This window comes from Lacerta agilis, chromosome 8 (assembly GCF_009819535.1).
Source record: "Lacerta agilis isolate rLacAgi1 chromosome 8, rLacAgi1.pri, whole genome shotgun sequence".
Taxonomy (NCBI): Eukaryota; Metazoa; Chordata; class Lepidosauria; order Squamata; family Lacertidae; genus Lacerta; species Lacerta agilis.
In genome coordinates, this window is record NC_046319.1 from 52,983,646 (window position 1) to 53,054,973 (window position 71,328).

General features: G+C 48.8%; 1 protein-coding gene and 1 pseudogene across 1 annotated transcript; one reads left to right on the plus strand and one right to left on the minus strand.

Annotated features, from left to right (window-relative positions):
• Positions 1-17,753: 17,753 nt before the first annotated feature.
• ZC3H12A (zinc finger CCCH-type containing 12A) lies at positions 17,754-32,838 on the minus strand. Its single transcript, XM_033157503.1, has 6 exons — positions 32,670-32,838; positions 31,436-31,996; positions 21,916-22,055; positions 20,761-20,995; positions 20,137-20,243; positions 17,754-19,979 (listed from the first exon to the last, which is right to left on the minus strand). Exons 2-6 carry the CDS (start codon positions 31,981-31,983, stop codon positions 19,006-19,008), a joined length of 2,004 nt encoding a protein of 667 aa, XP_033013394.1. The 5' UTR covers positions 31,984-31,996; positions 32,670-32,838; the 3' UTR covers positions 17,754-19,005.
• An 8,812-nt stretch (positions 32,839-41,650) lies between these two features.
• On the plus strand, positions 41,651-41,854 carry LOC117052194 (annotated as a pseudogene).
• Positions 41,855-71,328: the final 29,474 nt, after the last annotated feature.

Here is a 71,328-nt window from a genome sequence, read left to right on the forward strand (position 1 = left end):
CGGCTCACCTGATTGCGGCCGTTCATGTATCCAACCTGAAGCACTTGGGAGAGGCCTTCTGAGATGTAGGGACGCCAGATGGTCATGGGATTGGGCACCTTCTTGTTAGCAGGGAGCAAAGGAACCAGAGACACGAATTTCCTAAACAAGCACCTGAAAATTACCCAGTTCTGCTTTCATCATTTGGGCTGTTCTAGTTTTGCACTCTGTTGCCACACCTCCCTGAATTTCAAGGATCCAAAATTACGGGAATGGTGGAGAAATCTCTGTGGCCGAAGATGCAGGAGCATCACCTGGGCAGGTGTGTGAAATGTGTTCAACCATCTTCATGGATAAGTCTGCTGTTCACCCGCCCTCTGGCCCATCCCTTTTTCTCGCCACTCCTCCCCCTGCCAACCAGCATTTAAACAAAGGCACCTCAGACAGAGGAATCCAACTAGGAAGTAACCAGCCAAGAGTGCCTTCAGCCTGGATGTTAAAAGTCAGACCTTACAACCAAACCTCCCACCAACACCAAGATAAATCACAAGTCGCCTCCCCTTGCCACATTGGAACCCCTTTAGCATTTAAATTTATGTTGCAGTGAAGATGGCAAGAAAGCCAGTGAAAGGAGGATAACAAGTTAGGCTTCTAAGGGGGTTCCTGGGGTTCCCAAGGGAAGTATTGGGAATTTCTGGGGCTGGGCCCTGACATTAGGCAGAGTAAGGCAGCCCACATAGGCAAAAGATCTTGGGTGTTAAGAAAGGCAGCATATTTTCAGTTAGTTTATTATTACTGCATTTTTTTAATTGCAGCCAGGATGGGGAAGATCAATCCTTATTTATTTGTAAAAATATTTGTATACCGCTATATCACCCAAAATATATCAAAGCTGTTTACAACAATAAAAACTACCACCCACTTTGGGAACTACTGTATTAAACTTTTAAAATAATTGACTCCGTGTGGGCTGTTGCTTGCCTCTACAAGGAAGTTGAGGCATCTTCATCCTGGGACAAGGGTGGGGAAACTTCACCCCCCCCCCCAAACTGGCAGGCCTCCTTGTGTGGCTCCTTGTAGAGTGACCGTGCTTGGGGTTTGCAATGGGGAGGTATGAACCTGGCTCTTGGCAAGTAATGAGGCTAGCTCTCATTGAGGTCAGGCATCTGCACCAAAGAGAACCAATATCTGTGAGCCTCCCTCGTGAAGGCTTCCTTTGCAGAGATGCCCAAAGGGAGAGGATTGCTGCCCTGCTGAGAGGATTTCTGTGCCCCTTAGGAGCCTGCAAATGGTGCTTCCACCTTGGAGCCCCAGGCAGTGTCTGTGTGGCTCGTGCAAGGTCTCTTAGCCAGCCATTGTGTGCCAGCCCTGCTTAGCTTTCAGCAAGCGAGTGTCTCTGTGGGCCTTCAGGTGTGGCTGGGACCTGAAGTTTGGGAGCCCGGTAACCTGTTCCCAGAGTACCAGCAATGCCTGGAAATGAGAGGCAAGGAGAGGCGAGATTAAGACTTAATGAAAGGGCTAATCCCCCTTCCTCTCTTGCACTGATCCTCTTGGGTCAGGCAGGCACTTATCCCTCCCAAGGCAGCATCCCAGTCTCTGTCTTTGGCACCTGGCTTTGCTTGCAGAAGTGGAGCGAGAGCAGGTGAAGATGGCACTCTTGGCTGGCTGACTGGGTGGGTGGGTGGGTCGAAGCAGGCATCCTGGGGGCAGGAGGCAAATTCTGCACAACATGCCTATGTGTGTGTGTGTGTGTGTGTGTGAGAGAGAGAGAGAGAGAGAGAGAGAGAGAGAGAGAGAGAGAGAGAGAGACAATGCCAACCATGGCAAATAACAGGAAAGAAGATGTGTTGTAGACATTAGCTGATCCTCAGCACTTCCTGCCTTTTTGCCAAGGTGCTGTTTATGGGACCCACAGTTTCCCCTCTTCTTTCTGCAGAGGCGCAATGGTGCCCCACAAGAGGCTGCTCCACCTCAGAGCTGGCTGCAAGTTGCTTTTGGCGCTGGTGCCAAAGGCCCTGGATGGGCTTCTTCTCCTCTGGCGAGCCGTGTGGGTTAGTACATGTGGAGTAGTGTAGGACTTCATTAGCAGGCTGGGAGTAGCCCTGTGACTGAGTGAAACATCACCAGCTCATGTTTTTTCCCCTCTGGGATCAGTCAGCCGAAGTGGAGGAGCCTTTCAGGACATCACTGAGTTTTGCCTTTGCACAAAGGGACCTTGCTGAGCTATTGCAGTGGGGTAGGCAGGGGGAAAAACGGCACCATTTAGGCACCGGCCACACCCCCATCTCTGCCAGTGTTGTGGGCTCGCAACTGACCCCTTGACGCAATATGGACGGGGTTTGTTGTTTTTCAAGAAGAAACAACATTCCAGTTAGTGGTGGCTTTTCCAGAGTAACATTGGCTCCCAAAATTGTTTGGTGGGGAAAGAGTTAGAGTACGGTACATACATTTCACTTTTAAATTTTGAAAAGTTTGCATGTTGGTTAGCAGACCCTCCCTATTTTACAAGGACAGTCCTGGATTTACAGAAGCCATCCTGGTTTCTGATATGATCCCAGAATGTCCCGCTTTTCCTTAGGATATCTCTATTTTCATCGGAGAAATGTTGGAGGGTACAGGTTAGAGTGAATTGGGGGAGGTTCTGTGGGGTTTGTGTGTGGGTTTTAAACTCTCTTGTTAAGACTCTTGTGTCTTGTTTCTTTTAAACTCTCTACTTCCTACACCTTACTTACGGTATTTGTTTCATAATACCTATCTACTGCTTGATTGTAAAAAAACCCAACAACCCTCAAAGTGGTTTACAAAGAGAATAAAGCAATAAATTTATCAGAAAAACAACTTAAAAAACACACACACACACAATTCAAAAGATAAAACCAATAAAACAGATTAAAACCCACATCAACTTTCTAAGCATCTGCATAGGCTTGTCTAAACAAAAATGATTTTAGCAGGTGCCAAAAAAGAGTGCAATGAACGTCCCTGCCTGATATCAATAGGCAAGGAGTTCCAGAGTGGATACCACAGGCTGTGTGCTTCCTTTCTGGCATTCCTCAAATGTGGAAGCAACAGTATCCCAGAGGGTGGCAAGCAGAAGGGTGGAGAAAGGCAGCCATCCTGCGCCTTGTAGTTCAGAGGTTTTCACTTCACCAAACTGCAATGCCCGGGATTCATTTGGGGAAGCCCTGGCAGTTATAATGCTGTAAATCTGAGGCAGATTGGTAGGGCAGGTAATGTACCCTCAGGTGAGAAAGGGGGTGGGTAGGATTTCCTTGCCTTTCTAACTGCTCTCTTGCCACCTCCGCAGGTTATCTTGTTCTGTTACAAGCTCTGCTGGGAAGCTGTCTTTGACCTTGCGCAGGAGGTAACAGCCCTGAATCTTGCAAGTAACCCCCCACCCCAATGCCACCTCTACCAAAGCTAAAAAGACACCTCAGCCATCGGGGTGTCAGAGTGTTATAAAGGCTGGGGTTCTAAAATACTGTTACACGCCACCCCAGTCTCCAAATCCTGGGGTTCCAGGATCTTACCCAGGGTTCGGTTTTCTTGGAATGAAGGTCAGAGAAGACTTTGGTGTCTTTAGAGTACATAGTTTTATTTACACATATATACAACCTGAGGATGAAGATGGAGGGGCTCACAACATCAACACCCCAACAGATCTTGCTTCTCCATTTGTCACAGCTTTGGATCCAGCACAGAGGAAGTATGTCTCTGCGTCTCCAGCTTCCAGCTCGCTCTGGCTGCTGTTCTCCTACCCAGCAGCTAGGAATGGTGGTGGATGTAAGCTCCCCCCATCACTCAGCTGTAGCTTTTGCTACCTGGCTCATTCATTTGGGATGTGGATGAGGACACTTAAGTGGCCAGCTAAGGTCATTGTCTTAGAAAGAAACTTGTCTGTCTAGTTCAGCAAACTCTAACTAATCCTCACTGGGTACTGGACCCCAAGAATTGGAAGGGACTAGACTGACCTCACTCCCAATCCACAACAAGACCTTGAGTTTGATGTTCTCACTCTCTGCTGCTATCTTAGGCTTGTTCGTCAATGACTTCATGGTTGGAGGACATCAGTGAAGCCCACCAAGGAGATGGGCTTCTCTCCTCACCAACAACCCTTGAGCCCCAAGAGGCAGGTTTGTAGACTTACGATGGGCATTTTGGGCTGGGGGGTGGGAGGGAGCGAGATGAAGGGGTTACATCTTCTCATGCCAGGGCTGGCCTTCCATCCTGCTCTCTGTGCAAAGGGGCCCATCTAATCCAGCATCTCGTTCTCACAGTGACCAAATAGATACCTGTGTGAAGGTATGTGTGTGAAGCCCACAAGTAGGACCCTGCCCACCTGTGATTCTGGGGCATGCTGACTCTGACTGTGAAGGTGGAACTTGGCCATTGTGGCTTTGGTAGCATTATCCTCCACAAATTTGTCCATCCAAGTGAGTAGCCATCACTGCCTTCAAGAGTGTGTGCCATAGTTTGCTGGGGAGAGTGCTGCTGTTGCACTCAATGCCTGCTTTCGGTTTTCCCTTTGGGGCATGAGGTTGGTTGGCCACTGTGAAAACAGGGGGCTGGGGTAGATGGGCCTCCTTTGGCCTGATCCAGCTGCTGCAAGCCTCTTCTTCTTTCTTTTTTTTTAATGATTCCTAAATGGAACTTCCATGGACAGAATCATGGAATGGTGGTTAGCAAGAGTGAGAGATAGCCATTGCTCTCATATCTTGCTTGTGGGCTTCCCTTTGGGGACATTGGTTGGCTACTGTGAGGACAGGATGCCGGGCTAGATGGCCCCCCATGTGGCCTGATCCAATGGCATCTCTTTCCATTCCACCCCATTAGTTCATGGAAACTGAGAGAAGGGTCTTTCCCCCTACAATTTGGGATTGTGTTAGCAGAAGATGCTAGGGACTGAGTTTGAGACCTTCTGCAAAGGCTCTGTTGCCACCAACCTCTGGGTTTCTTGTCTAAGGGTTGCCTGAAGTTCACAGGCAGAGGCAGTTGGGGCAAGGTATCTAACATCCTGCGTCACAGAGGGTTGAACTAGAGACAACCCTTTGATACCTTCCTTCTTTACGATTCTATGATCTTGGTGTTTCCAGGTGCTGAGAAGCTGGGGAAGATGGTGCAGGTGCTCCAGGAGTCCAGCAGTGCCATGCTGGGGCAGCTGGCGGGTCTGGAGGCCGAGGTGCAGCACATCAGCCAGGAGCTGCGAGCTGAGAAGCTCCTGTGGAGCAGCCGCTACCTGGAGCTGCTCAGGGAGCAACAAGAACTGCTTGTGCAGGTGGGCCTGGAGTAGAAACCCCACTTCCCAGGAGTCAGTTCCTCAAGGCTCCTCCTCAGCTGGAAAGATGGTAGGGCAGGGGTGGGGGCACATCTGTACCCTCCCCCCAAAGCTGTCAGGACTTCCAGCTCTTGCCATTCTCCCTGGCTGTTCTGGGTCTTATGGGAATTGGAGTCTCAGTGGAATGGGCTACCTGGGAAGGTGATGGACTCTCCTTCATTGGAGGTGGATGGACAGGGATTCTTCCTGCAGTGCAGTGGGTTGGACTAGATGGCCCTTGAGGTTCCTTCCAACTCCGCAGTTCTATGATTCTATATCTGGAGGGCCGCTCCTGATGGAAGGGCCACCACGTACCTGTGCACCAAGGCAAGGGTTTATTTTTGCAATTATTATTTTGCAAATCCCAAGGGCTAAGGCCATCCCGAACTGAGGATAGGCTGGAGAACGGCAGCGGGAAGGTCCTCTGGGGAAGCCCCACCAAAGGGAGAGAATGGGAGCTGCGTTCAAGCTGTGCTAATGGGCTTGGGCAGCAGAACTTCATACTGGTCCCCCCACCCCACAGATAATCTCTTGTTGAAATTCATATCCCACTCTTCTTTCTCTGCAACAACCCTGAGTCCAGTCTCCCACCTCTCAGTCTACCCTGCCCCTGCTGGGTGTCTGTCCATGGCAACAGCAGTGACACTCGCTCAACCGTCAGCAGCTGGCCCAGCCCCTCCCCAGCTGGCTGATTTCTTCTCCACCTCTCTTGTGGTTGCTTCATGGCTTTGCTGTGGGAGACGCAGGCCGCTCCTGAGCAGAACAGGCTGCACAGCAAAGCATCAATGTCAGCTAAGCTGATGTGGTGTAGAGTTAAGAGTGTAGGGGCAAGACCTGGGTTCAAATCATCACTCAGCCATGAAGCTCACTGGGTGACCTTGTGGGTCAGTCACTGCCTCTCAGCCTCCACCTACCCTACAGGGTAGTTGTGAGGATAAAATGGAAGCCACCTTGAGCTCCTTGGTGGAAAAAAAGTGATATATAAATGCAACAAGTAAAATAATAAACGAATAAACCAAGCCCTCTGTTTGGTGCAGTTCCAAAGGCAGGACCAGACTCTGTGGCTGCAGGACATGGAAGGGAAGAGCGATGCCCAAGAGGCCCTGGGATGCTACGCAGGGGCTGGTGGCCAGAGGACACAGGCTGCAGCAGGCAAGTGAGCCCAAAGGACAGGAGATCTCAAGCTGGTGGTGGGAGGGGAAGCTATATGGTGGTTTGGCAGGTCGGGGTGGCAGAGGAGAACTTGCAGGGCAGCGAGATGCCGGAGGGGTGGTGGAAGTGGGCAAGAAGCTGGTTTCTCCCAAATGGGCTTTGCTGCTGTGAGTTTCAGTCTGCAATATGTTTCAACACCTGTATATTGTTCTGCTTCCTTTTAGAGCTTCCCTCTCCCTAGTCTTAAAGACTAGGAACAGAAGCCGGCTGAAAACAAGAGAGGCATGCTCAAAGTTGCACAAAGAGCCCCCTGTGGAAGGAGAACTGGAAGCCACGTCTTTGTTCCTAGCCCCCTGGACTGCACAGGCTCACTGATGAAATAAATAAATAAATAAATAGGATTAAATAATCTAGGGGTTGCCATATTGCAAAAAGTGAAAATCCAGACACAAAAGTTGTTGAGCTTTTTATTAGCAGGAACTGGAGAAGAGTGCAATGAAGGCCCCTGCCTGATGTCCCATGGAGTTCCAGAGTGTGGATGCCGCAGGCTGTGAGCTTCCTTTCTGGCATTCCTCAAATGTGGAAGCAACAGCACCCCAGAGGATGGCAAGCAGAAGGGTGGAGAAAGGCAGCAATCCTGTGCATTGCGGTTCAGACAGTCCAGAGACACTGGGCACTGTTTCTGATGGCCTGATCCTAATTATGTCCAGGAAATTCCTCATGTATGGCAACCCTAAATAATCCCAAAGCCAGAACCTTTGTGACAAGGGGGCCTCTGGGCTATAGGCTACCGGATTGCCTTCAGATGGCTCGGGGGGGTCAGAAAACTCCATACCCTCCAACATTTCTCCAATGAAAATAGGGACATCCTAAGGGAAAGTGGGACATTCTGGGATTAAATCAGAAACCAGAATGGCTTCTCTAAACCAGGGACGTCCCTGGGAAAGAGGAACACGTGGCGGGTCTGTAACTAGGCCCATTTGGAGTCATGTCCTCCATGAGAATTTTCTTGCCTGAGATTCAAAAGAAACTCCAGGCTATGGGGGCTTTGATCAGATAAAGCTCCCAAGTGTCTCCAAGAGGCAAAACAGATGTATGCAAACAGGAATGGGGTGGGGTGGGGGGTGGGGATACACAACATTTGTGTGTGTCCTTGGCTGGTGGGTTGGCACCTCTCTCTGCCTGCATTCTGACCATGGCCTGTGGTGCTTTAGAGGGTGCTGCCACTAGGTGGCACCCATAGCCTTCTTGGTTTGCTTGCTAGTTGGCTAATTCTAAAGGGTCTCCCTGCTTTCAGATTTAAAGAGAGCACGGAGACCAGCTTCTGGAGGAAGGATGGGGTTGAGTCAGAGCTGGTGGTGTGGGGGTTATAGGCTGTGATCTAGTCTAATCTCCATACTTGATGTGGAGATCAAGAGAGTGTTGTGAGAGAGGGAGAAAATACTTGCGTCCCTGATTCCTGATACGTAAGTGCAGGACTTTACGTTTATATCTTCTGAATCTCATCTTGTAGGTTTCAGTACAACATTCCAGCCTGTCAATATCATTCTGAAACTTGATTCTCCTTTCTGTGGTTTAAGCTGTTCCTCCCAGCTTCATTCAACCTGCAGATTAGATAGGCACCCTCTCTACGTGCTCATCCAAGTCATTTAGAAAATTGATGAGCAGCAGAATGCTTTGCACTTTCCAACCATATTGACAACATACACACGTAGATACATTATTTTATTTGTATGCCACCTTTCCATAGTTCAAAACATGCTCAGGGCGGCTTATAAAATGAAAATTACAAACATATCAAATAATTACAAACATAACCCCCCCAATCAAAAAGTTCCAAATTTGAAAATTTTCCACATAGAAATAATTGAACAATTTCCACACAAAAATAATAGCAGTAACAGGAACAGCCTCCTGCAACAACAACACCCCCCAAATAATAATATTGCAGTGCAATAGTCTGTTCAGCAGCCTCAGCTTTTGTAGCTGGAGTCAGTCAGTCTCACAGTCAAGATAGTCTCTGACGTCTTCAGCAAACTGGAATGTGTGCAGAAGAGAGAGACCAAAGTGATAAAGGGTCTGGAAACAAAGCCTTATGAGGAATGGTTGGGGGAGTTGGGGGTGTTTAGCCTGGAGAAGAGAAAACTGAAAGGTGATATGATACCCATCTTCAAATATCTGAAGGGCTGTCACAGGGAAGATGGAGCAAGATTGTTTTCTGCTGCTCCAGAGGGTAGGGTGTGAACCAATGGATTTAAATGACAGCAAGGGAGGTTCTGACTGAACCTTAGGAAGAACTTTCTGATGGTAAGAGGTGTTTGACAGTGGAACGGACTCCTTCGGAAGATGGTGGCCTCTCCTTCATTGGAGGTTTTTAAAGAGAGGTTGGGTGGCCATCTGTCAGGGGGTTGGACTAGCTGAACCTTGGGGTCCCTTCCATCTCTACAGTTCTATGATTCTATGAATCCTGTGGCACTCCTTTTGAAACTTCCCTCCAGCCTGACGCAGAGCCATTCACAGCGAGCTCTCATTGGCTATGGTTGCTCAACCACCCGTGGATCCATCTAGCCCATGTTTTTACCATGTTGTCAACAAGGAGATCGTGGGAGCCCTTGTGGGTGGCTTTGCTGAAACCAAGATGTAGTGCACGCATGCCTTGCCCACCAATGATCTAGTAACTCAATCAGCAAAGGAGATAAAGTTTCCCTGGCACAACTTATTCTTGGTAAATTCATCCTGGCTCCTCTTAATCAATGCATTCTTTTCCTGATACTCACAGACCAACCCCTTAGTAGTGCTGCTGCAGAGTTCAGCCCAGGCCAGTCTGTCATTTCCTGGATCCACCTTTCCTCCTCTTTTGAAGGTAGGGACAACACTCCCCTTCCAAGAATTCTCAAAGATCACAGGCAGCAGCTGTGAAATAACTCCCACCATCTGCTTATAATTGTAGTATTATTTCCCTGTTCGTACACAGGGGCAGGGACACCTCTCTCTTGCAAATTTGGGATGCCACGTAGCCAAGCTAAGGGCAACTTAGCCCTGCACATTTCAGTGAAAAGGAGAGAAGCATGTGTGATTAACTCTTGCATTAAAGCAAGCCAGTAATGTACTGGATCTTGCACCTAAATTCAAAGGACTTGTAAAAAAAAAAAGCAGGAAAGGAAATCAGGTTAAGGCCATGATAAAAAAAAAACTCTCTTAAGTAAATTAAAAACCCCACTTTAAAGGTACTGCTTGCTGTCATAGCTGTCACAGATTGGAAGCTCAAGCTGACATGCATGGTTCCCCACTCCTCTCTTCATCCTCATATCCTTGGTAAGGCTAAGAGACTGGTCACCGCTCAAGGTTACCCAGTGAGCTTCATGACTGAGTAGGGATTTGGTCTCTCAGGTCCCTAGGCCAGCACTCTAACCACGACACTGCGATAGATGCGATGAGAAAGAAATGCACTCTGAACATGCTCAGGCACATGGTCCCCTGGATGACGATTTATTATTCCAGCTTGCCCAGGGCTCAGCCACTGGCTCCCACACCCCATCAGAGGAGAGGTTTCCTCTTTGCTTCTGATCTTCTCACGGGCATTTCCCCGCCCAGGTTGCTTCCAGAGGAAAGGATAGGCAAGGTGCAGCCCGATGGCAGCTGCCTTCCCCAGGCACAGAGTGAGTCATGCAGGAGAGGGCAGGAAGCATCTCGTTCTGTGGAAAGGCTGCTGGGAATGGGGACGAGCTGGATGCCATGTCAGAAGGGAGGTGAGGTGAGCATGCCAGCCTGGGGCAATGGGCAGCACAAGGGAGGGAGGAACATAGGAAGTGCCTTCTGGATCAGGCTAGTGGCCAATCTAGTCCAGCATCCTGTTTTCACAAAGGCCAACCAGACACCTGTGGGCAAACCCACAAGCAGGATTCGAGCGCAAGAGCCCTCTCCCCTCCTGCAGTTTCCAGCAACTGGCGTTCAGAAGCATTGCTGCCTCCAAACTGTGGAGGCAGAGCATGTCCAATCTTCTTTTAGAGCCATCCAAGTTGGTGGCCACCACTGTCCCCGGTAGGAGCGAGTTCCAATAACTATGCGCTACGTGAAGAAAGACTTTGGGCTTGCCCACACTTCCGCTTGCCCTGTGCCTAGAAAGAACGGGACTCTGAGCAGTCTTTGCCCTGCTGCTTTCCTGCCTTCTTCTTCCTTGGGGTCCTTCTATGCAGCAGAAGGAGAAGGGAACTCCCCCCCCCCCGCCCCCACATATCATTGTAGTCCAGAGAATCAAATGATGGGAATGGGATGAGAACATCAGTTCAAAGCTCAAGTCATTGCATAAGAAGAGCCTGGCTGCTGCATCAGACCAGAGGTGCATGTAGCCTAGCATCCTGTTCTCACCACAATCTGTCTCCACCGGTAACTGTTTCCCCATCTGCAAAATGGGAACAACGGCACTTTGAGTTATTTAGAGGTCAACCAAGGTAAGGACTACAAAGCATAGCCTCTTTCACCCTTGGTGTCTCCCAGAACACCAGCCCTGTATCATAGGAACCCAACTAAGCCAGACAACCTTTGCCTATTTAAGATTATGCTTCCTGTTGGGCTTGGAGCTCAGCAGTGCCCAGTCCCTGTCCCCACGGCCAGAGGAAATTTTTTCTTTGTTGATCTATAAGCACGGTGGGGTGGGGTGGGGGAGTGGGGAGGTAGGGAAGGAGGGGATTCCCCTTCCACCTTGGCTCAGACTGGGTGAGACTGCTCTGTCTTCCTGGTCTCTCTACAGGGAGCTGCCTTTGGAAGGGCAGAGAGAGGTGAGCAGAAGTTAAGGCTGCAGATGGAAGGAGCTATTGCCCCATGGACAGGTGCAGAGGAAGCATCTTGGCTGCCCGGGGCAGCAGCAGAGGCACCCCCCTGGGAGCAGGGGCATCGTAACACGTGCGTCATGACGTCACAATGCGTGCGTTGTGGCAGTAGGGACCGCCAAGTGTCACCCCCCTCCCCTGGAACCCGGGGCGCCCCGCCCCTTTCGCCCCACTCTTGCTATGCCACTGCCCATGGACAGGTGTGACAGCAGAATTTTTAAATGCTGCAGTTCCTCCTCTGTTGCCTTCAGTGTGACAACCCTCAAATAGCGAAGGGCCGTAGCTCAGTGGTAGAGCATCTGTCTTGTGTGCAGAAGGTCCCAGGTTCAATCCCCAGGTAGGGCTGGGAATGTCTCCCTCCTGAAGCCCTGTAAAGCAGCTGCCAGTCAGTGTAGACAATACTGAGCTAGATGGACCAATGGTCTGACTTAGTATACGGCAGCTTCTTAGGGAGCCTGGAAGCCATCAGAGTCACTCATGTCTACTTGGCTGCTGCCCTTCTTGAAGCTCCAGGGAGCAGATCAATGGCTGTTCTTACAGCTGGACCTGTGGAGCTGATTGACCGAATGTGGCATGTAATTAACAACAACAACAACAACAACAACAACATTTATATACTACCTTTATCTCCAAAGGATCTCAAGGTGATGTACACGGTTCTCCCCATTTCATCCTCACAACAACCCTGTGAGTAGATTAGGCTAAGAGATGAGGACTGGCCCAAGGTCACCCAGTGAGCTTCATAGCCGAGTGGAGATTCGAACTCTCATCTCTCAGGTCATAGACTGACACCCTATCACACCACACTGGCTCCTAGAGTGGTTAGAGTGTTGGACTAGAACTGGGGAAACCAGGGTTCACAGGGTTCCCAACCTTCAGCCATGAAGCTCTCTGGGTGACCTGGGGCCAGCCGCTGCCTCTCAGTTTAACCTACCTTGCAGGGTTGCTGTGCGCATTATACGAGAAGTGGAAAAAAACCCATCTACACCACCTTGAGCTCCTTGTAGGAAAGGGGTGGTACATAAGTGAAACCAATAAATTAAATAAATGCATTTCAGAGCGGTTACATAAACTCCGGCTGAAATGGGTGTGGGGTTTTCCCCATGATGGGTAGACAGAGAGAGACCCAAATCGCAGGTATTTGCAACTTCAGCCCCTTTCTTCTGCTGCCTTCCCGCTGAGCTGCTGCAAGCCAAGAGGCTGAGTGATGGGCTGAGCTCCCTGCCTCACGTCTCCACAGACACAACCTGAAACCAGTCCCAACAAGCCCTGCCCTGCTGCTCACCCACGCAGCAAGAGCAACAGCGGCAACAGAGGCTCCAGGAAGTTGCTTCGAAGTCAGGTGATTTCTGGGGCTGGGAAAACCCCTCACAGTGCAACCGGCCGGGTTCAAGGGAAAGTTCAAAGGAGAAGGCCTGAGAGGCCTCTGGGAGGGTGGGAACCACCAGACAGGCCTGAGGGTGGGGTGTGTGTGTGTGTTGGGGGGGGGGAAGCCAGGAGGAGAGGCAACCTTCCCCACCCCAACACCCCCCTTGTAGTCTGAGGCAGGATCAGCTGATGGAAAGAGCCTTGCTCATTGCCTCTGCACCCACCTAGCCAGCCTGGGCTCAGAGGAGGGGAGCAGGGAGCTGCTTAACACGAACGCCCCCACCCCAAAAAACAAAAAACCCACACGTTTGCGCATCTTTGTGCTTCTGCGCATGCGTGAAGTGCGCAGAACGCTTCTGCGCACCTGTGCGCACCCGCGCGTAGATGCGCACGCTCTGGGGAGGACTTCCGGGTTGCGGAGGTCCGTAAGTCGAACGTGCGCAACATGGAGCGTATGCAACTCGATGTATGACTGTAACAGGAATCTCTCCCCTACCCCAACCTGTCCCAACATGGCATGTTAGCTAGCCTTGCATTGCAGAACACTTGCTTGGCATGCAAAAGTTTCCATCTCAGGTTTCAGGGCTAGGAAAGTACTCCCTGCAGAGCAGGCTCCCCTAGCCTGGCGTTTTGAACCACAACTCCCATCAGCTGTGGTCATAAGAGGAGCCTGCTAGATCAGGCCCGTGGCCCATCCGGACCAGAATCCTGTTCTCACAGTGGCCAACCAGATGCCTGTGGGAAAGCTGCAAGTAGGATTTGAACACCAGAGCCCTCTCCCCTCCTGTGGTTTCCAGCAACTGGCAACCCTCTTTTAAAGCTGTCTAGGTTGGTGGCCATCACTGCCTCCTGTGGGAGTGAGTTCCATAGTTTAACTGTGAGCTGCAAGATTTTCTTTTGTCTGTCCTTAATCTTCCAGCATTCATCTTCGGTGGATGTCCATGTGTTATAAGAAGGGGGGGGGGAATGCCTTTATATACCTTCTTCATATCATGCATAATTTTATAAACTTATGTCACCTCCTACTGTGAGAGTAGATGGGCCAATGGTTGGGCTTGAGGTGGTGGTGAAGGAATTAAATGCGGAGTCTTTAGCTCAAATGCATCAGACAAAAAGGTGGGAGTCCTGAAAGCCTCTGGTGGAACGACCTCTGACAGGTCTTGGGGGTGGGGCGGGTGGAGAAGGTGTGCTAGCAGTTTTAGTTTAGCTGAAGTTCCTCTGAAGTCACAGGAAAGCCCAGTGCGCCCCCCCTCCCCCCCGCATAGAACAAAACTGGGCACATCCCATGATGAGGAAAGTCCAACGTTCAATGCTCAGCTCAGCGTACAGAGCACGAAGTGGAGACACAAACAAGGAAACTCCCACCTCAGACAGAGAGCAGCTCATTTCCTGCCCCCAAAACCACAGTGTGATTTTTTAATTATGTTTTTACCACCACCACCACCAGCAGCAGCAGCAGCAAAAGTACTCTGGGAGAGCTGCTTCATACCAGGGCCAGACTGTTGCTCCATTTAGCTCCAGCATTACCCATTTTGACTGGCAGAAGTTTCCTGCCCTCTCAGGCAAAGTTGGCACTTCTCTGCCACCCGCTCCTGCAATGGGAAGCGCCAGAGATCGGAACCTTGGACAAGCTGCAGTCGAAGCACAAGCCTGACCACCAGGCTTTCGCCAACCTCTCCTCACAGAGACGTCGACAGGCGAAGAGTTTCGTCGTCTAGGCCGTGGGTCACCAACATGGTACCCATGGGTTCACACAGCCCCTCAAGAGGCCTTGCCTGGTGTAATAAAAATTTTAAGGTGTTATATATATAATAAATGTTCATAAATGTACCAAGCAAACATGTAAAGGTAAAGGTACACCTGACTGTTAGGTCCAGTCACGGACGACTCTGGGGTTGCAGGCTCATCTCGCTCTATAGGCCGAGGGAGCCGGCGCTTGTCCACATACAGCTTCCGGGTCATGTGTCCAGCATGACTATGCCACTTCTGGCAAAGCAGAGTAGCACACAGAAACGCCGTTTACCTTGCCACCTATTTATCTACTTGCACTTTGATGTGCTTACGAACTGCTAGGTGGGCAGGAGCAGGGACTGAGCAACGGTAGCTCACCCTGTCATGGGGATTCGAACCACCGACCTTCCGATCGATTGGCAAGCCCTAGGCTCTGGGGTTCAGACCACAGCGCCCCACATGTCTGAAGCAGCACAGGAAGGCAGTCCTGAAACCATTTTGACTCCCAAACTGACCAAATGTTTCTCTGCAAGGAGGGAGGGGGTGAGGGAACCTTGCCATTGTCTCAGGAATTGGGTAATTACCATCTCAAAGAAATGGCCAGACTACCAGAAAAGGCAATCAGATAGGCAGGCATGTCCAACTCCCAAGATACTGTGATCTACTCCCAGTATTAAAAAGTGGCAGTGATCTACCCATTGTCATTGGAGGGGTGGGTGGATTGCCCAGAGTTGTTGAGCTTTTTGAGGGGAGGATTGCAGTTTCTTAGCTTCCCCCCCCCCCCCGTAACTTTTTGTACACGATAGGGATCCCACGATCTACCAGTATCAGCTGGGGATCTACCAGTAGGTCGTGATCTACTGGTTGGACATCCCTGAGATAAGGCATTATCAGATAACCTGGCAGACAGGAAAAACAACAACATTCAAATTTCTGTTGTAGACCGCCTTTTCTGTGATGTAGGTATGATGAAGACAGGAGTGCCTGGCGTGCTCTGGTCCATGTGGTCACGAAGAATCGGTCACGACTAAACAACAACAACAACAGGTATGATGTTTGTGGGGGTGGTCTTGGGCTACACCTCTTCTGTGATGTAGGTATGATGTATGGAGGGGTGGTCTGGAGCTCCATGGCAGGGAATTTCAAAATGGATATATAAGGCCTTTCGTGCCATTGTTCAGGGTCCTCTTCCTCCTCTCTCCTGCTTGTGAGGGGAGCACCCTGTTGCAACAGATCAGGCTTACTACCTGCTTTGCTTCTCAATATTCTCTGGTTGGCCTTTATTTCTCCTATCAATAGAGAACCTACAAAAGGAATCTATAAAGGCTCTTTTGTACCCCACAAGGGAATAAGGTCAGATTTTGTTTACAACACTGGCAACTAGAGTCCCATCCCCAGCACTGAAATTAGGCTTGGATGCAGTTTCCCATTTCTATTCTTTTTTTCAGACTTGTGAGGGAGCACTTGGGGGTCCAGCTGGGGAGGGGAATTAACTCTCCCCTCCTCAGCTGAAAGCAACCCTCTGCCCTTAGGGCAGTCCTGGTCCACACAGTTTCCCTCTTGGGTTTAAATTATGTTTATTTATGAAGTAAGGAGGGACTGAAAATATTTGTCCGGATAAAACTTGATTAACCAATCCTGCTCTTTGTAGCTGAGCAGTAGGCACACGAGGAGTCCTGGGCACCTCAAAAGTTTGGTGATGAGCCCAACAGAGGCGGGACCCTTCTCACCATGCACGGCAGAAACTCAGAAAAGTGGCTTTTGGGGAGCTTTGAAGCCATTCAGTTGTTATGTCAGAACCTGAGAAGAGCTTGCAAGATCAGACCCATGGCCCATCTTGTCCAGCATCCTGTTCTCACAGTGGCCAACCAGATGCATCCATGGGAAGCTCACAAGCAGAACCCAAGCACAACAGCCCTCTCCCCTTCTGTGGTTTCCAGCAACTGGGATTCAGAAGCATCGCTGCCTCCAAATGTGGAGGGCAGAGTGTAGCCATCATGGCGAGTAGCCACGGACAGTCTTATCCCCCTACATGAATTTGCCCATTCCTCTTTTAAAGCCATCCAAGTTGGCAGCAGGGGCGTAGCAAGGTAAATTGGTACCCGGGGACAATTTTTTTTTTGTCACCCCCCCCCCCAGGCATGTCACTCCCCCCCCCCCAGGTCAGGTGGTACCTGGTGCGGAAATTTCTTGTCAACACCCCCATTGATCCCCCCCCGCAAAAATGGTTTTACGTTATTTCATATTTTCTTTACAAAGGAATAATAACAAGTAATAATAATAAAAAACTTTTATTTATATCCCACCCTCCCTGGCCGAAGTCGGGCTCAGGGTGGCTAACATCAGATACATAATATTGGTATAAATCAACAATAATTAAATTACCTCCTAAAACATCTCAAAATAAAACTTAAGTCTAATTAGATGGCTTTCCCACAGGGTTAGGGTTGGGAACAGTAAGTGTTCTCTGAACTGAAATTTCAGCCTTCATGACACAGGAAAACAGCCAAGTGAACAGCTATTTTGGTGGAGGAGGGTCAAGATATTAACCGATATGAATGAAATTTCATATATAGCTATATAATCCCTAGTATAGTAAGATAAGACCTTCGGAGCAGGCATTTTAAAAAAAATATCAATTTTTTCCAAAGAAAAATTGTTCCTTGATAATTTGTCACCCCCTCCATTATGGAACCCGGGGCGGCCCGCCCCCCTCGCCACACCCCTGGTTGGCAGCCCTCACTACCTCCAGTGGGAGTGAGTTCCATGGTTTAAGTTGAAGCAGGAGAGGCAGGGCTCCATTTCATGACTTGAGAGCTGCTGCTAGAGTTTGGGGTGGAAATGGAGAGAATGTCTTTCTTAGCAGCTTGCAGCAAGCACACACACACACACATACACATACACACACACACACACACACACACACACACACACACACACACACACAGGCCTCACAGGGGCTTCATGGACCACGCCTTTGAATGATGCAGGAGTCCAGGATTTCTCAGCCACACCCTCCCCTCTTCCATGACAGAGGAAACAAGCCCTAGGGGCAGCACTGGCGTGTCAGGAGGAGTGCCACAGAAACTGCCTCACCCTCCTGCTTCCACCTGAAGGCACCTTGCTTCAGCAGCAGTGGGTTCCAACCAACCACTGACAACCAGTGGTGTTGTGGTTAGTGTGTTGGACCAGGACCTGGGAGACCGGGGTTCTTGACAATGAAGCTCACTGGGTAAACGTCTACCAGCCACTGCCTTTCTAGTTCACAGGGTTGCTGTGAGGATAAAATGGGAGGAGGAGAATCATGTATGTTACCTTCAGCCCCTTTGGGAGGAAAAGTGGGATATACAATTGCAACAAATAAATTAAGGGGACAAGAGTGATGTGAACAACTAGGGCCTTTTATTTGTGCATCACAATCAGTTGTTATTGCTTCAGAAAGAGAGAGAGAGAGAGAGAGAAAAGAAGGAGGAGGAGGAGGAGGAAGAAGAAGAAGAAGAAGAGGAAAGATCACAAGACATTCCAAAGTGTTTTTACTGTTCCATGCACTTTAAAACAGCCCACTCCCAATTATGGGAAAGCAACCTCAGAAGGAAGGAAAACCAGCATCATCCAGGATCCCATCCCATTAAAAACCAAACTCTCACGTAATTTACAAAATGTGCAAAGTTATAAGATTACAAACAATAGTTAAAAAGCATTTTGCTTACTAACATGAAACATCACCGTTCCGTGATGTATCATAATATAACCAGGCATACGGGGTTTTCTGGGTCCAGGTGGCTACTGCAGCACACAGTGCTAGCCTGGCCGACCCATCCCTTTGGCAGGTGGGAGAAGGAAGGAGCAGGTCACAGCGCCCACTCATGGGGCAGGGGGTCTTGTGCTGTGCTCTCTCCCTTCTGCCAGCTGCCACCTGGGATGGCTTCAGCGTCAACCACTAGAAGGACCACACGGAAGAATACATAACGTATACAGAGGGATACAATATGCATCAACAGATCAACTGCTCCTGGCCTGCAAGTGAATCACACACTTTATTTTTTAAAAAATATATAAGCCGGAACCAGGAGCAATTGCTATATATTCATTACCGAAAGTATCTATAACCGTTAACATCGGACTTGCCAGTCACCAAGACTGAGCTGCTAGAGGAGTAGCGAGCACTGAACTCTCCACCCCATAACTAGAGATGCCTCCTCCTACAGTGCTGGAGGACGTCTGGAGGTCAGGGGAGTGTGGGTCCCCTTTGAAAGCTGGGAGAAGGCAAGGCAGCCAGAGCACAGGCAGTGCTCTCATGGCTTCCAGTTATCAGAAGATTTTTTTTTTTTTAATCACAGCAGTTATGGGAGAGCCTGTTATCCCCTTTTGCCAACTTCACCCTTGCTCGGACGTGCCATTGCTCTTATGTGAAGAACAAGCCTTGCCTCTGAACAAATGCTTGAAGGGGAGGGAAAGGTTGTCCCTCCTCATCCTAATTACTCACTGGCCCGCTCAGGCCTCAAAGCTTCAACTGGTGTTTGGGAAGGACCTTCCCTGGGGAACTGCAGAATTATAAAAGTTGGAAGGGACTCCACGGGCCATCTAGTCCAACCCCCTGCAATACAGGAAGAGGATTTCCTCCCAACCACCTCACACCCCGGGGTTTTGGGACTTGTAAGTGAGGATTTCGGCGGCGAGCTGCTGGGGGTCGAGAAGCTGCGGGAAGCGGCTCATGACCACGTCCACCAGGTGAGGGTGGAAGATCCCGCACAGGCGGGTGTGCACGTTGGCACGCTCCTTGGCAAAGTGGTCTGTTGCGGCCCACTGGCAGGAGGCCTTGTCGTAGGGCAGCTGGTGGCCCCTCAGCCCCTCCCTGGGGGCTGTGGGCTGGTAGGGCTCGGACCAGTACTTGGGTCCCTGCCCCAGAGAAGCCCTCGAGTCAGCAGGCAGGCTGTATCCGGGCAGGGAGGGAGGGAGGGCCCTGGCAGAGGAGGAAGGCACCTCTGGTTTGTAGGGCAAGAAGCCAGTGCCAGAGCCCGCAACGGACTTGTGGTAGCCCTGGGGCTGGTAGCAGTTGTAGCTATTTGACTCAGGGCCCAGAGGGTGCGGGTAGGTGGGCCTCTGCCCCCTGCAGTGGTGGGGGTGAGCGCTGTGGCTGCCCGGGGGGCTGGGCCACATCTCGGACAGCTGGCTCTCCAGGGAGCCGATGCCAGAGTCGAACTGCTCCTGAGACACGTAAGAGAGGGAGTCCATGTGGGGAGAGGCAGGAGGCGGTGGCTGGTACCACTCTGTGGGCCGGTAGGTGCCACTGCCGCTGCTCTTATGAGGGGCCCCTTTGAGAGGGAGGTGTGTGGGGCCTTCCCCGTGCTTGGCTTTGTGGGTGGAGCTTTTCTTGTCCATGGAAGCCTTCTGAAAGGGGGTCTTCTCACTCTCGGGGGGCAGGGAGCCCAAGGCTTCCACCTGGGAGGGCCGCCGGCTCCCCCTCTCCTCCTTGGATGTTGGCACGCCCCTAGTTGGGGACAGCCTGGCGTTGGCGCGGAGCTCGTCGGCCACGGAGCGCTGCAGCTGGTTGAGGCGCTCTGGGTGGTAGAACTTGCACTTGACGCCGTAGGTGCATTTCTTCCCTGGAAAAGGAAGGGGAAAGGGGTTGAATGTGGGGCAGAAGTACCGCAGGAAAAATGGAAAACTCTCCTGGCCCAGAGAGAGAGAGAGAGAGAGAAGGAGAGGGAGAGAGTTTGGTGCCAGGGGTGGGTGAATGGGGAGTGGAAAAACCAGCCTTACCATAAGGGCACTGCTGCTTCTTGTGCTCAGGAACCACCGGCTTCTTCCTCAGAAAGTTGTCCAGGCTGGGTCCATGACGCCCAAGTGGATCATCGGGAAGCATGAACCTGCAGGCAGGCAGCACACACCCTGGTCAAGAACAGCCGTTCCCAGAGGCCATGATTCTCCCCCTCCCACCACAGCCAGCGACAGACAGAAAACCCAAATGGCCCCTGAAAAGAAAAAGAGGGTTGTAGTTCCAACTTCTTCGGGGAGGTGTTTCCCCTGCTCCCCCGGGCTTCTGCCCAGGAGTAATCACTGAGAAAGCCCAGCTCCTTGCCATGCCCACCCAAACCTTTTGTAGGGATGGGGCAGTGTATTTTGGTTCTGCTGTCCCCAGAGACGAATAGGGCACTGGAATCCTACTCCTGTCCACCACCACACCTTCTGACCCAATTCTCCACAGACCAAGTCTAGCTTCCAAGGCCCCACCAGGCATGCTGCTGTCCTCGCCCCAAATAAAGCTTATCTTGGCAGCCATATAGGCTGGACACTCCAAAGAGTTCCTCAGCTCTTCTCTCCCATTCTGTGTCCAGCCACATTCTCCCCCCAGGCCAATTTCCTCGAGCGCCCCAAGGGACCTACTTGTCATTGACGAACGAGTACATCAGCAGACGCTTCTCGATGAACTTCTTCCACTCGGGCCGCTCCGCCTGCAGGTCTCGGTAGACGTCGTTGGAGACCACGATGCCGTCCGACTCGTAGGCCAGCTTCACAATGAAGCGGTCATCGTAGCAGACCACCCGCTTGCCCCCCACGCGCCGGGAAGGCGTGAAGACAAGGATCCTCTTCTCCTCAAGGTCGCGGAGGATGTGCTGGTCTGCAACAGGACACACCAAGGTCACCCTCTGCCCAAGACAGCTCTTGGAAGGGCCAGGCATTTGCGGAACAGTTCGTGAGCAAACCAATCTGGCAGGAGGCTGGGGGAAGCCAACTCTCTAGAGCCATAAACCGAGACACGCAGCCTGACCTAGCTAACACTGCCTGCTGCTCACACCCCCAAGCAGTTTTGTTCCATCCCTACCAAAAGAGAGCTTTCTCTCTTTCTCTCTCACTCAGATGCCACATCACACCCTGCAGATCCCCTTTCCTAGATCTTGGGACATGCAATGCGGGTGTGTGTGTGTGGAGGGAACCCAAATTAAAGCAAGTCTTAGAGATGAAATGTCCACAGTCACAGACCTTTAACGTAAGAACATAAGGTGAGCCTGCTAAATCAGGCCAATGGCCTGTCTAGCCTGGCATCCTGTTCTCACAGTGGCCAACCAGATGCCCCAATGGGAAGCTCACAAGCAGGACTGGAGCACAAGAGCCCTCACAGGAGGTTGGCGGCCTCCTGGGAGAACGAGTTCCATGGCTTAACGATGTTCTGTGTGAAAGACTTTCTTTTCTTTTACCTTTCCTGAATCTCTGCCATTAGAACTTGCCGTAGCAAGTGGGATTCTGGAGTGTTTCTGGAGGGGGAGTTCTGACCTTGGTGCATCTCGACATCCTTCTGGTCAGGCAGAGGCAATTCAGGGCAACCCAAGAGGGAACTGGGGTGACTATTTGAGTGGGACAGCCAAGCGTGACCTGACATTTCAAAGTATGTGTGGCGGAGGGTGGGCAAGGGAGGGGAGTCAGCCATGGTCTATTCCATCCTGTTCATTCAGTCATCAGCTCAATGTCAAACGAAAACAGACACTCCCCCTTGCTATCAGTCTCAACCTACTGAACTGTGTCCATGCGCTCAATGCATACCTGTGATTGGGACGTCAGGCCTCGGCTGCTCCTTCCTCCAGGATGGCACAAAGACAGTGATGTCTGTGTGTCCTCGGTCGAGGAACCACTTCACCGCCAGAAAGATGCCCTGGCAGGAGAAGACATCTTTGTCCCCGTGGCTGCAAAGATACAAATATTCACATGTTCAGTGTTTAGGTTCCCATGTGACCTGCGTGTCACGAAGGCAGAGGAAACCTCAGAGGAGATCCACTGAGCAAGCTCTGTGCTCTGCTGTTATTTGAAGCCAAAACTCACAAGGAGATGCTGAACACCAATGACCTCCCCCCTGCTGCTGCCACCGCCACTGCTGCCTTCCTTCCCCACACCACTGGGGTGCCCCTTGGCCTCATTATTGGAGTGAATACTCCTTATGTTAAATGCTGAATTCAGCCCTGCCACCCAGTCCAACAGCCCCTAAGAAGAGCTAGCTGGATCAGGCAAATGCTCATCTAGGCCAGTATCCTTGTTCTCACAATGGCCGGCCGGATGCCTGCGGAAAACCGTGCAAGAGTCCTCTCTCTTCCTGTGGTTTCCAGCAACTGCTATTCATTGCTGCTTCTGAAGGCAGAGCATAACCATCATGATCAGTGGCCCTCGATAGCCCTCTCTGCAACCATGGCTTATAAATGATACAGATACACAAAACAAAGCAAAACAGAAATCAATCAATCTTATTCTTTTGAAAAACAGCTGCTCCTCTGAAAATATGTTTTTGTGTGCCTGGATTTTGGGAGCGGGGGGTGGGGGGGGGGTCACAAGAAAAATCTGCTGGATCAGGCGAATGGCCCAAGTAGTCCAGCATCATCTTATTACACAGGCCAACCAGATACCCATCATGGGAAACGCGGAAGCAGGATTCAAGCATGAGAGCACCGCCCCCTCCTGTGGCTTCTAGCAGCTGGTAATCAGAAGCATTGCTGCCCTCTTGACTGTGGAGGCAGGACATAGCTATCCTGACTAGCAGCCATTAACAGGCTGCTCTTTTGAGTGGAAGAGGTCTGCTAAAGCACTGCTGAGCCCTGGATCTCATCCTCAGCATGCCCTTCACTGCCCGCTCAGCCCTTTCGCCACTTGCATCAGCTCCCCCCCCCTTTTGTTCTCTTCCTGCTCAAATTAGCTCTGTGGAAATGGTCTCCGGGTTAATGTACAACATCACTGCTGATAAGCTGCCCTATACGGATTGAGCTCCTGCAGGAACTAGTCTTGGTAAAAACAGGGCAGACTTTTCTCGCCAACTAAGCACCTTTTCCAAGAGGAAGTGGAAAGGGGGAGTTGGGAGAGGAATCTGTCCTTCCCAACGCTGATCTTTCCAGCTAGGGCCAGAAGGACATGCACATCGACACAGTGCAAAGTTTTCTAACCCCACCTAAGCCAAGGAAAGCAGCTTTGAATGCCAGGAGCATTCAATCCCTCTCCCCTTAGGCATCCACAGAGCACAGCCTCTTCCCTGTGGAGTCACTGCATCCCGCAAACCTCTCCCCCGCCCACAACTCTGACATGGAGGGGGAAGAACTTCCAGATCCCAGCCTCTCCCACAAGAAGCAGCCAGGTCAGATGCTCCTCTCTGGGCAACAGTCCAGCGCCAACAGTTTACGTTCCCTGGGCAGTTTCATCAGAGGGTGAAATCCACTTCCTGTCCAAGGCCTTTGTGCAATTAGCACGTGCACCAAGCAGGAAGGAAAAAAGGACCCAGCAGCAGTGAAGCTGAGAAATGCTCCCCCACAAAGACTCCCATAATGCAAGTAACATTTGCATAGGCTGAATATGCTAATTCCTTCTGGCTGAAAGAAATGTTCCCATAGCTTTTTGATCACCCACATCCCAAAAGATTTAAACTAGGGGCCAGGTGGGGATGATCATAGAATCACAGGGTTGGAAGGGACCCCAAGGGTCATCTTGTCCGACCCTTTGCAACGTAGAAATAATCATAGCTAAACAATCCTTGACAGAATTCCTGATGGGAAGAAAATAGGACGTTCTATTAAGAGTGTCTTAATACTTTCATGGGGCGCTGATGTCTTTCCCAGAGCTTCCTGTTATGATCATGGTTACAAAAGCAAGACAGAAACAGGAGGAGCCTCAGGAAGCCACACCTGCCCTAGGTGCCCCTGGTGGTCCCAAGGTCTCCGTAGCCACAGGGCAGGCAGGATGCTCTCTTAGCTTCAGGGCCCCTTTTCCAAAAGGGCTCAAGGAAGGACCGGCAGCGCTTGTTTATCACAGCTGGCTTCCTTCCTGCAGTGTCTCTGGGGAGTTCGCAAAATAGAGCTTCAGACACAATAACGTAATGATAGAATGCAACGCAATATCTGTAACGATTTCTAAGCCTGAAGGGCCCCAAAGCCTGGGAGAATGACGTCGGGCACCAATAAGACCCCCTCCAAGCGCCAGGCAGGTCTCTTTGGGGAAAGTGTTCTACAGCCAAGGGGCCACAACTGAAAAGCTCTCTCAGAGCATCAGAAGAGGTCCTTAGCACTGAAATCAAGGCCTGCCCAATGAACAGGTGGATCCCTTTTATACACCTAGGTAAAGCCCATCAGGACCTTGGAAGGAGCCCAACTAATCCAAACACCAACCCCCACTTCTTGCAAGCCGTCAGGTGAGATAATTGCTTTCAAAAAACAGTTCATTTCCCCCCCTTTCTTGCCATGCAAAGACAATTCTGCTTGCAGAGAGACCAGCGCCTGCCTGTGACCAAGTCACCTGTTCCCTTATCTCGGACAATTTATTTATTTATTGCGTTTATATCCTCATTTGTGGGATGCTCTCCCCAGGGAGGTTCGGCTGGTGCCTTCATTATAGACCTTTAGGCACCGGGCAAAAACATTCCTCTTTAACCAGGCATTTGGCTGATTGACATCCAATGCACTTTTAAAATGTGGGGTGTGTGTGTGTGGGGGGGTGTTACTGGGTTGTTTTTGTTTTTATTTCTATAATGTATTTCGTGTTTTTATTTTGTGATTTTATGTTGTAACTGCTCTGAAACCTGCGGGTATAGGATGGTATATAAATTTAAATAATAATAATAATAATCATCATCATCTTTTTTTCTCCAAGGAGCTCAAGGTGACATGTACATTGTCCTCCCCCTCCTCACTTAATCCCCACAACAACCCTGTGAGGTAGGCGAGGCTGAGAGGCAGTGACTGGCCCAAGGCCACCTAGTGAGGTTCATGGCCGAATGGGGATTCAAACCCTGGTATCCCAAGTCCTAGTCCAACACTGTAACCACTACACCACACTGTAACACACTAACATACCACAGTGGTGCGATTACTCAGCCATGCTTCTGAATCGGGTGCATAGCCCATCTTCACTATATGATGCTCACATCTCTCTTATTCCCAAGCCCATTAAAGACCACATTAGCTATGCATATTATAGGTCAATCTCCTTAATTAATATAGATGCCAAGGTATTAACAGAAATCCTTGCTAACAGATTTTAGGCTGTTTGTGTAGCTAGTTCAGGCGGGCTTTATTCGCCAAAGGCAGGGAACAGATGATTTAAGCTGGTAGCAAATCTTTGTTTCTTTTTTAAAAAAAGAACTGATGGGCTGCAACTATTTTTCCTGATGCTGGAAAAGGGTTTGATAAAATATACAGTATTGGTAGTTTATTTCTGTAACTTTGAAAAGAAAATGTGCGTTTCCACAGGAATTTATGAATTGGAGTGGAATCTTACACCTCTCTCCCCAGTCCCAGGTGGACTCAACAAATGGAAATCATCTGAGTGGGTTTGGTATAGTGAGGGATACAAGGCAGGGCTAATCTCTCTCACCCGTCATATTCACGGTTAGTGCCATTAGGGTGTGCAATGTGCCAGAACAGGGAAGACACTCCTGGTTTTGTGCATGGAAAAACTGGAATTTAAAGCAGCTATGTATGCAGATGACAGATTATTACAGTATTTATTATTAGCAGACTCTAATAGTCTATATAAACTAATAAAATCTATTAATTTTTGCCAAATTTCTGTCTATACAATGAATTATTTAAAATCCAAATTCATGCCACTGTGCACTATTAAGTTATCTGGTTTGTGTGACTAACTGGCAATTTTGTTGGTACCCAGAAGTAACATATATAAGTATTTTGGATCCTAGAGATATTTCTCAATTACCGGTAATTAAACTGAATTTAAACAGATTGATGACAGAGATATCTCTTGATTTGGAAAGATGGGCTTAGACTTAGTATTTGGGATAAAGTTAATATGCTTGAATTGAATATTTCGCCACAGATAACTCATGTGCTTTGTAGTATTCCTTTAGATATTCCCCAAGTGTATTCACACGGGTTTAATGTGGCATTTAGGAAGTTTATTTGAGTGGGACCTCTCAACTTCATTTCTCACTTAAAAAGATGAAGCTGTCAATATTGGAAGGAAGATTTAATTTTCCACATCCTACTTTACATCATAAGACAAACCTCTTAGCTTATGCAGATGCAAATCTCTTTTTCTCCAAGTACCACCCCCCCTCCACATGGGTAGTTTTGGAGATGACCTACTTGGCACTCCTGTATGGATGGCTGATGCTTGGACACGGAGCTTTAAAGCATGGACTGTGCCTGTAAAACACGGAGGAAAGGTAAGTGTGCTCAGTGCAAGGTGCTCTAATGCAGGCATAGGAAAACTTGGCCCTCCAGATGTTTTGGGACTACAACTCCCATGATCCCTAGCTAATAGGACCAGTGGTCAGGGATGATGGGAATTGTAGTCCCCAAACACCTGGAGGGCCGAGTTTGCCTATGCCTGCTCTAATGGTAGAGGAGGAAAAAGCAACATTAAGAAGAGCCTGGTGGATCAGGCCAATCGTCTATATAGTCCAGCGTCCTGTTCTCACAGTGGTCAAACAGGTGCCCCAAAGGGAAACCTGCAAGCAGGATTCAAGTACAAGGGCACTTTCCCTTCCTGCAGTGTCCAGCAACTGGGATTCAGAAGCATTGCGGAGTCCAGCTGTTGACTCAGCCATCATGGCGAGGAGCCATCAAGAGCCCTCTCTCCTCCATGAATTTGTCTAATCCTCTTTCAAAACCATCCAGTTGGATGTCATCCTAGAGTGAATGTTTTGAATAATTTCTTTTATGTAACTGACAGACAGAAAATAGAAAGTCCTTTTAATTCTTTCTCCTTCTCTTTCTTCTTCTTTGGTGCACTCTGCTCTGGGCCATTGTTGGGGTCCAGGGATTACACACACATGAAGATGGTGGCTGGTTGGTAGAAGAACCATGAGTGAGAGGAGAGGAAGGGAAGGGAAGGGAAGGGAAGGGAAGCTCCCAGGGTGAGAGCTGGGATGCTCTACCACTTTCTGTGAGCAACAAGAGCTGCCTTTGAGAGAGGACTCTGCATTTTCTTTTCTTTTCTCTTCTTCTGTTTTTGTTTTTAGTTAGATAAGGTTTCTAAAATATTATTGTATTATGAAATAGCTTTAACAAAATCTTGTGAGAAATAAAATTTATCTATCTATAGATCAGTGTTTTTCAACCACTGTTCCACGGCACACTAGTGTGCCGCAAGATGTTGCCTGGTGTGCCGTGGGAAATTACTTTATATATAGTCAATATAGGCACAGAGTTAAATTTTTTTAACATTTTCTAATGGTGGTGTGCCTCGTGATTTTTTTCATGAAACAAGTGTGCCTTTGCCCAAAAAAGGTTGAAAAACACTGCTATAGATAGATAGATAAAGGCAGAGGGCCTTCTCGGTAGTGGCACCCGCCCTATGGAACGCCCTCCCATCAGATGTGAAAGAAATAAACAACTACCTGACAATTAGAAAACATCTGAAGGCAGCCCTGTTTAGGGAAGTTTTTAATGTGTGACATTTTAATGTATTTTAATCTTTGCTGGAAGCCGCCCAGAGTGGCTGAGGAAACCCAGCCGGATGGGCAGGGTACAAATAAATTATTATTATTATTATTACAATATCAGGAGAAATGTCAACTTTCCAGAAAAGTCAACACCTCCTCCAAACCCTTTGACACGAAACCTTCCTGAAAGTTGACAGTAGAGAGAAAGAGAGAGTCAATATTAAAATATAAAATAGTATTATGGGAAGCAAATCCCACAAGTCAAAACTGAAACTTTCTTGAGGATCTAAGTGCAACTAACTATGAAACCCTCTTCTCCTTATTGCAGCTGCTGGAGAAAATTTGCATGCTGTTTCCTAGAAGCCTCCTGTGTGGTGTGGTGTGGAACGGCTTGCGAAGGAGCCCAGCAGACTCATCTGATGTGGCAACAACTGTGAAAAATTCCCTTAGAAGGAAGTGGAGGCCAATTCTCCTCCACTCACCCCTCTGAGATTTGCATATAGTTGCCTTGAGTATTATTCAGGGGAGGGTGAATCAAGAACGAACACAGCAATTCGTCATTCCACTCTGAACAGGAAGCTGGCTCCGAAACTGCCCTGCTCTTCCTGGGTCCTGGTGGCTGCTTGTTTAAATAAAAATAGCAAGGCAAAAAACAAACAAACAAACCTTAAAAACAAAACAAATTAACAGCACACTTGCCTAGGACTAGTATCTCTCTCCACCCTGCTCCTTTAGGAGGGTCTGATGGACAGTGAGAAGAAGGCAATAAAAAGCCCTGAAACCTTAACTGTGATCAAGGAGCACACGAGGGTAGCAACTGCTGTTTGCCCATTTCCACCATAAAAAAGAAAACAGGCCCTTGCTGGATCGGGCCAGTGGCCCATCTAGTCCAGCATCCTGTTCTCACAGCAGCTGACCAGATGCCCTAATGGGGAACCAGCAAGCAGGACACGAGTGCAAGAAACCTCTAGCCTCCTGTGGTTTCCAGCAACTGGGATTCAGAACCATGGCTGCCTCCAGTTGTGGAGGCAGAACATAGTCATTCTTGTTAGCAGCCCTCAAGAGCCCTATCCTCCAGGAATTTGTCTAATTCTCTTAGACAAGAGAGAGCCAGTGTGGTGTAGTGGTTAAGAGTGGTAAACTCGTAATCTGGGGAACCGGGTTCGCATCTCCGCTCCTCCACATGCAGCTGCTGGGTGACCTTGGGCTAGTCACACTTCTTTTAGCCGCTTTGAGACTCCTTTGGGTAGTGAAAAGCGGGATATCAAATCCAAACTCTTCTTCTTCTTAAAGCCATCTGGCTTGGTGGCCATCACTTTCTCCTGCGGGAGCGAGTTCCAGAGTTTAACTATGCCAAGTTCCTAACACCACCAGTGCCTTGGGGCAAAGGGGGCAGGAGGTATCTGAACACTACAGTAAGGATGCTGGGCAGCTGCCTATTTGAGGGGGGTGGTGTGGCGGAAACACTATGGTCCCAGAATGAATTAGATGCCATTCTCACCTCCACTACCTTGACCAGTGGTAGAACTTCTAACAGGCTCTCAACCTCAGCAGGCCAGGTGTGGAAAAGCTCTCTTCCCTTGAAGGGCTGCAGGGATGTGTCCCCATTCTAGCAGCTAACTCTCAAATCAGCACTGTTTTCCTGGGGTACTTCTCCAAATTCAGAGAATATCCAGCATGGACTGTGTATATTCTCTGCTACAAGGGTACTCCAGAATCAATCACACAGAATTTGGCATTCCAGAATTGAGGCTTTCAAAACCAAAGAGCACCGACTCATTAGTAATCAAGAAAAAGGTTTTCTCCCATTGGCAGAAACATAGGAGTTTGCCACTGCTTAACTTCTTAAATGACTGGCAAGTGCTTAAATCTGTCAACAAGCCACAGCCAGTAACTTGGGAGTTGCTTCCCCAAATTTCACAGTTGAGCGGGGAGGGGGGGCACTTTGGGTATCAAGTGAAGGTAATACACTCAGCTCATCTTTAACTCAAAGAGGCACTCCCCACATTATTCTCAATCTCTGTTTTTCCTGGCCACAGGCAGACTCCAGGAAGGAGTGCTGGCACAAATAAAGGTTTTAGGATTCTTTTGCTCAGGGTACCTTCAAGAGAGGGGCTACATCCCGGGCTTCTCTGGAGTGGCCCTGCAGTGCTTCTGGGAAAGGGGCAGGTACATTTTGGGTCCTGGAAACTTATGAATCAGCACAAAGGGTAGTTTTGAGGCGAGTGTTTTATGCTCTCTTAATAAGTGGAAGGTTGTAGGCGGGGTGGGCGGGTTAAAACAAGCAAACTAGCAAGGACAAATCTGCCCCAAGACATGCCCAGAACTCCTGCAGGGGGAAACTGGCCTTCCTACTCCACAGTTGCTGCCTCTTCCACCTGAGAAACCTCCTCCCCCACCTGCTGCACCCCTTCGAAATCAAATCAAACCAAACCAAACCACAGCTCTTAGATGTGCAACAACCACAAGAGAGAAATGATCACTATAGAGCAGGGAACCTGCTTGGTCAGATGCTTCCTTACAAGCATAATTCCATCATAGAAACCCAGAAATCAGTGTTCCAACTTGTCTGTGAAAGCATGAACAAGCAACCTGTATGCTGCCACCACCTCATTTAACCCTGGAGTAAAATTAACTTGCCAGGCAGATTCCTGGGCTTGAAACTTAATGTTAAAAAAAAAAAGTTAGGTAACTCTCCTCTCAGTGGAAGGGCTGCCGTTTCAGGAGGCTGACATCTTTGCCACTAATTCCTCTCCACTCCCCATCTGCAGCTGCTTCCACCCCATCCCTCAGGAGCAGAGACCCCTGGATTGTATCACCCACTGTCAAGGGGACAAGATATGATACAATAACCACCCACCACACCACAGCACACCAGATCCCCATTGTATTTTTTGCCTGGATTTTATTGTCACACTGGGGAGACCACCTCAGCTGTCAAGCAGGATATAAATACAAGACCACAATATCACACACACACACACACACACACACACAGGCCTTTCCCTCACAGCAAGGCAGAGGATCCTGCCCACAGTGAGAGGAACAAAAACATACAAACTTGTAGCACTAGGCTGAAGGAGGTGGATATGTTGGTTCTCAAGCGGCTTATTTCTTGCAAAACAGCAGAGCATGGCTTGCCAGCTGTACAACACGGGTCCTGGGCAATCTCCCTCGCAGCCTGAGGCCTTTCGAATGGCTGGAGGCTGGAAGAGGAGCAGGCCAGAACCTCTGCCCCCTCCTACCAGTTCCAAGTGCCGCAATAATAACTCTTGCCCCATCACTGCACAGAAGATCCTCTCCATGGGCAGAAGGAGAGAAAGCCTGCCCCCTTTCCTCGGGCGCAGGAAGGAACTTGACAGCGCGAAAAAACCCAACAACCACCCTGCTTTTCAGAGCCATGTGACATCAAGCTCTGTCAACGCCCCACGAGCCAGTCATGAAACCACTACAGAGGGAAAGTACACAGAGATCGAGGGGATAGGAAAAGAACTAGGCCGCTCCCTAGAATATTGACATCTGGCCTTAAAAAGAACAGCCAGGTTGGGCATTTAAGGTGTCACTCTCAGCTTATAGGATCATAGAACTGGAAGAGACCCATCTAGTCCAACCCCCTGCAAGACAGGCAACACAATTCCAGCAAGCGCCTCCCACGTGGGAGGGAATGAGCCACCACAGACAAGGCCCTACCTCATGGCCACGTTGCTCCCGTCGATGACGATGGGGCGCAAGTTCTCTCCGTCCTCTCCCTCCAGAGGTGTGGCACGTGTGGGGCTCTGGTTTGCTGCACCCCCTCGTGGGACCAGCGGTGCCTCGGGGGCATCCTGGGGCGCATCAGTAGGGTCCCTCTCCCCCGTGGTCATCCCATGCTTGACCAGCTCCCCGAGGACCGTGTTGGTGTCAGCGTTCAGGCCGTGCTTCTGGAGGACGGCCAGGATCTGCTCCGAGGAGTAGCCCAGCTTGCGGAAGAAGTCCACCTTCATCTGCGTTTCGGTGGTGTCCTGCTCCAAGGAGCTCCACGACCCCAGGTCTGCGTCAGACTCCTCTGGGCTTGGGCCCTTCAGGCTCAGGTAGCCACTCTCCTGCATAGAGCTCCCCCCGGGCTCCTCCTGCCCACTGCCACCAAGGCACTTAGCTAAGGGCAGAGGCTCAGGCCAGTGGGCAAAGCCACCCGGAGGGGCAGCAGAAAGGCTGCCCAAGTTCATCCTTTTCTCCTCTGGGAAGAATCTGCTCCTCATTCACATGCCAGAGCTGCAAATGAAAAGAGAGCAGCTGTTACAGCCAGACTTCATGAGGGAGTCAGAGGTCCAGGCTTAGGGACATGAGACTCCATGGGACAGAAACAGGCAGCAGAGCCCCACTAAAGAATCTTTCACCCACTTCCCAGTCATGTGCTTTCTCTAACCTCGATCCAGGAGGCACCTCCAGACAGGCCTGCCCCACCTGGACCCAGGAACTCGCCACTTCCGCCCCGCCTCCGTGACTCCACAAGTAGGATTGGGGGGGGGGAAGCGCCCCCGATCGCTCCTCGCCCCCAACGGAGACGCGCGGGGGACAGAGTTCAACTGCTCCGCCTAAGGAAGCCGAGGGCGCGGCCTCGCTCCCCACCCCCTCCGCTGTCACCTGCCGGCGCTCGTGACCTTGACGCAGCCCCGGCCAGACCAGCCGCCACGGTGATGGGCGCGGGGCAGGAGGCGCCCCGTTTCCACCACCATGGGGGAGAGGCAGCGCACTAGGGCGCCGCTCCAGGACACCCTTTTAAAGCCGGATCGCCCCTCCAGGACACCCGTTTTAAGTTGGATTGTCCGGCCGCCTCCCCCCAAAAAACCAAAACAAAAGCCAGGCCAGGGGTGGAGGGCGCCACCTCCGCTCAAAGCGGCCCAACCAAGCCCTGGCGCTCATCCCGTCCAAGCGGGCTTCCTACCCGGCGCTTCGCCCCCGCCGCCGCTTCTTCCCCTTTTTCTCGCTCTCCAGCTCGACGGGGCCCGCGCGCTCCTCCATGGGGCCGATGCGGGGCCGGCCGCGGCTGGCGCTTTATAGGGCGCCGGGCTGGTGGCAGCCGAGAGGCGAGGCGAGGCGGGAGGAGCCGGCTGCCGCTTCCTGAACCGCCCTCCTCCCCGGCCCGCCCCGGCCCCCGGCTGCCGGCTCCGCCTCCAGCTCCTCCGACGGCGCGCAGCGAGGACGCGCGGGGGACCCATGGCCGCCTGGTAGCGCCTCGCGGAGCTGCCTCTGTCGCGGGCGCGGCTGGAGCTGGTTCCCGCGGCAGCCGCAGCTTCTGGCTCTGTCGAGAGCGTAGCCCACCTCGCCGGGTTGTTGTGCGGAGGGAGAGGACCCAGTACGCCTGCCTGAGCCGCAATGGTCATTTCTTAGGTTGTAAAATTTATACACCACTTCATTGTGAAAGAAAGCAAAACAAAATCTCCAAGCTGTTTACCACGCGAACAAAACAAGATTATCAGTAAATGCAACACTTTAAAATGTTGCTATTAGTATATAAATCCCATAACAACTTTGCATTTGTAAGTTTACATTTGTAAGAAATCAATCTTTTAGTGTGATGGCAGGCACCTCTACACTTAGGAACTCCCTGCCTGTTGAAAGCAGCATGATTATCATACACGTTATACACTTGCTCGCCTTTTCTATAAACTAAAAAGGCCCAAATGTTGTAGCCTCTCCTCACAGGGGAAATGTTCCAACCCCTCCAGACTATACAGTTGTGCCTGTTTTGCTGGTGTTGCATGTGCAATAAATAGCATTTCAGAGAAAGCAACCTTGGGCGTCCTAACTACATCATCATAACCACCTGATTGTGTGTATCTTTCCTAGCTGATCCAAGAGAAGGCAGCGTGGCATAGTGATTAGAGTACTGGACTAGGACTTGGGAAAGTCTAGAGTTTGAATCCCTATTCAGACATGATGAATATCACTAGACCAGTCACTCACTCTCAGCCTAACCTACTTCGCAGGGTTGTTATGGGGATTAAACAAGGAGGGGGAGAAGCACTTTGAACTCCTTGGAGGAAAAGTGGGATAGAAAGGCAACAAGTTAGTAATTACCCACCCACCCTCCTGCCAGAAAGGAGAGTGAAATTGGGACAGGGTGGGGAGGGGGGGGGATGTAGATCCATATGTGCCACAGCAGCCTCTCCCCAACCTTGCCCAGGGCTCCTACTTCTGTCCTTGGGGGAGAGAGAAGTGAGGATGTCTAGGGCAGGGAGCTTCTAAGACTGGCCTGAGAATATTTCGTAGCATCTGTTTATTTCAGATTGTAAATTGCCTTGGGTGCTGTGGTAGAGAGGCAGAATATTAATGCACAAACAAACTTCACGGAAAAGCTTCTGCCACTCCAGTGTGTGAGACAGACAAAGGAAGGGAAGCTAATAGAGCCCACACTACGCCCAGTGTGGTGTAGTGGTTAGAGCAGGGGTCAGCAAACTTTTCCAGCCGTGGGCTGGTCCACTGTCCCTCAGATCATGTGCTGGGCCGGACTATATTTTGAAAAAAAAAAAATGAACGAATTCCTATGCCCCACAAATAACCCAGAGATGCATTTTAAATAAAAGCACACATTCTACTCATGTAAAAACACCAGGCAGGCCCCACAAATAACCCAGAGATGCATTTTAAATAAAAGGACACATTCTACTCATGTAAAAACACGCTGATTCCCGGTCCGTCCGCGGGCCGGATTTAGAAGGCGATTGGGCCTTAGTTTGGGGACCCCTGGCTTAGAGTGTTGGACTAGGACCTAGGAGACTAGAGTTCGAATCCCCACTAAACCATGAAGCTTACTAGGTGACCTTGGGGCTAGTTGCTGCCTCTCAGCCTAACCTACCTCACAGGGTTGCTGTTGGAATTAAATGAGGAGGGGAATTTCCTTGAGTTCCTTGGAGGAAAGGTGAGATATAAATTAAGTAAGTGTTGTTGTTCAGTCGTTCAGTCGTGTCCGACTCTTCGTGACCCCATGGACCAGAGCACGCCAGGCACGCCTATCCTTCACTGCCTCTCGCAGTTTGGGCAAACTCATGCCAGTCGCAATTAAGTAAGTACAGTAGACATAAAAATGCAAGAGATATATCCCAGTTATGTTACAATCCTGAATGTGTTCTGTTGGACTTTCCTGGTACTCCCTCCTTGGTACATGTCGGTTTGTGACTGCAGCACCCATGCAAAGAGTTAGACCCTTTCATATGCAGCCACCTCTTCCACTGGTCTTCTGTTCCCAAACACGGATGCCCCACCTTTCTCTCTCTGAAGCTCTTTCTGCATGTGCTTAATCTCAGGAGGCAGATTCTCCATAGTATTAATACTCGTGCAGAGAAGCACAAGCTTGGACTCCTTCGAGTGGAATTGATTTTGCTAGGCAGATGTGATTAAATTTGTACGAATCACAGTGTGAGTTCAGCAAGAGTGCAGGCAGGAGAGGCAGGAATAAGTTCGATGCTTTGCCCCAGGAGTTTAGCTGGAAGCATTTGCTTAGGAATGAAGGGCTGCAGACAGAGATTTGGGGAGGTGGGGGCAGGGGAAATAAGGAAGAAAGAGAACCATTCCGTGCTTCAACTTAGGCATTTTGGGCTGGTATTTAAATAAAACACAACACATGAAGCCAACTGACCAGGTGATGCAATGGGAACAATGGAAGCTGCTCTAGGGAACCAGACCCTCAGTCTAGCTTGCTCACTTTTGGCTCCCCCAAGTGGTAGCAGCTCTCCTGGGTTTCAGGCAGGGATCTCTCCCAGCCCTACCCAGAGATTAGAACATAGGAACGTAAGAGCAGCCTGCTGGATCAGGCCCATGGCACATCTAGTCCAACATCCTGTTCTTACCGTGGCTAACTGGATGCCCCAATGCGAAGCCCACAAGCAGGATTCGACCACAAGAGCCCTCTCCCCTCCAGCTGGCATTCAGAAGCATTGCTGCCTCCCAGCTATGGGGGCAGAGCATAGCAATAAAGGCTAGTAGCCACTGATAGCCCTCACCTCTTCCATGAATCTGCCCAGTCCTCTTTTAAAGCCATCCAAATCAGTGGCCGCCCCTGCCTCCTGTTGGAGTGAGTTCCATAGTTTTAACTATGTGCTGTATGAAAAATTTCCCTTTATCTGTCCTGATTGGACCTTCTGTATCCAAAGCAGGCCAAACTTCTCAGCCAATCAATGGATCCTATGGAATCAATCCACAGGTAACTTGGCTGGAAATAGCCCTAGTGCCTGATCGCCAGAAGTTGCTGGTTGCTAGGAATTTAGGGCAAAACCCATCAGATGTTATCTAGTGGGTCAAAGTCTCACTGAGATGATGATGATGATGATGATGAAGAGTTTGGATTTGATATCCTGCTTTATCACTACCCAAAGGAGTCTCAAAGCGGCTAACATTCTCCTTTCCCTTCCTCCCTCACAACAAACACTCTGTGAGGTGAGTGGGGCTGAGAGACTTCAAAGAAGTGTGACTAGCCCAAGGTCACCCAGCAACTGCATGTGGAGGAGCAGAGATGCGAACCCGGTTCACCAGATTACGAGTCTACCGCTCTTAACCACTACACCACACTGGCTGCATGGAGATGAATGGATGCAGGTGACCATTCATTTCAGTGGGGTCTATGCCACAGCTTTCTCAATCATGGAAGCAAAGAATTGTAGAGTTGCAAGGGACCCTAAGGATCATCTAGTCCAACTCCTTGTAATGCAGGAATATGTAGCTGTCCCCATACAGGGATCAAACTTGCGACCTTGGCATTATCAGCACTAAGCTCTAACCAGCTGAGTTTTACAGGTTGGAGTTCTTATTGCCAAATACACTATAATGAATCCAAATAAGAACTCTGGCCTAAAGTTTTAACCAAATTCTGAAACTTGTACTCTGTGCTATTTGATATTGCCAGCTGAAGAAGGCATCCATGCCGAAACGGGGCCCTGTCCTGGTCTCCCTGGTCTACATTTGACACGTATTTGAGAAGCCTTGACATCTATCTCTAGAAGACTTTTCTATATGAAACTATTTTATGTTTAAGACTGTAATTCTTTGCAGAATTGATATTACAATTGGAATTACTTACGAGTAAATGTATGCTTTTTGGTTAAAACTTTAGGCCAGAGTTCTTATTTGGATTCATTATAGAGTTTTACAGGTTGGCATAAGCTCAGCTAAAGGGAAAGCTGCAAGGGCCTTGAGAGCATTTGATGTCGGCCCCTGGGAATGAGAAGTGTCTATCCAGGCTACGTCTTCTCTCTTTTGCCAGAAATAGCACCACTCATCTCTGTTGTCAAGACCACCCCGTATCTGGAAGAGAGGTGGAGGATCTTTTGTGGAAAACCGTCTGCAATGACAGGGGATGCAGCTTCCTTTTTGTTTCAGCATACTATAATTCCAACAAGATGGACAACATGAAAGCTTGTCTTGCTAAAGAGCTTTTGCCCTGCCACAAATGGCAACTGGGTTTTCTGTGGATTGCTGTTTGTTCCAATTTAGTGCTAAAGAGTGGGTTTTCCAGGGGGAAGTGGAGGAGCAAAGGCAAAACTGCTCAGACCTGTGCTTTATGGGCACATGTGGACGAGCCCTTAGTTACAGCTAGGATTTCAATAGCCCTTGAAAAATCTGCATTTGTCTCTGTGTTGTTAGAAATTATGGACTTTGGCTGTTGTGGGGAAAAATACACATAAACTGTGTGTCTCCAGGGAGATGGAGGATCCAGAAAGCTTTTATGTCGTCTGCTGGGATTTTATTTCCTATGCTTCAGACTTAGATGCTCATCATTTACTAGCCATGCCAGCTTGGGAAATAGGGATGTCTTGAGATAAATTGGAGTGTCACCATTTCTTTCTGTTACAATTTATTTTTTTTGTTTGCTTTGTATGTGGTATTATGTAATTCCTTGCTATTTACTTTGGGTCTCTTAATAGTGGTAAAGAAGGTTAAAATAAAGGCGGGGGGGGGGGGAGGGAGAAGGAGGGGGAAAATAGTCCCAACAATTACTGTTTTCAAGTTGGGGCACAAAGTGAGCTCCCATCCTTTCCCTCAGCTGCCTGACTCTTTTCTGTATTCAGATAGTTCTGCTGCCTTTTGTCTCCTTCCAGCACCTTGGCAGGATTGTGACACAGCCTCCTGGCGGGTGCTGGGGCAGGATTTCTGTGAGAACACCTGGCCTCGCTATGCAAATCGGCTTTTGCAATGAGCAATATTTGCCTAAAATGTAAATAGCAGCAATTTGCTTGTTCATGAAAAGCCTCCTCTGCTTCCTGGTTTTTTGAAGGCCAAGCCAAGCACCCTTTGCTCCTGGTTCCATTTCCTCCTTGCCATGGGGTGTTCAGGCTCCAGTGAGCCCTGGGAACTTACATGCTGAGCCGTGTGTGGGAATGCCTGAATCGGGGCCTTTCCTCTCCACCTACAGCGCTAACCTCTCTCTCTCTCAGCTGAGCCCTTCTGTCAGGAGACAGGAGCTGTAGTCAGGGTTGCCCTGGGGAAACTGCCCATTACGGGCACCAGCTTGTCTGTCTGCTCAGTTGCTTGCTGAGCTGGGAGGACCCATCTAGATTCTGTACTTTCCGGGAGAGAGCAAAGCTGGCCGGGTTAGTTTGAGCTGTGTTCTGAGCTGCAGACATCAGAAGGTGATAATGTTTCCATGCTGTGAAAAGCATTCCCCTGATGCTGATCTTTGCATACCAAGCTGCCATTGAAGGCACAAAAGCCAAGCCAGGTAGGAATTTTCCCCTCCTAGGCTGCTGGCAGCTCTAAAACGTGCATCCTCCACATCTTCCTCCTGGTGTTCAAGGGCAAGAAAGTTCCATAAGAATGTAAGTGCCTGCTGGATCAGGTCCATGGCCAGGGGAGTAGCAAGGGGGGGCGGGGGGTAGGCCGCCCCGGGTACCACCCGGGGGGGGGACACTTGGGGCAGGGACCCGCCCCCGCGACCGTCTCCTCCCTTGGCCTGCCGCCGGCGCCTGCTTTCCTGCTGGCTCGGCGGAGGTGAGGGACAGGGGGCCAGTGAGGAGGGGTGACACCCCTCCCTCTCTGGCCCACCCCTCGCTCTGCCCAGCGCCCGGCCGAGCGCTGAAAAAAGTCCTTAAAAAAAAGGAGAAGGAAAGGAAAGCAGGCTGCTTTCCTTTCCTTTTTTAAAAAAGGCCTTTTCCCAGCGCTGGCTCGGCGGAGGTGAGGGAGGGGAGGGGAGGGGAGGGGCCAGCGAGGAGGGGTGACACCCCTCCCTCTCTGGCCCGCCCCTCGCCTCCACACTGCGGCTCTGCCCAGCCCGCCGTGACGCATGTGTCGTGACGTCACGGTGCATGCGTCACGGCGCCCCGCCCCCAGGGGGTGACTCCGCACACACCGCCCCGGGTGGCGAAGAGGCTTGCTATGCTCCTGCCCATGGCCCATCTAGTCCAGCATCCTGTTCTCCCAGTGGCCAACCAGATGCACCAAAGGGAAGCCCAGATGCAACAGCACTTTCCCCTCCTGTGGTTTCCAGAAACTGGCATTCAGAAGCATTGCTGTCTCCAGCTGCACAGGCATAGCATAGCCATCATGCCTAGTAGTTAAGACTGCTTTCTCCTCCATGAATTTGGCTAATCTTATTTAAAAGCCATTCAAGCTGGTGACCATCACTATCTCCTGTGACAAGGAGTTCCATAATTTTGTTTTTTTAAACAAGTTTTTAGTTATACTTTTCAAGTTTATGCATTTCATTAGTTTTACAATCAATTTAACATTTCAAAGTTTGACTTCCTTCCCTCTCTTCCTGCGGTTCCTTAAATTTATTTTTAATATCTTCTGCATATCCAATTTCATTTAATTTTCTCATTTAATAATCTACTTTAAATATATACTCTTATGAAACTGCAGGTTATTACAATAATCCTGCCAATGTTTTTATCGGTTTACAATTTATCTGCAAATATTCAATAAGCCATTTCCATTCTTTTATAAAAAGTTTGTTATCTTGATATCTTACTCTTCCGGTAAGTTTCGCCATTTTTGCATATTCCATAAGTTTTTGTATCCATTCTTCCTTTGCTGGGCCTTCTGCTTCTTTCCACTTTGGGGCAAGTAGCATTCTTGCTGCTGTAGTAGCATACATAAACAAACTTCTATACAATTTAGATAGTTCTGTCCCTATAATTCCAAAAAGAATTCAACTATGTGTTGCACCCTCCGGCGTCCTCACTTTCTCTGAGTTGCAACAACAGGCTCATATAATGATTTGCTGAGGTGCAGCTTCTGTAGTGTCTAATCCTGTCCACATTTGGCTGTGAATAGGGCATCCATTACAGAACCTTCAGGCCGGGTTTGAGGAGGAAGTCTATATCTGCACCTCTGTACAGAAGCATCTTTATGCCAAAAGCAGGACCCTCCTCGCACCCTTTCTTTGGATAATGTGCTTCTACACTTGATCTTAGCCAAAAGGCCGAGAAGCCATTCCAAGATGGCTGCCGTGAGAGGCTCCTCCTCCTTGATCTCCTTGGATAATGTGATTAGAACAGGTGGGAAGAGGCAGCAGTCCATTCCCAGCAGCAAAGCCTCCCCGATATCACATGGAGGATAATGTGCCTGTCTCAGGATCCCACCCTCATGGCAAGGAGTGCAAGAAAATGCACTCAGGAGGCCTCTTCTCTCACTTCATTGCATTTGCGTTCCATTTCTTGTATTCCTATCCCACCTTTATCTCCAAGGTACTCAAGGAGGCATACATGATTCTCTCCCTCCTCACTTAATCCTCACAACAACCCTGTGAAGTAGGCTAGGCTGAGAGGCAGTGACTGGCCTGTGGCCACCCATGTGAGCTTCATAGTGACGGATGGGGATTTTGAATCCTGGCCTCCCAGACAACAGCACGGATTTTATCCTGTGGCGGGGGGGAGGGGAAAACAAATCACCATGACTCTATTTATGCAAAATAGTCCCCTCTACGCCCCGTAAAGACAGTGAACCTGGCAACCTAGTTACACTCTGCAATACAAACACATCCACACCACCACACACAGGAAAAATATTCCCCTTTTGTGGGCACAGAGCAGCAGCAGCAGCAGCAGAGGTTTGCTTTGCTTTCCAGGCTGTGGCTGTTCCGCTTCCCCTCTGTGTGTATGTTTACAGTCCACTTGCTGCATTGGAAATCCCCTTTGCAGAGCTCAAACACAGGATATGTCGAGGGATACAGAGAATGAGAACAAAGCATCCAACCTCACTGGAGAACTGACAGCAATCTGCTGACCACAGACTTCAACACATGATGGGAAAGATCAAGAGGTACCATGGATAGTACCATGCTTGGTGGTGTGGTTGGAAGACAGGCTTCAAGGCCTTCCTCCTCTGCCTTCTCACAACTCACCTCTTCAGCAAAGGCCTTGCCTCTCCTTGGTTATAAGAACTTAAGACCAGCCCTGCTGGATCAGGCAAATGCATACCCTCCAACATTTCTCTGATGAAAATAGGTAAAGGTAAAGGGACCCCTGACCATTCAGTCCAGTCGTGTCCGACTCTGGGGTTGCGATGCTCATCTCGCTTTATTGGCCGAGGGAGCCGGCGTACAGCTTCCAGGTCATATGGCCAGCATGACAAAGCCATTTCTGGCGAACCAGAGCAGCGCACGGAAACACCGTTTATCTTCATGCCGGAGCGGTACCTATTTATCTACTTGCACTTTTGACGTGTTTTCAAACTGCTAGGTGGGCAGGAGCTAGGACTGAGCAACGGGAGCTCACCCCCGTAGTGGGGATTCAAACCGCCAACCTTCTGATCAGCAAGCCCTAGGCTCTGTGGTTTAACCCACAGTGCCACCTGCGTCCCTTGACCTGATGAAAATAGGGATGTTCTATATCATCATCATCATTTTATTATTTATACCCTGCCCATCTGACTGGGCAGCTTTCAACATATTTAAAAACATAATGAAGCATCTTTTTTCATCTGTTGCCATTGTGGTGAGCGGTTGGTGAAGCTTGAGTATGTCTTCCCTGAAGACATTCAAGATCAAGCGGTTTCTTGCTAAGAAGCAGAAGCAGAACCGGCCCATCCCTCAATAGGTCCGCATGAAAACTGGCAATAAAATCAGTTACAACTCCCAAAGGAGACACTGGAGGAGGACCAAGCTGGGCCTGTAAAGAGAAGCAGCTCCAATCTTACCAGCATGCCTCTGTATCTTGCATCAAGCTCTCGAGCGTCAGAATGGCCTCTTCCTACCAACCTGCCACATTTTCAGGGCTGGAATTCTGTCTTGTGCTGTGCAGTTTCCCCCCTTTGTAGAAATATTTGTTGTTGCAAATATGAATTAATTAAAAACTGAATAATGGGCGGGGGGAAGAGAACCATAATAAAACATTAAACATTAAAAGACTTCCCTGTCTTCTAAAGGTAGTATAGTTACTTGTCTCCTTGGCTCGGGGGGTTGCATAACTCCATCCCCTCCAACATTTCTCCTATGAAAACAGGGACATCCTAAGGAAAAGCAGGACATTCTGGGATCAAATCAGAAACTGGGATGGGTTCTGTAAATCCGGCACTGTCCCCGGAAAAAAGGGACACATGGAGGGTCTGCAAATGGCCCGTCTAGTCAGGCATTCTCCTCTCACTGTGAGCAGCCCAGATGTCTGTGGGAAGCCCATAAGCAGAATCTGAGCACAACAGCCCTCTCCTCTCCTATGGCTTCCAGCAACTGGGATTTAGAAGCATTATGCCTCCAGCTGTGGAGGCACAGCATAGCTACTGTGGCTAGTTGGTTGCTGGAGCTGAGCTACTGGTTTCCATTTGAAAGTTGTTTGCCAATCAATGTGCATATTAATTGCCGTGTCTTTGATTCTTAAGCTCTTTCCCGTTGTCTGGGTTCCAATTTGCTTATAGGCTAGGCGTGACGAACCATGACTCTTGCGACACGTGGCGCACGTCAGTGGAGTACACGAGTGTATGTCCATATTTGCACGTTGCATATGACTGAAGAGGGGCAGTAGCAAGTCCATCTGTGCTGGTGTGCTCACCTGGTCTTGTTAAAAGGCATTGCAAAGTGGAAGCTGGCTCATACAGTTCCCCTTAGCACAGAAAGGCTGCCCCACAAACAATTCTTGTTTCAGTGGGATATTTGCTCTTGAGGCCCTAATGTGACTTATGAGTTTTTCTCCCCACTGCTATTAAACAGTTGATTCTCTGGGTAGGCTTGAGGTCTTTTTCATCAGGCCCCATACTTTTCTCTTTATGGCATTACAAATGATTACTGGGCAAAATACCCACATGGCTTGGGTAAGATTTATCCCCCTGACGTCAGTGGCAGGTGGTGAGTTTGTCATGGGGAAGAATCCTCACCTCTCCTCACCTCTCCCCACCCTGTCTCTGCCATCGCAATTGCATTGCTGACTGATCAGATGGTGAATAGGCATGAATCATAGACTCATATAATTGTAGAACTGGAAAGGATCCTGAGGGTCATCTAGTCCAACCCCATACACAATGTAGGAATCCTGCCCACAGCCATCCCTGGGTGGGCTCATTGCACCACAGGAGGGAAGCATCATCACCTGCTCATGCCTGCAGGTCAAGCTGCTGTCTAATGGCAGAGGAACAGAGTCCACCAGGCAGTGTGGTACAGTGGCTAGAGTGTTGGACCAGGACCCGGGTGGCCAGAATTTGAATCCTTGCTCAGCCACAAAACTCACTGGGTGACCATGCAGGCCAGTCACAGCCTCTCAGCCTGACCTGCCTCACAGGGTTGTTGTGCACATAAAATGGAGAGGAGAAGAACCATGTATGCCACCTTGAGCTCCTTGGACAAAATGGTGGGAATAATAATGAAATAATATGAAATAATAAACTAATCAACCAACCAACCAAGTTGACAACCTACACTTCAGTAAAGTCATTTCCCCACTTTGGGTAAGTGAGCCATAAAAGGGCAGCTCAGTATCTAGAATGACATCAGGAACATTGAACACTTTTTGGGGGCTGTATTTTAAATCTGGGTTTTTCTGGATGGCACTGAAAACACCTCAGGAACTTTTATGAGCTCAGAAACTGCTTAGTCATGTAGCACAGCAAAGTGCTGAGTCACGCGTTGTGGCCTCTTTCCACTGGTTTGTTGCTTTCATTTTGCACTGAGTTTCAATCAAAAAGGGAAGATGCGCAAAGACCCTCAGCTAAAATAAAACCCACTTGTCCACATATGGGATGCCACTGCAAGTTCTTGCAAGAAATGCCACTGGCAAGTTCTAAGGGCAGGCCCACACCACACATTTCAAAAACATGACTTCCCCTCAAACAATCCTAATTTGTTAAGGACATTGGGAATTGATTGTAGTTCTACACTTCCATATATATATATATATATATATATATATATATATATATATATGGAAGCCATGTGTTTTAAACGTGCTTTGAATGTGTAGTAGGGATCTGCTTCTAGTTTAGCAAATACTGTAAAATGAAGGGAAATCAATAGCACACACAGAGATGCTCATAGCCTGCCACCTAGTGGAACGGATGGTCTGCTACAACTCCCATCAGCACCAGCCAGCACATCTCTGACTTGCATGTCTAAGCAAGTGGAAAGAACAGAGCATTGCTCTCTCACGCCTCCACCCATGACAAGTTGTCCTCTTTCTTCTTCCACAGAAACCCCACTCATCCTCCTGTTTTGCATCGAGTCTCTCTGCCATCGTAGGGTAACCTTTGGTAACCCACTCTTTTTCAGCCACTTTGCCCCCACTTCGCCTGGGCCATCTGAGATACCTTGCAAGGCTGTTGTAAGAATTAGATGTAGAACAAGGGAGACTTGGGACTGGCAAAACCGATCTACAAATTTATTGATTTGTGGGACAACTTATAGCAGGTAAACATTAGGAAGAACTTCCCGGTGGCAAGAGCTGTTTGACAGTGGAACAGGCTCCTTCAGGAGGTGGTGGACTCTCCTTCATTGGAGCTTTTAAAAGAGAGGGTGGGTGGCCATCTGTCGGGCATGCTTTTTAGCTGTGAATCCCGCATTGCAGGAGGTTGAACTAGGCGAACTTTGGGGTGATATTCCAAAACAGACGGCTAAGGTTAAGAAAACGTTTTACTTACATTTTATTTTGGGGCCCAAGATAAGCTACATACTTCTTCTTCTTCTTCTTCTTCTTCTTCTTCTTCTTCTTCTTCTTCTTCTTCTTCTTCTCCTCCTCCTCCTCCTCCTCCTCCTCCTCCTCCTCCTCCTCCTCACTTTATGATCACAGCAACCCTGTGAGGTATTTGAGGCTGAGGGGCAACGAATGGCCCAAGGTCACCCAGTGGGCTTCATGGCTGAGTGGGGATTTGAAACCTGTCCTCTCCCAGGCCCTAATCCAACACTCTTAACTACTACACTGGTGCAAAACAAAACATGAAATGAAAGTCATTTGTTGGCTGGATGCTCAGAAAGATTCTAAAAAATACAGGGAGAGAAAACAGATCCACCCAGGACGTATCTAAAGATTATCCCAGAGAGAATTTTGGAGGGATGTAAAGCTTTGAACACAAGAAGAGCCTGATTGGGGGAGCCGAAGGAACCTCACCCTCTAGGGGTTGGCGCCTATGCTTTACAGCAGGGGTCAGCAACCTTTTTCAGCCATGGGCCGGTCCACCGTCCCTCAGACCATGTGGTGGGCCAGACTATATTTTGAAGAAAAAAAATATGAATGAATTCCTATGTTCCACAAATAACCCAGAGATGCATTTTAAATAAAAGCACACATTCTACTCATGTTGGGATTTCCCCTCCAGTGAAGTCAATGGATGTCAAAGCCCAGGGAAACTGCAATGGTGAAAGCAAGCACTGGGTGGCTCTGTTGTGCCATAGAATCCTCCTCTTCCCACTGACGCTCTGCAAAAAATGTTTCTTTTCAATCAACTGGAGGCTTTGCTGCTGCTATAAAGGAAACCGACTTCTTGCCGCTGCTGCATTCGTTGGCTTCTATGCTCCAAGCTGGCTTCTCCATCTAGGGGCCTTGCCCAGCAGCCTACAGGCTATCAAAACAATGGCCAATGGCCCCACCTTGTCCAGCATCCTTTTCTCAATGTGGCTGAACAGATGCATCTTATGGGAAATTGGTGCCCGAATTTTGGATTTTCCTCTTCTCTCCTTGTCCCCTTTCCCTTGTGTGCCATGTTTCTGTTTTTAGACTGTAAGCCAGCAGGTAGGAACTGTCTTGTTTTGATTGTATGTAGGAGGCTTTGCGACTGAAGAATAATAGAGTCAAAGAATTGTAGAGTTGGAACGGACCCGAGGGTCATCTAGTCCAACCCCTTGTAATGCAGGAATCTCAACACATGGTCTCCCATCCAGTTTGAAACCATACCAGGCACTGCTTAGCTTTGCAAATGTGCTAACAGTTTTTATTGCTGCACCACTAGGAAACAGCAAGATACAAATGCTCCAAATGAATAAATAAAAACCAAGCCCTGTATAGTGTCCCTATAAGGAGGTCTGTCCCTCACAATGTTGGAAAGGGGGCTTTATTGTAGGCCCGCCCCCTCTGTTGGAACTCCTTCCTCTCCTTCCCCTGACATACCAGGCAGAGGGACTTGCTGTGTTTGAATTCAGAGTATGTGGCCAGTCGGCCGTTCCAGTCTGTGGGCAGCTCGATTACCAATTTGTAGCAATTTAAAAGACAGATACTTTTTAAAAAAACACCAAACCAGGAATGGAGGCAACACTGAAACTTTTGGACTGCCTTGTAAAACAATCCATCTGACTGCAGGTTCTAAAGTGTGTTGTGATCCACCTGGATCAAACCAGGTGAGTCTGCTTTGGAATTTGAGTTTTGTGGCTTCATTATTTGTGAATAGACTCACCCTTCTGGGAAAGACGACGAGGACATCATCATCATCATCATCATCATCATCATCATCATCCATAACAGCAATGAAACTTCACACAAAACCCTCTGAGAATAAAATATCCATGTATTAATGCATTCAATGGACAGTGTTCTCGAAGCGACTGGCATGAGTTTGGCCAAACTGCGGGAGGCAGTGAAAGATAGGTGTGCCTGGCGTGCTCTGGTCCATGGGGTCACGAAGAGTCGGACACGACTGAATGACTGAACAACAACAAATGCATTCAGGACTTTAAAACAAAACACAAAAGAATTCAGACTGGACCCACAATGCTGTTTAAACATGGAAAACTCTGATCTTAAGACCTCGCTGCCTTGCAAGATATCTTTGGGAGAAGAAAGGGCTAAAATGAAAACCCTACACTAATCTGGAGTACAGTCCCTAAAATGGTTGTGCTGTAAACTCATTCACATGTTTGACAAAGTCTGCCTTTGAATCTAATTTTAATTTGTGGATGCTTCGCATCAACTTTCTGTGAGACCTTTTGCTGGTACTTCCATACACAATTTCCAGATCTTTAAGGATCTTGGCAGCATCATCTAATGCAGGCACCCCCAAACTCGGCCCTCCAGGTGTTTTGGGACTACAACTCCCATCATCCCTAGCTAACAGGACCAGTGGTCAGGGATGATGGGAATTGTAGTCCCCAAACACCCGGAGGACCGAGTTAGATCAGGCACCCCCAAACTCGGTCCTCCAGGTGTTTTGGGACTACAACTCCCATCATGTATTAACCTGCGCCATTTGCACACCTGTAATTGATAAATGGTAGCTCTAGCTTTGTCATTCTGATCTTCCCATGGATTAACTGCTGCAATGGAACCTTCATCTTTGCCAGTAGGCTTTTGATTAGTAATTGCATTAAAACTTTCTTTGCCTGAATTATTGCTATCAGACACTTTCCCCACGAAAATAGGAAGTGCTGCAGCCAAGCTGGTGCCAAACTTATAGCTCTGCTTTCCTTTGGACCACATCAGCAAGGCTGAGAGGGTGGGGTCTTGTCATCTGGGCAGCCCAGGACCTCCATAGTCCCTGCCCAGGCTTGTGCCCGGGGAGGTCACTTTAGTGCTGCCAACACAGCGGTTTGCCTTCACCCCTGGAGGTGCACTTCATTGTCTCTTGAGCCAGATGGATGCCAACAACCTGTTTTCCATGACATCTCCCAGTTTTTCAGTAAATTCTTTGTAATAGTGATTAAATGACCTTTTAAAATGGCAGTGGGTGGGAGACACTCTCCAAAGCTAAGTAATCATTCGGCTCGTGCTTCAGCATCTTGAAAATCAACCGGAGGAAGGATGTGTGGTTATGTCAAGAAGTGGAAGGCAGGCATTGGAGACTGACCAGATCTTACCCTGGCTTGTCTGCTAAGAATGGTAGCATAGCAGCCACCAGCACAAACAATTGGCTCAGCAGACCCTCCTCCCCATGCCCTGTAGGAAGAGAAGAACCCCTGACTGCATGCCCCCTAGTGCAGCTGCATCAGCATAGGAGGTACTTGAGCAGCAGCTGACCCTCCTTGCAGATTGCATGCCTTGTGTTACATCAAAGAACAAATAACTCCATGCAGAATCTGCACTGCAGAGCTGAAGTGCTTTGAACTCCCTGTGCCCAGCCAGCACCCTTCTCTTAAGCCTGCAGGGACTGCTAAAGGAACTTCTCCAGCCATCGTTCTACTTCCTGTTCTGTTCTGAACTGCTTTCCTCTCATTCTTTCTGTACCTTGTGAAGTGTAGGTGGGTTCCCATGAGGCAAGACACAGTGATAACAGCAAGAACCTTTATTGAACTACGCACAGAACTGGACAACAGGGGCAAAGCAACTGCTTATATACATTTCTGAAGGCCTGGGCCACTCCCACTCCCAACATGACTGGATGTCTAAACTTCCAAGCTGCGAATCATGACTCAGAGTTTAAGGGCCAATGGCAAAGGCCCAAATCCTGAAATGTTCTGTGATTGGATATCATGTATCGAATCAGAACACAGGGGCTCAGAATCCTTAGTCCAGACTCAAACTCAGGCAAACACAGCCCACTGAATACATAACACTTTGAGAGACCTGCCATCACCCTCAAGGTCTGTACTGCCTTCCCTTAAATTTCAGTGTTGTGATTTAAAAGCCCACCAGAACAATGTTTGCAAGCGGGGTGTGGGTGGGTGGGTTTGGTGGATCTGAAGGCGAAGTCTTCTGGATTTTGGCACATCCAGGGAGGGGCATAGACCAAGTGGATGAGGCTGGGGGATGGGGGTGGTGGTGGTATTGAGGAAATCCTCAGTTCAAAATACCTCCATGTGTTATTCCACAAAATACATAAATCTTTACCCAAGGTAAAAAATACTGCTATATATGCCACCCCAATCTCTGAGTAGGGAGAGAATCCAGGAGTTCCAGAAGCATACCCAGGTTTGGTTTCTTGGAATGAAGGTCAGCGGAGACTGTGGTTTTATTTACACACATACACAACCTGAACATAAGATGGATAGGGAGTGTTAACACCTCTAAAGATGTTGCTTCTCCATTAGTCACAGCTTTGGATTCAGCACAGAGCAAGTATGTCTCTGTGTCTCCAGCTTCCAGCCTGCTTCCATCTTAGCTCACATTGTTTTCCTGCCTAGCAGTTTGGTGAGGCATGGGGAAGAGAGGCCCACCCATTAGCTTGGAGGGCACCATCACTGCAGCTCTTGCAACTGAGCTCATTCTTTGGGGATCCTGATGGAGCAGGGCTGCCCAACCCATGGGGCAAGATGAGGCAACTGCCTCAGGTGGCAGGACCCACAGGGTTAACAGATCCAGCCTCCAAGGAATGCATTGCCTGCTGCTGAAGTGGTAGCAGTGATAGCTGGCAACATGCCCCTTGGAGGCCAGATCTGCTGCCTTCTTGGTAGCGCCAGCCAATACCACCTCTTGGCAAATAGGAAGCGCCGCTGGTCTCCCAGCCTTGTTCGGATGCAGATCTTTATCCCCCGCCCCCCTGTTCTTGATGTAGATCTCAACTCCTTCTTCTCCGGGCCGGGGGGCATTTTGTGATTCACCTCAGGTGCCAAAATGTCTTGGGCTGGCCCTGTGATGGGGACACTTATGTGACCAGCTAAGGTCATTGCCTTACAAAGAAACCTTTCTGACTAGCAAACTCCTTTCCTTAGATTCTAACCTCACTGGGTACAGGACCCCAAATATTCAGAGAGACTCAGGGCACCATGCAGACTGACCCTCCCAAACCTACAAAAAGACTGAATTGGCAAAAAAATCTCTTTCTCTCTCTTTCAACTCCCCACCCCCATTTTCCCTTCTGCTCACAGGAATCTCTCTCTCTCTCTCTCTCTCTCTCTCTCTCTCTCTCTGGACTGGGATTTTTCTGCCCCTTTTTATTCTTTCTCTCTCACTGCTGCTGTTTTTTATCATCACAAAGATATATTTTTTTAAGATGCGGAAATGGGAGTGCAGCTGTTTCTGTGGGCCAAAGCGGGCTGGGTAATTTCAATATAAAACAAACAAGTTGCCTTTTAAAATTAAAATTGTATGTGTGGCATTTTTTTTTAATGGCATGCACAAAGACTGGAAGAGAAGCAATTAACGGGAGGTTGACATTCAGTGTTCAGCGAAACTGAACACAAAAGCGGCTGGTGAGGAAGAGTTATTTGTACAAAGCGGGAGAGAGAAGAGAGCTGGGGGAACAGAGGCGCATCCCTTTAAAAGTGCCGGCCTTACAAAATGCCTCCGCCCAGCCCTACACACCTGCTGGGCTTTTATCAAGGAGCTTTGTGCCCTAAGAAGATGAAAGGCAGAAGACAGCTTAGCCTTTGTGCAGAGGGTCACCTGAGGAGCAAGGAAAGGCACACTGAATCATGGCCTTGGAAAACAACAGTCCTCAGGAGGAGGCCATGCCCTGGGTCTTCAGGGCCCACTGGGGGCACCCCTTCATGTTTCCTGGCAGCAGGTTGGAATCAGGTTGTTGTTGGCAGATGCGTTTATTGTTTGCTGCTGTTCCCCTTATCCTAATATGGCAGAAGCAGTGCAGATGGTTCCAGGGAAGGATGCCATTCATTTGGTCCTCCTGAGCAGAGAGAGATGGCTAGAGTGCCCTTTTTCTGTTATCAACAGGTTGGGCACTGCTTTCGTTTTGGGTGATAACAGGGGCAAAGGAGATGTTTGGCAGTTCTGCCTTCTCTCTATCGCCCAGTACATTTCTCTGTTTTCTTCATGCCTGCCTACCTACCACTTGCTTACTGCCTTGACTGCCTTGACCCAACATGGGGTGTTGTGGGGGCTCTGTGGTCCCAAGCACACCCCTCAGGAATTATGCTGGACCTCTGTGGTGGGGGCAGCCCTCCAAGGTGCTAGCTTGGAGCACTACCTTCTCCCCTGAAGGAAGAAGAGCTGCAGACATGAGGAAGGATCTTGAGAAACCCCCTACCCAAGCTAGTATGTTACGATTACCACCTAATAATTATGCTATTTAATTGGATAAAAAATATTCACATTTTGTTAGCGGCACCAGCAGATTTTAATCACGTCACTTTCTAGGATACCTCTCCAGTGCCTAATAAACAGCCACTTAGGGTTTTAAGGAGGGAGGGGGAGATATTTTGAAGTTAATTACCTTGAAATTAGCTTAATCACAGCTAATTTGAACTTATCCAAAGAACCGCACAAGGAATCTATGGAGAGCAGGAGTGCAACTTGGAGTGGATTCTGCTTCAGGACTTCTTTCGCCAAGGACAGGAGCATGTGGAGCCCCTTCATTTGTAAGGGACACTTCTCACAAATGTCATAGAAACCACAGAATTGTAGAGTTGGAAGGATCAACTAGTCCAAACCCCTGCAATGCGGAAGGTCATAGGGAGTTTTGGAGGGCATTGACATCAGTATGCTGGTGGCTTGCTGTGAGGCAAGTGAGGCAGTAGATGTGCCCAGTCATGATAATGGACTGGATGAGGCCTAGTAAGATGAAGCTTAACCCAGAGAAGACTGAGATGCTGCCAGTGGATGGTTCTCATTACTGGTTTACCAACTGTTCTAGAGGGGTTCACTCTCTTTGTTTGTGATGGAAATTTAGGTGCAGCTCAGCTTGCACAAGATTGCATTTCTATCCTGCCTTTTTTCTCCAAAGAACTCCAGGTAGTGTACATGGCTCTCTCCTTTCTCACTTAATCCGTACAACAACCTTGTGAGGTAGGTTCGGCCAAGAGGCAGCAACTGGCCCAGGGTCACCCTGTGAGCTTCATGGCTGAATGGGAAATAGGCTGAATAGGTAGCTGTGTTGGCCTGCCATAGTCAAAACAAAATAAAAAATAAAAAATTCCTTCCAGTAGCACCTTAGAGACCAATTAAGTTTGTTCTTGGTATGAGCTTTCATGTGCATGCACACTTCTTCGTATCTGAAGAACGCAGGTGGTGCTGTGGGTTAAACCACAGAGCCTAGGACTTGCTAATCAGAAGGTCAGTGGTTCGAATCCCCGTGACGGGGTGAGCTCCTGTTGCTTGGTCCCAGCTCCTGCCCACCTAGCAGTTCGAAAGCACGTCAAAGTGCAAGTAGATAAATAGGTACCGCTGCAGCGGGAAGGTAAATGGTGTTTCCATGCGCTGCTCTTGGTTTGCCAGAAGCGGCTTTGTCATGCTGGCCACATGACCCGGAAGCTGTACGCCGGCTCCCTCAGCCAGTAATGCGAGATGAGCGCTGTAACCCCAGAGTCGGACATGACTGGACCTAATGGTCAGGGGTCCCTTTACCTTTACCAAGGTGCTACTGGAAGGATTTTTTAAATTTTTTATTTTGTGTAGACTAGTTATTATACTAGGAACTTTTCTATCCAAGCATATATTTTCAGAAATCAACTACTTTGCTATTTTCCTTACTTACAAACGTCTCTCTTCGTGTGATTGCAACAGGTAAAAATCTGCTGTCTCACCAAGATTCACTCCCTAACTCAAAAGGCTTTCAATGACTGATTGACTCTATTATCAAATAGGCAAATAGGATAATGTGAGTATTATTGTGCCTTTTTTTTTGCATAGCCAAGCATTCCCTTTGTCTGAAGAAGTTCCCTTTTACAAAAGCAGCATGTCAACCCCTGTGTCTTTAGGCACATGGGCAGAGAGTGATGTAGCTCCACAACACATGTCTTGAGATATGAGACCTGCATCTTATCTATTTCTAGGGTCATGCTTGACTGCAGTAGTTAGACTCCTATCCTTCTTGCTGACTGGGATGTGTAGGGTGTGTGTTTGTTTGTCTGTGTGTGTGTGTGTGTGTGTGTGTGTGCGTGTGCATGAACATGGGGCATTCATGCACTGTGTTCTCTGGGACTGTTCACCAACTTTGCTGGGAGTGTCAACACAGGCCACCTCTCCTACAGGTGTATTTTTGCACCTACTTTGAAGCTGAAGCCATTGCTTAGGACTGAGACGAGGCCCCACTCCTCTGCCTCTGCCAACACCACCCGGCCCCCCACCTTGTGCTAGTGGAATCCTACTGGTATAAGCATTATCACTAGGTGATGCGGTTGCTCTTTCTGCCTGCATAGCACTTTGCTCTCAAAAGGGAATAAGTAGCAGCATAATCCCACTCAGCAGGCATAACTCTTGAGGACAGCAACACAGTGTGAATTGCACTGAAAGCCTATTGTGTTAGTAAAACAAGGATTCTCACATTTACTTTGCAATTACCTGTAAATCACAACGTTTCTATTCTTTTCTCTGGGCAAAGCCAAACCTGTTCCATGCAGATCCATTTCCAGCTTGTATGCACTGCTTGCAGAATGGCTTCTCCGAGGCAGAATCCATTCTGTGGCAAAACATTCACTTCACTGAGGCTTGTGCGGGATAACTTCTGAACAGGTGATGGACCGTGTTAATGAGGGCTTCCTTGGGGGTGTCCCATCCCAACACCACCAGTCACACTGTGGCTTAGATTCTCATCCCTCCTGGTGAGGCTGGGGAGCTGTCCAGCACACTGAGGAGTAGACTTTCCAGCTGCACAGTCATAGAAGGGTCCCCAAGGATCATCTAGCCTAATTCCCTGCGATGCAGGAATCACAGCTCAAGAGTCCCTGACAGATGGCCACCCAACCTCTGCTTATAAAACTCCAATGAAGGAGTATCTGCCCCCTTCTGAGGGAGTCAGCTGCACTGTCAAACAGCTCTTACTGTTTCCAACTAAGGGCTAGTTGGAATCTCCTTTCTTGCGATTTGAATTTGTTAGTTTATCCTGAGTCCCCTTCATCCCAACAGGTGCCAGGATCAGCAAAGGAGTCTTATGATGTTGTTGAGGTTTCATCTGGTTGCAGTCTGGTCTGGACAGGAAGGAGGAGGAGCATGACAGCTGAGGAATTCTGTCTGAATTTTTTGCCTCAGGCAATGAAATGCTTTATGCCAACCCAGCCCTGACCTACACAAAGGAATTTGAGAAGCACCCTTGACAGACCGGGGAGTTTCTAACAGGTCTCTGGAGTCCAGTGAGGAATTCATAACTCCTCTCTCCTAGTTGACCTTTGGCTCATTACCCAACCCTGGAACCCCTTTGCTCATGTGAAATAGTCCTGGGTGCAAGGTAATTATTTTGGACAATATCACTTGCCTGTTGCTCATCCACAATGGTCCTTTCCTGCAGCTTTGGAGCTGCTTTTAACTATCAGCAACATTTCGATCCTCTTTCTGCTTTTCTGCCTCTGCTTCCATCTCCTTGTTTGCTATCACAGCTCTTGAGTGTGTTGTAGGGAAGCCCCGGGATGCGTGACATTTTCTTTCTTTCAGAGAGGTGGGACAGTGGCTTCTGAATAAAACAAAACAGTTCCTCTTTCAGGAGGCGCTCAGATCTGGCAGCTGCATCGCTGTGAGATTTGTGTCAGGGAACCAAGATCATAAATGCGTTCACCTGGGATGAATTTCAGGGAGATAATTCTCCCCAGTTCCCCCTAAAATACAGAGAGAAAGAAAGAAGGAGCGAGAGCTTGATTAAATCACTCTGCTTGGATCTGACTGCAAAGAAAATTGTTGTTGTGATAGATTCAAATGTTGCTTTTGTGTGTGCTCCTTCAGGGGTTTCCCATTTTCCTCTTCTTTTCTCCCGCTCAACAGCTGCATTTCTGGCAAACGTACAGAACAGGCAGGATGAAGGGGGGGGGTGATTCACAGTTCGAACCAAGGCATTTTGCATCTCCTTCTACCTCCCACCCCCAGCTACTACACTCAGGTCAGCCCTCTCTCATAACACTAGAACTCATGGGCATCCAATGGAGTGGGCTGTTAGGTGATTCAGGACAGATAAAAGGAAGAAGGGACAGAACAGGACAGAAACACAGGAAGCTGCCTTGTATTGAGCGAGACTATTGGTCCATCTAGCTTAGAATTTTCTACACTGACCAGCAGCAACTATTCAGGATTTCAGGCAGGAACCTCTCCCAGTACTGGCTGGGATTGAACCTGGGGGACCGTCTGCTTGCAAGGCAGGTGCTCTGTTACTGAGCCAAGGCCCTTCCCCATGCAGCACTTAGTTAAACTATGGATTGGACAAAATAAAATAAAAAATTCTTTCCAGTAGCACCTTAGAGACCAACTAAGTTTGTTCTTGGTATGAGCTTTCGTGTGCATGCACACTTCTTCAGATACCATGGATTGGACAAATTCATGATGGAGAGGGCTAGTGATGGCTCTGCCTTCGCAGTTGGAGTCACCCCTGCCTTAAAGACTAACAAACATATTTTGACATGAATCTGATGAAGCAGACTCTGGTCCACAAATGCTTATGACATTATGAATTTATTAATCTTTAATTTGCCACAGGCCTCCCGGTCATTAGTTTAATCAGTATTTTTAATTCACAACTTAGTCTCTTAAACACTTAGATCACTAGAAATGTACGCTATAACATAAATACACAATTCATGTCCCAATATTAAAGGTTTTTGTTTGTTTGTTTTAAGCCAGTTTCTGAAGCATTAAAAGATGCTTAGCTCTTTCTCTGCCCTGCTGACTTAACACTGGAATTAAACGGGATGGTTTGAGCCCCCATCCACAACTGCCCCCCCCAGCAGCTCCCAATGGAAATGATCAACAAGCAAAGCCTTAGCCATTTTGAGAACCACAGTAAGAAACTTCCTGTTTTGGTGTCCTAATAAGTTGAATTTCCCCTGTTGGCAAAGTAGGGTGATCAGCACCAAGGTCAGGGAAACTGGTGTCTGGATAGTGCAGCACTTCTGTTAATAGGATAAAAGAACAATTGGCCTCCAGGAGTGGGCAAAAGGCGGGTCTCTTCCTTTCACCAGGCAATTATGGCTGCTAATTGCGCCTCTGGAAAAGCCCAGCGACAGCCAAGAGGCCCTTAGCTGTGGCAACAGCAGCCAAGCTGCCACCATCGATAAGATACGCACATGCAGAAAGGTGAAGGCAGCAATCCTCTGAGATCTCATTAGCAGGGAACTCTCGCCAACCGACCCCTCCCTGGTCTGGAAACTCAGCTCTCTTCATAAGAACACCAAGGGATTGTTTTTATTGGGGGGGGAGTGAGTAGGGGAGGGGTGTGGAAGCAGAATTTGTACACAAAGGTGGTGAGCCAAAGTGAGTGGGCTGGGCTGAGGAGATGCAATTTAGATCTGGGGAAGTGACTGGGGTGGAGGAAAGAGAAAGCAGAGACACCGCTCCCTCTTCCTGTCCTTATGTCTTTCTCCTGCCTACCTCGAGCAATTGCTGAGCTTTCTTTGTCAGAAACAAGCTTCTGGGTAACATGAGAACGTAAGTGGAGCCTTCTGGATCAGGCCAATGGCCCATCTAGTCCAGCCAGATTCCTGTGGGAAAGCCACAAGCAGAACATGAGCACAAGAGCCCCCTCTCCCCTCCCTTGGCTTCCAGCAATGGTATTCAGAAGCATGGCTGCCTCCAATTGTGGAGACAATGCATAGCCGTGATGGCTAGTAGTCATCAAGAGCCTTATTCTCTGCCATGAATTTGTCTGTGGGAGGGAGCTTAACTCTGTGCTGCATGAGGAAGAAATTTATTCTATTCACTCTGAATCTTCCAACATTCAGCTTTATGAAGTATAAGTATAAGAACATATACATGGGTCTTGAGGGCAATCCCAAAAGCTGTTCCACAAATAGTTTTTAAGCAAATGGTGAAGCTTTTCCTGGGAAGAAAGAAACCCTCCTTCCTTTCCTTTGATCTTCTTCTTCTTCTTCTTCTTCTTCTTCTTCTTCTTCTTCTTCTTCTTTTTCTTCTTTTTCTTCTTCTTCTTCTAACCCACCCACCCCCCAAAATAAAACAAGTGATGGTGAGAACTTAGGTGACCCAAAGTACTACCTTCTGGATGAAATGCTGGACCAGCCAGTCCCCATCCCACTCCACCCCAGTCGCCCAGGACATTTTATTTATTTATTTATTAAAATGTATGCACTGCTTGATTGTAAGCAAGCAAGCAAGCAAGCAAGCAAACAAAAAACCACCACACACCTCAAAGCGAATTACAGAAAACAATAGAATTACCAATAATTTCTTTATAGCAAAAGTAGTTTAAAACTTTCAAAAGTTAAAATAACAGTAGACTAAAAGCAGATTAAAATTCGCATCGACATTATTATTATTATTATTATTATTATTATTATTATTATTATTATTTGTTATTGCATTAACCTTCTAACCAACTGGGAATGCTTGCCCAAACAATAATGTTTTGAGTAGAGAAAAGTATACAGAGAAGGCGCTTGCCTGATATCAATAGACAGGGACACCCAGAGTTTAGGTGCTGACACTAAAGCAGAGCGGGTATAATGTAGCATGATATGCCGCAAGCAGAGGTGTGCACGCACGTTCTCAAAAGGCTCCCAGAGAGAAAACCCACATCAAATCCAATTCTAGTCCAATGTGTCCCCCCCTTCTCACCCACACACAGAGGAAACCTTCTGAAAGTCTCCACTCCCATGAAGAGATACACGTCATATAGACCCCCTGGCACAGAGAGGACCGTCATGTAGGTCCCCCCGCCCAGCCACGGCCAAGCCTTTGCAAAAGCATGAGATTCCTGGTTCTGCAAGGCTCTGCGTGCATAACGCAATGGAGAAGGCGAACGGTTGCCTTCTGTTGCTAATAAACACAGTGGTCTCATCCTTACAGTTACACACATTTCCCTTCCTCTTCTTTGATGAGGGACCTGGGAGGCTGTTTTGTTTCCTCACCCAACTATGAGCCACGTTCTGCTGGGGGATCAACAGACAACAACCCCCTCCTCCCGCCCCAAACGAAGGCTGTTTCGTCCGACTGGCACGCCGCTTGCTGCATCATGCACCAATTACTTCCACCCAGCCGGCATTTAGAAGCAACAGCTCCCTGCAGGCTCACCTGCTCATTTTCCATCCTATGAAAGATTCACGTGCTATTATAGGGGCTATTTGTCCTTCCTGCGAGCGCGGCGGAGCTTCCATTAGGCGTAATAGCGCCTCCGCACAATGAGGGGAGAAGTGGCCCCCGGGCTGGAAGAGGGCAAGGGCGAGGAGGATGCTCACTTTTGCTTTCCGCGAGACAGACAAAAAACCGAGCTCTTTTGCCGACGCAATGAGCTCTTGACGCCTGAGTGATTCACTCCGCCGTTAGCAGTGATGTGGCAGCATTTAATTACGGACCATTCCCCCACCCCCACCCCGCTCCTGCTGCTCTTTGTTTGTGTACGTGCTTTATCCCCCCCCCCCCAAAAGGAAAAGAAAAACCCAGAGCCGTCTTAAGGGGATCTGCCGCCCTGGCGCGGCTATCCCTCCGGCGCCCCCGCCATGCCGCCTCTCCGCCGCCTCCCTCCCGTGCTTGCCGCCCCTTGGGAGGGGGGTGGGCGAGCGGGGGGGGTGAGGGGCGTGGCGCTGGAGCGGCGCGGGGCTCTGCGCGCCCTTCCAGCGCTTCCGGGATGGGAGGCGAGGGCGGCCAGCTCGCGCTCGCGCTCCGCGCGCAGCTGGACGGCGCGGCGCTGCTGGGCAGCTCGCGCTGCATCGGGCGGGCGGCCGGCTGCGCGCGGGAGCTCTGCGCGCCCTTCCAGCGCTTCCGGGATGGGAGGCGAGGGCTGCCGGCTCGCGCTCCCGCGCAGCTCGCGCTCCGCGCGCAGCTGGACGGCGCGGCGCCGCCCGCCCTCGCCTCCCAGAGCCCCAGCTGGAGTGCTGGAAGGTCGCGCAAAGCCCCGCGCCGCTCCAGCTGGGGCTCTGGGAGGCGAGGGCGGGCGGCTTACAGCCCGCCCGCCGGCGCGCGAGTGCCCGCCTGCCCGTGGGGGCGGGGGCGGGTTGGGGAGGAGGAGCCCGGTATGCCGGCGGGCTCGCGGGGGCGCCCCTGGGACGCCCAGCGCCCTGGCGCACCGCGCCACTGTGGGAATGTTTAGGAGTGTGGATGAGTATATATTATTTATATATCTCAATCCCAGCTTGTGTGAGCAAGCTCCAAACTTAGCAGAGTTTACATTCCCTTTTAAAACACAGCAGAAAAACGTTTGCATAGGCTTGCATAAGCCAGCTATATTCCTGGTATATTCCCCTTGTTCCCTCTTAAAAGTAGAAAGACACAATACTGATTATAAGATATAAAAGGAGTTTACTTACAGACATCCATGAGTTACAGTACAGGCTACAAGGAGGCAGACAAACTTAGATAAATGTATTTACATGCAGTGAAGCTGCTTCCATGAGGGAACAGGCTTCACCTCTGCTTCTCTCAGCTGCAGGCTGAGAGAGAGCATGCTGCTTCTTCAAAGGATGAGGCAAAATGGAGAGTGATCTTTGGGATGTTGTTCCCAGGTAAGACCACACCTACTTCTGGTTCCTGTAACTCAGTCCAGGTAAACAGGAAGTTAAGCCTGGAGGACTGAGTTACCTTCATGTCCTCTCTAGGAGTGTTGTGTTTGGCTGCTCTGTGTTTACATCCCACAAACCCCTTCTCAGACGAACACAACATACAAAAACATACAACTTTATTCAACCACCCAGAGTCCCAGCTTGACACGTAGAGTCTGGAAACTCTCTCTTGGGAGGGGCTTCGTCAGGATGTCCGCAGCCATCTCATTGGTGCAGCAGTACGACAGTTCCACAAGTCCATCCTGGACTGCCTGACGTATATAATGGTACCTCACACCTATATGTTTTGTCCTGGCAAGGAACTTTTCACTCTGAGTCAGTTTTATGCAACTCTGATTGTCCTCCAGCAAACTGACAGCTTGCTTTCTCACCAAACCAAAGTCCTTGATGAGTTCATCGAGCCAGGCAATCTCTCGGCACGCTTCCGATGCAGAAATATATTCAGCTTCTGTGGAAGATAATGCTACACAGTTCTGTTTATAACTGCCCCACACAACAGGTCCATCCCCAAACATAAAAACATGACCACTTGTTGATTTATAATCAGCATTATCCCCAGCCCAATCTGCATCAGTGTACCCCACCAACTTAGGGTCACTGACAGCTGGCAACCTTAATTTACAGTTCACTGTACCCTTCAGATAACGCACCACCCTCTTCACGCCAGCCCAATCATGCTCAGTGGGAGAACTCACTTTCCTGCTAAGAATCCCCACTGCATTGGCTATGTCAGGTCTACATGTGGTAACTAAATACAAAAGTTTACCAATTACCGACCTATATTCACTGTTATCTGGCAACAGCTTCGAATCCTGCTGATTCTTCAGGAAGTCTGTGGCCATGGGCGTTGCAACTGTGTTTGCATCTTGCAACTGCATGCATTCAATCAGTTCATTTATTTTCTGCCGCTGGCTGAGAAGAAATGATCCGTCTTCTTCTCTTTCCACTTGGATTCCTAGGTAGTACTTGACGTCTCCTAGTTCTTTGACTCCCACCTCTTTGCTGAGGTGTTTCACAATTTGCACATAGTCTCTGTTATTAGATGTTGCGGTAATCAAGTCATCAACGAAAGCCAATATATAAGAAAATTGTCCATTACTTGACTTACTGTACAAGCACTTGTCAGCGTTTCCTTGCTTGTATCCAAGTTGCACCAGCATACTGTGCAATTTCTGATTCCAAGCTCTAGCAGCCTGCCGTAATCCATAAAGTCCTTTTTCTAATTTGCATACTAGATGAGCCTCATTCGGTTTTATAAAACCCTTAGGCTGTTTCATATAAATCTGTTCTGTAATCTCGCCATGCAAAAACGCAGTCGAAACATCGATGTGATGCACGTCCATTTGCTTAGAGGCTGCTATGCTCAAAAGCATTCTCACGCTACTGTATCTTACAGTTGGTGCAAACGTTTCATCATAATCTTCACCATATTTCTGTGAAAAGCCTTGTGCTACTAGTCTTGCTTTGTAGCGTTGCACTTCCCCTTCTGACCCCTTCTTAACCTTGAAAACCCACTTGCAACCAATGGCTTTCTTACCCGGAGGTAGTTCTGTGAGGGTCCAAGTCTTGTTTTGATGCAGTGCATCCATCTCCTCCTGCGCGGCCTTCTTCCAGAGACTAGCTTCTGCAGTTGGCATCCGCTGAATCTCTTCCCATGTGGAAGGTTCCTGTGGTGACGCCGACCCTGCAAGGTAGGACAACCTTACCGGTGGAACACCTCTGTTGGTTCTGGATGAGCGTCTGACCTCTGGTTCTGGTTCCTGAACCGCATCAGCTTCTTCATCATCCTCCAACGCTGGCATGTCCCCTTCTGGATCCTTCAAAAATACACAAAAATATGCAATTCTGGGGCCAATAACCCTTTGTGGGAATGTTTAGGAGTGTGGATGAGTATATATTATTTATATATCTCAATCCCAGCTTGTGTGAGCAAGCTCCAAACTTAGCAGAGTTTACATTCCCTTTTAAAACACAGCAGAAAAACGTTTGCATAGGCTTGCATAAGCCAGCTATATTCCTGGTATATTCCCCTTGTTCCCTCTTAAAAGTAGAAAGACACAATACTGATTATAAGATATAAAAGGAGTTTACTTACAGACATCCATGAGTTACAGTACAGGCTACAAGGAGGCAGACAAACTTAGATAAATGTATTTACATGCAGTGAAGCTGCTTCCATGAGGGAACAGGCTTCACCTCTGCTTCTCTCAGCTGCAGGCTGAGAGAGAGCATGCTGCTTCTTCAAAGGATGAGGCAAAATGGAGAGTGATCTTTGGGATGTTGTTCCCAGGTAAGACCACACCTACTTCTGGTTCCTGTAACTCAGTCCAGGTAAACAGGAAGTTAAGCCTGGAGGACTGAGTTACCTTCATGTCCTCTCTAGGAGTGTTGTGTTTGGCTGCTCTGTGTTTACATCCCACAGCCACCGGCTTCTATGGATGAGACGGCTCTGGAAAAACTACAACGCAGCCCAATCCCCGCCATATGGTTCCTCTGGCACGGGAACCCCAGCGTCGCGAGCAGCATATGCCAGAACAATAGAAACGAAAAGTTTTGTGGCTTCTCTCGTTGGAAGAGCTCAAAGCAAACAAATATCCCAGAACGGAAAACATCAAAATAGAAAATTCTTTCCAGTAGCACCTTAGAGCAGTGTTTTTCAACCTTTTTTGGGCAAAGGCACACTTGTTTCATGAAAAAAATCACGAGGCACACCACCATTAGAAAATGTTTAAAAAATTAACTCTGTGCCTATATTAACTATATATAAAGTAATTCTCTTGAATAGGAATCAAATAAACACAAAGAAAGTATTTTATAATTCTTGGACTTAAGAGCAGGGGTCCCCAAACTAAGACCCGGGGGCCGGATGTGGCCCAATCACCTTCTAAATGCTGCCCGCGGATGGTCCAGGAATCAGCGTGTTTTTACAGAATTGGAACCTGTCCTTTTATTTAAAATGCATCTCTGGGTTATTTGTGGGGCATAGGAATTTGTTCATATTTTTTTCAAAATATAGTCCAGCCCCAAGTAAGGTCTGAGGGACTCTAGTCTTGTACCTGAGTGACTTTTTGTGACAAAGACATGAGTGGAGAAGCTCCTGAGACATCCTGACATGATATAATTAACTGCCATGCCACACTTGAGAGCCCAGCCAATGTGGTGTTTCCCTTTTTTGTGATGATCTTGTGTACAATTCACGGCAGTGGTTGTCCACATACCTGTGCACGGCAGTGGTTGTCCACACCGTGCTGTCCCCCTGGGACCCTCACCATGGGCAGTGCCCTGGGACGCTTGACTTGCCCCCCCCCCCAGCGGTGCACAGCATGTGTGCTGCTTAGGGTGCTGGAGCAGCTAGCTCCTCCTCTGGCAATTAGGCTTCCTTGGGTTTTTTTTTTTATTCCTCCCTCCCTGCTTTTATTTTGGGGGAGAACATAATAAAGAGCAGGATCACTTCTGGTGAAGTCTGTAAAACTTAAGAGTCTGAGCATCTCACAATAATTTATTTGGTTATAAAAACAAAAGCATGTGCTTCAAAAATATCCACTTCAGCCCCTGGTCTCCTTTAAATAATGATCTTTAAAATGACAACAGTATGATGCAACATTGAACAAATTGGGCAGGTGTGTCCAAGCATCTCAGAACCACAGTTTTCAGTTAGGAAAATTAGTGATGTTTGTTTATAAGATTGTTAAGGCTCCAAAACTATAACGAATGACCAATGCATAAGGTTTGCACTGATGGACACAGAAAGCCCCAAGCCCCACCTCCAGCAGTGGGGCAGATCCATTGCTGCATCCAAAGTTATACTTTTGCTGGCCAGGACAAAAGGTGAGAGAATGGTTGTTGATTTGCCTGTTGCACTAGTTCAGGGCGGGTCAGAAACGCAAACCAGCCGGCGAGAAGCGCCCCTCATTCCGCCCTCCAGCGAAGCCCCAGGCCAAGCCCTTCCCGAAGGGAAGCTCCGCTAAGGCAGCCTCAGAAAGCGAGCCTGCTCCTTCCTCCTGCAGACTCGGGGACGACAGGGCTCCCTTCAGAAAACCGCTGCCACCGCTCCAGCCTCCCTCTTGCCGCCTTCAAACCTCTTCCCTCGCTTGACCACCAGAGCTGCCTCGTGCCCGCTACTTACCCGCCATGTCCCCTCAGGGCGTCGGCCGAGCAGCGCAGCCGAGCGAGGAGGTTGCGGGGGAGGCGGCGGCGGCGGCAGCGAGACCAACTCGTCCTCCTCGCGCCGCCAAAACCTCACGCACGCGCATGCCACCAAGCGCCATCACCACACACGCCTTCGCGCCTTTATAGCACGTTGCCGGCCCCGCCCCTCACCCCGCGTTGGCCCATTTCCCAGTCACTTTAACGGGATCGCACTCCTATTGGGAAAGAAGCTGCAACCGGACTTCTTCTCCCTCCACTTAGGAGCAGCCCAAGTTCCCAAATCCGATTGGCCTCGGAACCCCACTCGCGACAAGGCGCGTGCGGAGCGCAGGACCCCTTCAGGGCCACGCCGACGGCCGAGGAGGCGGGGAACTCCGGCAGGCCGGAGGGCGCAGACGATTGGCTGGCGGGAGGGCGAAGGAAGGAGGGAGGCACTTTTGAGGCAGCCGGCGTCTCTTTTCGGCTCTGTGTACAAACGCGAGGGCTGACCCTGATTAGCTGAAGGAAGGCAACAACAACGGCCGGGACGTTTTTCCCACGGCACACCAGGCAACATCTCGCGGCACACTAGTGTGCCGCGGAACAGTGGTTGAAAAACACTGCCTTAGAGACTAACTGAGTTTGTTCTTGCTATGAGCTTTCCTGTGCATGCTACTGGAAAGAATTTTCTATTTTGTTTCGACTATGGCAGACCAACACGGCTACCCACCTGTAACCGGAAAACATCAAAACATTAAAAATCGGGAAGACATTCAGAAAGGCTGGATACCAACCCCAGGAAAACCTCCTTGGCCAGTTCTCTTGGTGACTGCAATGGAGAAGATTGACGCAGACCTTCCTACAAGAGTGAGGTTGGCCCTGTAAGGGAGAAGAGCCAGTGTGGTGCAGTGGTTAGAGCGTAGGGCTAGGACCTGGGAGAGACCAGGGTTCAAAGCCCCACTTGGCCATGAAGCTCAGTGGGTGAACTTGGATCAGTCACTACCACTCTCAGCCTAACCTACCTCACAGGGTTGTTGTGGGGATTAAATGGGGAGGAAGAGAACTGTCTTGTACACTGTCTAGAACTCCTTGGAGGAAAGGTAGGATAGAAACAATCAATCAATCAATAACAAACAAACACTACAACTCTTATATGCAGTAAAACACTTCAGTGCATATATCCTATTCCAATAATCTAACACTTTAAGCAAGGAATCAATATACTATTCCAACATAAACTCTACTAGACTGGTTGCAAGTAAGATTCTTACCAAGCTGAGGGTTGTGTGATGCTGTAGTCAGATGGGGGTGTGGTTCTCTATATCTGTGAGGGTGAGTCTCGTAGACTAACCTTGGGCTTTTTATAGTATTTGTCTCAAGCTTTCTTCCCCATATGCTTGGGTGGGCCTCACCTTATCTTCACATGCCAGAGGCTCCTGAGCAGCCCAGGCCCCATCCTTATTGCTCTCTCCTCTTGACACCATTTTCTACCTCCAAAGGTTAGAAGAATCATCGAATTGTAGAGTTGGGACTATAAGGCTCATCTAGTCCAATCCACTGCAATGGAGGAATATTTTTGCCCAATGTGGGCCTTGAACCCACCACCCTGAAATTAGGAGTCTCATGCTCTACTGACTAACCTATCCCAAAGCTTCTAAATGTATATTTTTGTCATGTCATTCATCAACACCCTTCTGCATATTACTTAACATATTTTTTTCCAGCTTCCACTATTTTCTCTTTCCCTTACTGAACACCTGACTTGTGCTATTGTCTTTCTGCCATCATCTACTTAAGATATCCAGTCTTCATTTAACCCCACTATTTTAGTTGCTCCTTTATCTACTGTTACAAGTTTTATTTGGCGGGGTAGTGGTGGTCAGTCCGGATGAGGCCCTGAGTCTCTTCCAGTTCTTGAGACATTGTATATGTGGGGGTGGAATATGTGAGAGCAAGCTCACCAAACCAGTGCCTTTGTCTAGGCAATGGTTGTGGCTGATTAGTGAAGCACCACAATCGGCATAACAAAATAAGTTGCTCTATGGCATAGAACAAATGGGTGAAGATGCAATAGCTGGAGTGAGGTGTGTGAGTGAACTAGAAAACAGGCTGGAAGCTGGAGACACAGAGACATGCTTGACCTGTACTGGATCCAATGCTATAACTAATGGAGAAGCAAGATCCTTTGAGGTGTTAACACTGTGAGCCCCTCCATTTTATGCCCAGGTTGTGTCTATGTGTAAATAAAACCATATATCCTAAAGACACCACAGTCTCCACTGATCTTCATTCCAAGGAAACCAAAGCTGGGTAAGTACCTGGAACCCCTGGAGTCTCTCAGCACCCAGAGATGGGGGTGGCATGCAACACCATATTCCCCCTTGCTATATTTAGTTTCCTAGCTTAAAGTATTCACGTGTTATGATTTTTCTCATAGCTGGCATTTTTGCCCAATGCATTTTGTCATTCAGTTCCTTTCACAGAGCTCATTTATGGGCTTTTCCTTTTCAGCCCCCCCCCCCACAATACACAGGTTCACACAGCAAATACATCCTTGCTAGTGGTCAGAATGTATCCATTGCATTCAGACTTTGAAGGAATTGACGCTCTGGGCTCTATGCTGTGCAGTGTGTGAAATGGTCCACAGTCAGTTTCCCACAAGCAGAGGGGCTGCCCCAGATGTGTGTGTTCAGTGGTGGGTGGGTGGGTGGGTGGGGGAAAACTGGCTGCACAAACCAAGGTGACCACCACTTTGTGCAGTTTCATCTCCCTCTCTCCTGAAGAAAAAAGGGAGCTTCGAAACCACGACACTAATTCCTCACTTAGATTCAAACCTGAGGAAGGTCCCCCTCCTGGCCTGCTCTCTCTCTGCTGCTCCCGGGCGATTTGCAGGCTGCCAGGATTGCTAATTGGGACAGACATTAAAAAGTGGCTTGCAAACGATTCTGCATGTCCTCAAATTGGGTTTGCATTGAGTTGGTATTAGCTTATTGATTATGTTCAATAAGCAGCTAATTGCTCACTCTGCCTAGAAAGCAGCCAGCGACACACCTTTTCATAAAAGGAAGGAGCCTCAAAGTGTGCCTGTCTCATTAGCATGCTGCTGGTGTGTCACTCTTCTCTCCACCGAGAGCCTTGCTGCAGGATGTTTCAAGACCAGCCATGGAGTCACTGCTGCTCCATCCCTCTCTTCCTCTCTCTCGCTAGTAACTACTACATTCGTGCAATGGCCATTAATAGGGGTCTCTCTTTCTGTGCTCGTCCACACACAAGTGCTTTTCTATTTCATGCCTCTGACCAAACTAAGCTTCCTGATGTATATCGTGCACCAGGAGGCTTAGCTTGTTCAAATCCGAGTGCACACTTGCAGAGTTAACAATAAATATATTACTTCTGGTAAATGGGCCACCGTAGCTGCTAGAGGGCCATGGAAATTTGTGTCCCAGGCTTTTTAGACTTGTCTACCCATGTACTCTCTGAAACCAAAGGGGTGCATTGGTTGCCAGATGTGAATCCCCCCCAGCTCCCCTACCCCACTACAGTGAACTCTACCACTTTTTCCTATTTGTAATGAATTGGCCTTTTAGTGGGGCAGCACCTTGGAACTCCCTGCTGGTTGGCACCAGGCAGGGGCTTCACTGTTTTCTTTCTGGCACCTGTTCAGAACTTTTTTGTTTAGACAAGTAGACATGTAGAATGTGGATGTATGTTTTAATTTGCTCTTAATTTGTTGCTGATTTTATCTTTTGAATGATTTAAGGATCTCCCCCCACATTTATTCTGATTTTATTGTTTTATTTTCATTGTAAGTTTTTTTTGTTTTGTTTAAATAATCAAGTGGTGTATAAATTTTTATGAAGAAATAAAAACAATAAACTAACAGACAGAACCCTGAAAGGGTGCCAGGCCTCCTCCTGACAAAAATGTGCAGATGTTCTGCATCAAAGGAGGAAAAGTATCCTCTTAAGAAGAGGAGCCAGGAATGCCTGCTGGGAGGGAGGCGAAATCCAGCCGTCAGCAAGCCTGGGCCGCAGAAGAATATTTTCCTCTGGAGAAAGAGGAGTGATGGATTGCTGCAACTTGCACAGAACCCCGCCACAACCTCCAGGCACTTTGTGAACAGCTGATGAACTCAGCAAATTCATCATTCAGTTGTCAGAAGCAGCAGGGAGCACCAGCGTTCAAGTCTCCTGATTTATTTTGCATGTTCCTTCCCCTTTGAGGTGCATGAACGCAGGCAGCAATCCTCTTCCAATAACCTCCCAGCCCAAATGCCTCAGTTGCTGTGGGGATGCAGGGCTCAATCAAATAGGGAGAATCATAGAACTGTAGAGTTGCAAGGGGCACCAAGGGTCATCTAGTCCAACCCCCTGCAATGAAGGAATCACATCTGAAGAATCCCTGACAGATGGCCATCCAGCCTCTGCTTAAAAACTTCCAGCGAAGGAGAGTTCACCACCTTCCGAGGGAGTCCGTTCCAGTGCTGAACAGGAAACTGCCACTGTAAGAAGAACAGGATTCTGAACTAGATAGTCCCCCTTTGGCCTAATCCAGCAGGTTCCTCTTACGTTCTTGAATGAAACTGCCTCTTCCTCCTGATTTAGAGTGTTGTTTGCCGAGGGAAATCACTGGAAATTGTCCACCAGATTCAAATAGCAACATCTTCCTTGATGCCTCCCAAGTGAGATCTCAGGAGTCTCCCTGGTTACATTCCTGATCAGGTACACAACAGATGGCTCCAAAAAGCAAAGCTCTCCCCCCCTCTCTAATCTGGGGGAGGTGGCTGAGTTGTCATCATCTGGGGATCTCATATATTATTCACAGTTTGCTGCAACTGTTCCAACACTGTCAGTACATACCTGGAACAACCACTTCCGCATCACCAAATGAGCTGGCCCAGAAAAGACATCAATATGATAATGGGTTCGATGTTATACTGAAAAGTCTTGTTACTAGACTCTTCTGTTTGCAGATTAGAGGCAAAATATCTAGGGATTTTTGTACTCTACAGCACATAGATAACTATGGAACTCGCTCTTACAGGAGACAGGGACAGACCCTCCAAGTATCTCTATCTTCCAGGGACGTCCCTGATTTAGAGAAGACGTCCCGGTTCTGATTTGATCCCAGAATGTCCCAATTTTCCTTAGGATGTCCCTATTGTCATTGGAGGGTATGGAATTATCCAACCCCTGAGCCGTCTGAAGGCAATCCTGTACAGGGAAGTTTTTTGTTTTTTAAAAAAAGTTCAATGTTTAATTATGTTTTTATATATGTTGGAAGCTGCCCAGAGTATGGCTGGGGCAACCCAGTAAAATGTGTGGGGTATAAAGAGTAAAATTATCATTATGAAATGGGAGGTCCCTATTTTCATCAGAGAAATGTTGGAGGGTATGATGCGATCAATTTGCCTTCAGATGGCTCAGGGGTCAGATAACTCCATACCCCCCCAACATTTCTCCAATGATAATAGGAACATCCTGAGGAAAAGTGGGACATTCCGGGATCAAATTAGAAATTGGGATTGCTTCTCTAAATCAGGGATGTCCTTGGAAAATAGGGACACTCGGAGGGTCTGTTACATGATGTGGCACATATACACCATTTGAATGGCAATGATCTACAAATTTGGAGAACCCCCAACCCCGTCACATATTTGTGTGTGTGGGGGGCAGGGCTGGGATTGTAAACTACAACTCTATTGCTTTTTGCATATAAAGTACTGAGACTCTCAGCAACGTGCTCAAGGCAAGGCAAAGGAGGGGAGCTGCCTTGCCAGGTCCTAGTTTCCCAGCTCCTAAGGCTGGTTTCCCTTTGGAATTCCTGGTTCTGATAAAGTCCAGCTCCAGGAGCCCTTGCCTCACTTGGGAACACGACTGGTTGCCACTCTGACTCCTTCCTCTCTCTGTGGCAATCAGCTGGCCAAGAAGAACCTGCCTCTATTTGGCTTGGCACAGTGCCCTGGAGCCCCCTGGTGGATGCAGGCAGCACTTCAAAACTGAGCTGCGAGGAGGGAAAACATCTCAGGACTGAACCACAGAGTGGGTGAGCTGAAAGCATGCACACACTTCTGAAGCGAGGGCAAAAACATGATCCTGGGGTCACGCCTGCCTGCAAAGTGGGTGGAAGATGTGACCCAGGCATGGGCATAGCCGGGGAGGGGGAGGGGGAGGGAGGAGCAGCTTCCCTTCCTAAATAAAAAAAAATCAAGATCAATAAAAATATATAGCAAACTGAGGATCTGCGCCCCCTAACAAAAATTCTGGCTATGCCTATGGCCAGGGGTGAAGCAAATTCAAGTGAGCCTGAAACATTAACCATCGGCCACAACTCTGCAATGGAGGAGGGGGGACGCTGGCAGATGCGGTTTTAGGGTAGCATGACTGGTGTGGCCTCACAGAGCATTGCACTTCAGGGGGTGCCACAAGAATGCTGTAGAATGGAGCATGAGATGCAAGGGGAATGCTGAATTTTAGTGTCACACAGGGTACCGCTGAAATTTGAGAGCTCAAAGTCTGCTACTGGCGCCCAGTGCAGCTGACCCAAAAGTGAGAACAAAAATGGGACCCTGTGGGTCACACCTCAGAAGTGAAGGAAACACATGACCTGAGATTAATGCCTTCCCCAAGTGAGGGCAAAAATATGACCCATGTGGTGAACCCTATAAAAGTGATGGCAAAATGTGACCCACAGCCACTCCTCTGAAGTGTGGGCAAAAACATGACCTGTGGGTCACGCCTCACATGTGAGTGCAAAAAATTACTGTTGTGTGAAACCTACAGAAATGAGGGTGAACATGTGACCCACAACAGAAGGATATGAAAGTGAGGGCAGAAACATGGCCCTCAGCTCATGCCTCCCTAGTGTGAAACGCCAGTCAGAGGGTGAAGGTGAGTGAAATGTGACCTGCAAGTGACACTAACTCAAGTGAGGGTCCTGGACCCCTGTGCCTCACCATGATAGTGTGCAGACAATTGAGCTAAATCGAGAGCAATTCCAGAGGAGTGTCAGTCCCCACAGAATCCTTTTCTGACTCTAGATGTAGGATATCCGAATGGTATCAAAAATGACGCCTCTCCTCCTCCTTTTCCTTCAATGCGATCTTGGTTTGTTTTCTGTTTTTCTGGGGAGGCTGAGAACCGGCCTTCCCCTTTGGCACAAGAGAGGTTTTCCACATGCATAGGCTGGATTGCAAATGTTGCACTGGCTTTGAGCACATAAGGAAAAGCTGCAGGAATAATTCCCAGAAAATTATTATGTAAGTGGTGCAAGAATTCAAAAATTTAGCAGAGTCTTAAGAGAGCCCCTTTCCGACAGATGAACATTTCCTTCAAGTCTCATCAGCGTGTAATAGATTAAAGGCAAACAGGCATTCATCAAAGGCAGAATTGTCTTCCATTGTTCAACCAAATTGACTTGAGACAAACCTGACAGATTGAGCTTGTCAAAAAGGCAGGAGCATCCCCAAATTGTGCCTGCCTGCCTTTCATAGAGTGAAACACCCCCGTGATCAAGGGTAGCATGTCTCCTACCTGAAAGGAAAGGCATTGAGGGGAATAATGGTTTAATCTTAGCCAGTTGGTGACTGAGCTGACAGCTTCCCGTTTGCCCTGACTTGAGCTCTTCCTGAATACTACTACTACTACTACTACTACTACTACTACTACTAATAAATTTCATCATAGAATTGTAGAGTTAGAAGTACCCCAAGGGTCATCTAGTCCAACCTCCCAAAATGCAGGAAGCACACCTAATGCATCCCTGACAGATGGCCATCCAACCTCTGCTTATAAACCTCCTCCAGCAATGGAGTGCTGGAAAC

Bases quoted from the DNA above. Each gene is read 5' to 3' on its own strand.
- ZC3H12A (XM_033157503.1), bottom strand. From the start codon at position 31,983: ATGAGGAGCAGATTCTTCCCAGAGGAGAAAAGGATGAACTTGGGCAGC. The intron at 22,056-31,435 runs GTAGGGCCTTGT...GTATCTTTGCAG, and splicing joins GGGAGCAACGTGGCCATGAG to CCACGGGGACAAAGATGTCT. The intron at 19,980-20,136 runs GTAAGGCTGGTT...TTCCTTTTCCAG, and splicing joins GAAGCAGCAGTGCCCTTATG to GGAAGAAATGCACCTACGGC.